This window comes from Lynx rufus, unplaced genomic scaffold, assembly GCF_022079265.1.
Source record: "Lynx rufus isolate CCGP_SWC_20201006 ecotype Redwood Valley unplaced genomic scaffold, mLynRuf1.p SCAF_13, whole genome shotgun sequence".
Lineage (NCBI taxonomy): Eukaryota > Metazoa > Chordata > Mammalia > Carnivora > Felidae > Lynx > Lynx rufus.
This window is the reverse complement of record NW_025814827.1, coordinates 7761051-7832359: the sequence shown is the minus strand read 5'-3', so window position 1 is coordinate 7832359 and position 71309 is coordinate 7761051. Positions and strand designations below refer to the sequence as shown.

The 71309-nt window shown below is 51.1% G+C and overlaps 1 pseudogene; it reads right to left on the bottom strand.

Annotated features, from left to right (window-relative positions):
- Window positions 1-12744: 12744 nt before the first annotated feature.
- LOC124508960 (suppressor of cytokine signaling 5-like) lies at window positions 12745-62709 on the bottom strand (annotated as a pseudogene).
- Between the last annotated feature and the right edge of the window lie 8600 nt (window positions 62710-71309).

Here is a 71309-nt window from a genome sequence, read left to right as displayed (position 1 = left end):
AAGTAAAAAGAAGAACAACTTCATGTAACCCAAAATACCCCGTGTATGCGTGGGGAGCAGGGGATACGTCAGTAGAAATGCGTCAAAAGAGTTAGGAGACACAGCAAACATTCACAGTGGTCAGCTGTAGAGGAGGCGAAGGAGGACTTTTGCCTTTTTCTCTTTCGTATTTCATGTATTATCCGTGTACGTTTTATATTATGGTATATAAATTTTACATCATGCTCTTCAGGAATTGCTTGTGTGGTTGTGCTACTTTTTAAAAAACGTTTTTTCTATGTTTATTTTTGAGAGACAGAGACAGAACGCGAGTGAAGGAGGGGCAGAGAGAGGGGGACATAGGATCTGAAGAGGGCTCTCTGCAGAGAGCCCCATGCAGGGCTTGAACTCACTGTGAGATCATGACCTGAACTGAAGTCGGACACTTAACCAACAGAGCCACCCAAGTGTCCCTAACCGGTTTACTTTTTAATCTATGACCTGAGGTTAAGGCCTATATAATCTTTTTTTTTTTTTTTTTCCAAGTGTAAACAAAATGGAGAGATTGTCTGGAGTATCGTTAAGATCCCAAAGACCATTAGCTCCCGAATGAAAGTGTCTGGGACATGTCTGGGCAGTGGGACTGGCCCCTCCAGTGGGGGGCGCTCCAGGCCTCTTCTGAAAAGTTAGGCTCCCACAATATGCCAACCTGGGCACCCTAGCCAGGCCCCTTCCGGGCCTGGGGCTGGTCCGCAAAGACTGCAGAGGTCTGGGGCACTCAGGAGAAGTTGCCCGCATGGGGCTGGGCCCAGCAATAGCCTAGCCTCTCGGGCCAGATGTCTGGGGTGGGGATGGGGCACACTGTTTCTGCTAAACAAATACTCATAGTAACCAGCCTTCCTGACAGATTGATGCATCTTTTTATGATCTGTCTTTACAATATGACGACTCCCTCCTTTGAAAAATAAGATTAATTCAGACGAGACATTTATTTTATGGGGAAATCCTTCCCAGGGGGAAAAATACTCAAGCTGAATGGCAGAGATGGCTGGAAGGAGACTTGACTCTCAAGGAAACTTCCAGCCTCCCAACCGTAGCCATGCGGCAAATGGCCCCAAACAGGCTCCCTGATCGTGCCCGCGGACATTTGGGGCCATACTCGAACCATCCCAGTTGTGTGCATGCAGCCTGCTGGAGAAAACAAAATAAAGAGAAATAGGCAGTGAGTTTCTGTGTGGCAGAGGAGCAAAGGGCACATTTTTTGGTAAAAGAAAGAAGCTATTTCCTCCCCCCATTGGAGCATCCTCCCCCACCTTTAGACTGAGGCTTCGGAAGAGCTCATCACCCGCCCATCTGTGAAGACTGCCTTGCTGGTCCCTCTTGTCACAGAATAAATAGTCTCCTCCATATGCTTGCACGGGACTTACTTCCACTAGACCATGTACCGCAGGTGTCGTGCTTACCTGTGTACTAGCCCGCGAACCCCTTGGGGGCAGGAATAGAATCGGTTTGTCTGTCTTTCTGGAGCTTGGCACATGGCAGGTGGCCAGTGAAGGTGTTGGTAAGCTGACAGGACCCACTTGAACCCCCATCTCTCCTTCCTACCTTCTTTGCTGCTCCCCTTTGAGGGTGAGAAAACCCTAACATTCCCACAAGCGTGTCAGGAGACCTTGCATGTGAATAGAGCAGGCGGCTGCCTTCAAGGTGGGGCTTCAGCAGTCCAGAAAGGCCCCTCCCTCCCCCACCTCCCTTACCTCCCACACTGGCTTTTCTCCCACGGGCAGAGGTCAGGTGTAATAGAGACATCCTAGCGGGAGAGGTGCCGTTGTCTCAGGTGCAGTCGGTGACAGGAGGCGGGGCTCCTGGCCCCTCGCACCTGTGACTCCTCCTCCTCCTCTTCCTCATTCTTCCTCTGACTCAAAAAAGATGAATGACTTAGAAAGAACAAATGAATCAGAAATAGGGAGAGCAAAAAAAAAGAGAGTAATTTTGCCAAGTTATTATTCAAAAGGAGCTCTCTGGGACCCAGAGCGAGAGCAGCCCCATCAATCACCCCGCAGAGCTGCGTGGGCAGATGGGGGAAGAGGCCGGGCTGTCTGTAGATGGCTCCGCGTGAGTGAGCAGGTGCATGAGTGTGCAGCCAGGCCAGGAGCCTGGAGCCCTCTGCCAGCTATCACAGAGGGAGGGGGGAGGACAGAGGGACACAGAAAGGGGTCAGCTAGCCCCAACGCCTGGGACAAGGTCCACTGACTTGCTTTTCTCGGCAGACCAGAACCCTTTAGGCTGCACTCTAGGCTGGACCAGCTCTGGGGAAATGTCCCCTCAGAGCAGAGAGAAGAGAGATGTGGGGGGCAGGCCTCTGGCCTGGAGCCCGCTCTCCTCAGCTGCTGGCCCCAGGCCTTTGCTACCCTTCACTGCCTCCTCCCACTGGAAGCGGGACCTAAGTCACTCTCATCTCTGCATCCCAGGGCTGAACCCACTGAATGCTCCTTGAGTGAGTGAACGAATGAATGAATGAATGAATGAACGAACGAACGAATGAGAAAATTATTACAGCACATTGTTTGCTTCTCTTTGTGATTTTTGTTATTTTGCCATGGTTTTTCTGCATAGGTTATCCCTGATTTAAATTGTAATTATAATCTACTCGGGAGCCAAACCTAAATCTGATTTCTCTGTGAAAGTGCTGCATATAAGTGGCCTTGAAAAATAAGCGTGGATGAAAAGAGGGCAGGAGGCAGGGGCGGACCTCTTGAATGGCATCAGAGCCTCAGTCCGTTTCCCAGGTCCCACTGAGCCATCATCCGGGAGGTTGTTGGCCCCCCGAGCTCCCCATTAGAGCACATCATAGTGCCGTTAAACAGACGAGTGTGTTGAATTCCTACCATTCTGGGTGCTGGAGTTCAACAGTGGACAGAAGGGTCAAGGTCTCTGCTCTCGGTTTCCTCATCTGTAAAATGGGCACAATCATAATAATGGTACCTATTAGATAGGACAATGGTAAGGATTAAATGAGGTAATGTGTGAGAGCTGCTTAAAACAGTCCTCTGCATGTAGTACATTTCAATAACTGTTGGTTGTTTGAGCTGCTGTAACAAAACAGCACGGACTGGGGGCTTATAAACCACATGATTTATTTCTTGCAGTACTGGAGGCTAGGGGTCCAAGGACAGGGTGCCAGCACTGTTGGGTTCTAGGGAGGACACTCTTCCGGCACTGCTGTCAGGAAGCACCTGTAGTCCTTGTCTTTAGGTCCTTTATGACCGGCCACCTTTGGAGGGCTAATAAACACCCTCCCATCCCAGGGAGGGCCACCAGGCTCCCAGGGGTCAGCAAACGCCACCGCCCCACCCCTCCCGTCCTGGGGGGTGCCCTGGCCAGGCCGTGTGGATGCTGGTGCGGCAGACAGCGCCCCTCCCTGCGTCCCGTCCCACACCCAGCAGTCCTGGGCTGTAGGAGGCAGGACAAGATCAGATCATAGCTCCTCTAGCTCATTAGCGGTTCATTGTGAATTCCAGGAATAATGTATGTTCTTTTCTCCCCTGATTGCTTCTGAAACCTCCTGCCTGTTTATCAAATCTGAGCCACACTTTGCAGCCTCTGCCCTTCGGCTCTGTGCTCCTCTTCTCCAGAAGACGAACACAGCAAAATTCTCCTGGGGGTTTCAATTCAGTGTTGAGGACAAGAAGGCCGGTTTCAAATAGTCTGTCCCCATGTCCCCAGATGAGCAGGGAGATGGGGTGGGCTTTAGGAGGCAAGAGGGCCTCAAAAAGAACCTGGCAAGGGGCGCCTGGGTGCCTCAGTCAGTTAAGTGTCCGACTCTTGATTTCAGCTCAGGCCCTAATTTCACAGTTCGTGAGTTCAAGCCTTGCATTGGGCTCTGTGCTGACAATGCAAAGCCTGCTTGGGATCCTCTCTCCCTCTCTCTGCCCCTCCCTCACTTGTGCTCTCTCTCTCTCTCTCTCCCTCTCAAAAATAAATAAATAAACAAACAAACAAAAAAGAACCTGGCTGTCCACCCAGGCTAGACTGAGGCTAATCTCCCAGGAAGGAAAACCCCCTCCTCGTGCCCTCTTCCCCCAACAAAACCCTATCGAATCATCTGAGGCCTGCTGGCTCACCATTTGAAAATCATTCATTCATTCATTCATTCATTCTAGAAGCATTTGTTGAATGCCTGCCTTGTGCCAGGTGACAAGGACAGCAAGTGTGGTCCCAATACAATGAAGTAGATACCAGGGGAGGTCCTCATAAAGTGCTGTGATGGCCAGAGGAGGGAACCAAGGTCAGGGTGGGGTGAGATGAACCCAGGCCTTGGTCTTGAAGGAGGAGTGGGAAACGGGGGTGGAGGGAAGTGGATATCCATGCATACAGGTCCAAGTACGTGCACAGGCTTCCCCATGGGACTGTGTGTCTCAGGGTGGTGGAGGGCGGCGGGGGGGAGGGGTTGGGGGGGTAGCTGGCAGAGCAGGAGGGCAGCGGTGGAGCTGGGTCCGCAAGGCCGAGCCGTGAGGAGCCACTCAAAGACTTAGAGCAAGGGCATGCCAGGGTCATGTTAGAAAGATCACTGTCCACATGTGGAAATGAAATGGAGGCAGGAGAGCCAATGCAGGGAGACCAGTTGGGGGAAGAGAACCCGGAGCAAGGTGGAGGCGGGGGATAGATTGGGAAGCAGGTAGGAGGTGGGTGAAGGGGTGAGGGGTGAAGGGTAAAGGGTGGAGGCCAAGCCTTCCCACACCAATGGCATTCAAGGTGAGACACAAAACCCACTCAAACCAGCCCTAGTAAAAGGGAAGTTGATGGTCAGGATGGAACCAGAGAGGATGGACCCAAGTCAGGAGTGAGAGGCCTCAGCTCTCTGCTCCCTTCAGGCCCCATCTGGTATCAGGACCTCTTGCACAGGGGCTGTTGTCTCTGTGTCCCTTACTTTAGGGGAGAGAGAGAGAGAGAGAGAGAGAAAGAGAGAGAAAGTATCTGAGTGGCTGGGCTCGCCTCCTTGCCGCCAGCCAGGGGCCTTTGACTTGAGCCTTTGACTCAAGGCCCATGTGTGGTCCCCACAGCCTGGGCAGCAGTGGGAGGGGCCTGTGTGGGATGGGGAGGGGCCTGCGTGGGGTGGGGAGGGGCCTGCTGGGGGTGGGGAGGGGCCTGCGTGTCTCAGGACTCCCCGTTAAGAGCTGTGAGCAGAATGTGTTCTCCAGGAGGGGTGTGGGCAGGGAGGGCCATGAGGGTGCCTCATGCGATGATGGCCTTTACCTGGACCTCTGTTCGATATCTGTGCATTGAGATCCCACCAAAGCCTTTTCATTCTCTCACGGGCGTAGGCTGTTTCAAGTGCCTGTCATCTCCAGCTGGTCTGAACATTCCCTGAGGCTGGAGCCTTTCATCCCCCTTCACACGTCCTGAAGAGTGCTCGCCAAAGAGCTCAGTAAACAGCAGTAAATGAGTAAAGCCTTTTTGCTTCATCTGGGGTTGTATCTAATGCCACTTTTAACTTGTTTCTCTATTTACTTAAGATTTGACCAGAGAGTGTTTACCTTGTCGGTGGCTGCCGACCCCCAAGAGCCACAGGGGGGAACAAGACAGCCTGACCCCGATGTTCTTTCCCCCTTTTCTTTTGCAGACTAAACCCCGACTTTGTTCTGGGCAACCCCAGGTGGTAAATGACAACCAGATTAACTAGTCATGAAAAATCTGAGGTAGCCGCATGCTGCCCCAGGGTCTCCCCAGTGATGATGGTAAGCAAGAATCTGCTGGGGGTTCCGGGAAAGCTTGTGTCCTTTTGGTAGAGGGAACAGGAATGGCTGGTCACCTCTGTCTCCACTGAGATTCCTGGACATCCCAAGCCACCTGTTGACCACGAGGCAGAAGCCAATACAAGGGGGGACTGGAGGAGAAAGGTGCCCGGGGTATTCAAGGCAAAGTCAAGCCCCTGCCCTCACAGGAGCTACCTTCTTGCTCCGGAACAGGAAGTTCGCTTTTCTCTGCTCTCTCCCCAGCTCCTACAACAGTGCCTGGCATGGGGTCACCTCTCAGTAGTTCTTTGTGGATTAGGGGAATGTCTTTATCGCTCAGGGCACAGTTCGTTGGGCGCTGTATTCCTCACAGCTAAGCAGGCTCCTAACCGATTCACTCCATGCCTATAAAAATTAATAACAGTGAATACTGAAATTATCAATGGAGTAAGCTGTGTGGACCCACAAGTTCAGGTGCCACCCTACAATTTGAGAAGACGTGGCGGGGTAAGCCGCCCGGCCCCTGACCCTGTCAGCCTTTCCGTGCCTAGAGCAGGGACCATGTGCCCCTCTCCCTACAACTTGCACTTGGGCCCCTGTTTCCTCAAGGGAAGGGCAGAATCGCTCATTTTCTTAGGAGTTGACGTTTCTTGGGGCTAGCCATCACCTTCTGGCCCTGACTCCCGGAGGAGCCGGGGAGGCAAACATGACCCAGATCTTCCCAGGTAGGAGAGGTCAAAACCCCACCAAACACGGAGGGGAAGGAAGGGATTTTAAAGTCATTTCCTGCCCTGGCTTCAGCCTCACGTTAGCCCTGAAGTGAGCCATTAACTGTTAATTACCTGTTAATTAACCTGTTAATTACCAACCAATTTGCTCTGGTGGCTGCTGCTTCCACAGATTTAAGTCTTCCCTTCCTCTTCAGCCACATGGAGCCCCCTCCCTCAGCTTCACTTCCCGCCCCCACATGCCATCCTGGGAGGAGACCTGTGCACCCCCTGAGCCTCCTGCAGGGGGTGCTGAAGAGTCCCCGAGAGACTGCAGTGGCAAGCGCCAGCATGTGCAATTCTGCAGCGAAGGATGCTGCCATTCACAAGTTATATTTTTACCAAATGGGATGGAGAAAGTAAAGCTCATGAAATAACCAGCTTTTTCTGAGGCTCCCACAGGCCTAGCTTGGCAAGATCCCCTTTCTGCCCCCCTTATTTTTTTTTTTAATTTTTATTTATTTTTGAGAGAGAGAGAGAGAGACAGAGAGACAGAGAGACAGAGCATGAACAGGGGAGGGGTAGAGAGAGAGGGACACACAGAATCTGAAGCCGGCTCCAGGCTCTGAGCTGTCAGCACAGAGCCCAACTCGGGGCTCCAACTCACAGACCGCGAGATCATGACCACAGCCGAAGTGGGACGCTTAACCAACTGAGCCACCCAGGCTCCCCAGCCCCCTTCTTTTTATACCCAGCTAACACCAGACTTTAAGTTTCTTAGCTCCTCCTCCCCAGGGTCCTAATTTCCCCACCATGCTGCTATCAATGCCTTACCATTCATTCTCTGAGACATCTTCTCATGTCATCTGCTCTTTCCTTCACACCCAGCTCAAAACTCCTTTTCTCTAGGAAGTATTCCTGCCTCACCCTCCCAACGCCATCATCAACAGTCCGTGCATCCCGCTTCTAAGCACACTCTTGAGTGTGGATTAATAACAGGCTCAAATCTTCATGCTTGCCCGTGTGCAACCTCCTTGCCCAAACCAAGCTCCCAAGGGCGGTGCCTGTGTACCTCTCATAATGAGCGTCCATGGTTTGTCACATAGTGATAACTCCAAGATCCCGCTAACTGCTTCTTTATCTATTGCTGTATATAATACACAGAATTTAATGGCTTAAGACAACCGTTTTATTGTCTCTCGTGAGACTGTGGGGTGATTGGGATCTGCCCGGCAGTTCCGTTGCACACGATGTCGGCTGGGACCGCAGTCATGTGGGGGCTGGACTGGGCTAGAGTATCTGGGTTGGGTCACTCACATGGCTGGTGCCTCAGAGCCGTGGCTGGAGGGCTGGGCTCCGTGGCACACGGGAGTGGCTGGGCCTTTCTCCCACTGTCCGTCTGTCTCTCCCTCTCTCCATATATTCTTAGGGTTTCTCCTTCTCCACGTGTTCTTTCTATATGGTCTCTCCAGCCCAGAGAGACTAAATGTCTTACATATTGGCTCCAGATCTCCCCAAAGCACAAAATTGGGACCTTCCATGGCTTCTTAAGGCTTAGGCCCAGAACTGCCTCCACGTCACTTCTGCCACATTTTATTGGTTAAAGCAAATCACAGACCAGCCCACATGGGATGTGGAAGGAGGCCACACCGAGCAAGACTTTGGGGAGGATGGTCTTTGATACGCCCCCCCGGCAGCATTTGATAGAGGCTGGGGTCTGGTTTTCTAAAGTGCTGAGATTTCTACGAAGACTCTGGTCTCTCTCCCCCACACTGTTTTCATCAAGAAGCACCCACCCACACCCACACCCACACCCACTCCCCTCCTGGAACACTGCCACCCCAACCTGTAAAAATGACCAAACCTCTAAGACGGTGAAGTATGTCACCTGTGTTATGAAGGAGGAATTACACACCATCCTTTTTTAGCTGCCTATTTATAAGGTGTCTTAAATATATTATCTGGTTCGATCCTGATTTCTGGCCCTATTTTAGAGCTGAAGAAACAGGCTAAGCCACGTGCCCACAGTGGCGAGCTAGGTCTGCCTAACCCCCAGACTCTTCCATCATAGCAGAAGGAATGATTAGAGAAAGATGTAATGTTTCTGGTTTGAAGAAACGAGACCCTGAAAGACCAACATGCCCAGACTCCCACGACCAGAATCCTGATTCCCCCATGGAAGAAGGGAAGAGACGAAAAAGAAAGTACTGGGCCTGGCACATAGGAAGCATCAGTAAATCCGAGCCCCACCCCACCTCCCCAAGCCGTATTTCTTCCACAGCTCACCGTCACGGGCCGCAAGAACACAGCATGCACTCTGAGATGGGCATAGTCGAGGGCACGACGGATTCCCTGTCTGCTCGGGCGGGAGGCTGGTGGGCGAACTAGAAGGGCGCTGTCACTCCACCTCGGCCTTCCCCACTCACGTGACCCACGAGTCATTTGCTTTTTGAGCAACCCGTTCCTGGAAAGCAGAGGAGAGCAACAGATTGATGCATTGACTGTGTGGGGCTAAGTGATTTATTTTTAATGTGACTAAACAAGACACACACCTGCCTGTGGAAACGTAATCACATTGAATCATCAGAGACTCAGATGGCCGTTTAGGCAAGGAAAAGACACAGAGGGAGCTGAAGAGAGAAGAGAGGGAAGAGTGGGGCGCCTGGGTGGCTCAGTCGGTTGAGCGTCCGACTTCGGCTCAGGTCATGATCTCACAGTTCATGGGTTCGAGCCCCGTGTTGGGCTCTGTGCTGCCAGCTCGGAGCCTGGAGCCTGCTTCAGATTCTGTGTCTCCCTCCCTCTCTCTCCGCCCCTCCCCTGCTCGCACTCTGTTTCTGGAAAAATTAATAAACCTTAAAAAAAAAAAAAGTAAAGAGAGGGAAGAAGATATTAAAGAAGAGAGGGGAAAGGAAGTCAGGGCCGGCTCCCTAAAAATTACAATTTCGACAGCATCAGCGAAGCCCCTCCTAGCGGGCCAAGCGCCCCCACCTAGCTTCACTGGTGCCCGAAATTTCATAGTTAGACTTTTCACGTCTGTGGTCTAGTCAAGCACAGTATGTCCCCCACTAGAGTGTACATGTAGCAGGATAAGTGCATTAAACAATACCAGTCATTCTTATCTCGGTGAGAAAGAATTTATGAGATCTTTTACAAAAGCAGGTTCCCCCCCCCCACCCCAGGGAGATGGGTATTAAAGTCTATGTAAGTTACCAGTGAGGGGACAAAACGGCACAGAGAGGAAATGGGGGGGGGTGCTGGAGGCTTTCTTTTATAGCTTTTCTTAATTATTTTTTAAAGTTTGTTTATTTATTTTGAGAGAAAGAAAACACATAAGCGGGGAAGAGGCAGAGAAAAAGAGAGACAGAATCCCAACCAGGCTCTGAGTCATGGCCATCAGCACAACGTGGGGCTTGAACCCCGACGTGGGGCTTGAACTCACGAACTGTGAGATCATGACCTGAGCCAAGATCAAGAGTCGGAGGCTTAACCGACTGAGCCACCCAGGCACCTATATAGCTTTTCTTCATTATAACAGCTGCCTGTACCGAGGCTTTGCTGCCTCCAGGTGCTGTGGTCACAATCCGATGCTCATGTAACTTCATTCGGTCTTTGCAATGGCCCTGGGAGTTGTCCCCACTCTCCAGGTGAGGGGACTGCAGCCCAGCCTGGCTTATTGTCCCTCTTGGCCCTCCACAGGTGAGCTCCGGATACAGCAGTTTCTCGAGGGAAACTGCGCCTGGCGCTTAGCGGGCACTCAGGTACATGTCACCATAGACAAGTGGCAGAGATGGGACATACAGGCGGGCAGTGTAACTCCATTTCTCTCTCATACAAAAGTCTAGGCTGTAGGAAGTCCTGCGAAGAAGGGCGGCTCCATGAGGGGATCCAGGGATGGGTTCTTTCTACGTGTCACCCCACGATCTGCACAGGGAAGGAAGTATGCCAATAGCTTCCTTTAATTTAAGGGCACGACCCGAAGTTTCACACAATACCTCTCAGTGGGCAGGACTTCGTCGCACATCTCCACGCAGCAGCAATGGAGGTTGGGAGGTACATTCTCGAGCTGTGCCAGCTAAAAGTCAGGAGGTCCAGTGCTAAATGGACAAAGAGAGACGATGGCTATTGGAGGACGATGAACGGTTTCTGCCACAAACAGGAATTGTCAAGATTCAAAGTGCATATATCACTTGATCCAGTCGTTGAGTTCTAGAAATCTATTCTAAGGATACCTTCGCATAAGTCCATACAGATCGTGCGTCAGGGCAGAACTGATGGTTTTAAAATATGTTCACAAATCCTTTGCACTGCTTCCTTCAAAAGTGCTGGACTTAGTGACTGGTTTCCGATGAACAGAATGTGGCAGAAGTGACAACATGTGACTCGTTTGTTGTTGTTGTTTTACAAGAACACCAAACATACTTTATTAGCATAAGAACACAGATGGAACAAGGCGCAGCAAGCAGGAACCTAGGTTAGCCATCAAAGGGTTAGGGTTGCATACAAATATAGCTTTTCTTTCCTGTAGCCTTGGCAATAGCCATCAGGATGTAAAAGAACTTTCTGTGGCAGCAGGTAAGGAAACCAAGGCGCACTCACCAGTGGTACAGAGCACGTGAACAAAAAGACACACGAATGGATTCGACTGGTGCGACGTGTCTAGGACAGAACTGTAAATGTAGTTCAATACTAAGAAGCAAACACTGGAACTTGGTATTACTTGCAAGATAGCCCCCTCAAGTAGTATGGCACGCTATTCTAGGTGACAAAAACGTGCTAAATAATTTACAAATATAATGGTTGCACAGTACCTTTAAAAAAATTTTTTTTAATGTTTATTTTTGAGAAAGAGAAAGAGACAGGGCTTGAGCAGGGGAGGGGCAGAGAGAAAGGGAGACACAGAATCTGTAACAGACTCCAGGCACCGAGCTGTCAGCACAGAGCCCAATGTGGGGCTTGAACCCACGAGCTGTGAGATCATGACCTGAACCAAAGTCAGACACTCAACTGACTGAGCCACCCAGGTGCCCCTGTACAGTACCTTTTAAATCTACAATGTAAGTTTCAGATTTTCCATTAGAAGTTAACTGCACTGAAATTCTATAAATTGTACTTAAGCAATTCAGCTATAAGAGTTTACAACAAAGAGATAAATCCAAATTGTTCCTTACACTTTAACAATAATCGCAACATCAGCAACCACTGTAGTTATTGTTGATCTGACCTGGTCGGGCATCTTCTAGTCTCATTTTCTTCATGGTTCACAAACTCATCATGGGCCCAGGAAAAGATGCAACTTTAATCAACGGTTAGACTACATGTATTAACCTAAAAAATCAGGGGCTCCTGGGTGGCTCAGTCCGTTAAGCATCTGACTTCGGCTCAGGTCATGATCTCACTGTTCATGGGTTCGAGCCCCGCATCAGGCTCTGTGCTGACAGCTCGGACCCTGGACCCTGCTTTGGATTCTGTGTCTCCCTGTCTCTCTGCCCCCCTACCCCGAGCTCACTCTCCATCTCTCTCTCTCAAAAATAAAATAAAAATATTAAGAAATTTAAAAAATCACACACAGGACTACATTGCAGCTTTCCCCAGTGTGTTTTAAGTTAAAGCACTCATTTTTTTAAAAAGTTAATACCTAGGGCCTTTAAATAAAATTCTATTGCCAAGTTTAGAAGCCTGAAATTTAGAACAACTACTTAGAAAACCTGGTTTACTTAACAGTACCTTTTGCAGAAGAGACAGGGGACTGACTATAAACTATACCAATACGTAAGTGAAATGCACTATATGCCCTTGTGGCCAGAAAACTGCATTTTTTTTTTCCTCAAAGGAAGGCCGTCTTTATTTTTTGGACTTCCAAAGCTTGATTTATAGTCACTACAAACATCATTACTTTTGGAAGCTCACAGAAAAAGTCTGAAAAAAAAAATAACGATTTTAAACATTAGTCACACTGTTGAAACACTCATCCAATATTAATAATTTGTTCTTTAGTAGTAAATAGAATTCTTCACGGCAAATGCCCCGGAGTTGCCTCACTCAATTACTACAGTTTGCAAAAACCAAACTGTTAGCTCAATGGACAAAATGTGTTTGTAGCCTTCCTGAACACCTGTAGCCCTGTCCTCTGTTGTCTCCATAGGCACCACGTTTATCTAAGTAACAGCAGATTGCCTCTGATGGATACTAAGCCTACATCCTGTACTGAAAAAACCTAACACTGATGCATACAGTACTTGCTATAGGTGTATTGTCTGATGCACATAAAAGCAGATTTAGTTAACGCCCTTTGAGGGCAGGAGAGTTTCCTTTGCCTTCACTGGTTCTCATTCTAACCAGCGAACTCTACCTTTTTGCCTATAACGATACTCTTTCAAAAAAAGTCCTGCAATGCTGATGGTAAAGGGAGCCCATCAATTCCATCATATTAGTGCGTCTGCAGATTACGGCATGGCAGATATACTGCAGGCTAAAAGGGAAAGTCCTGCTTGGTGAGATAGTAAGCGATGGTTCAAAAAAAACCATGCCAGCACTGGGACCTTCATAATGTTCCGAAAGTCCCGTGACAGCGGAGGAGTGAAACACACATGGTCGTGGGCGTCAGAACCAACGTTGTGGTTCCACTGTTCAGTCGGGGCACACAGGGATCTGTTGTAGCGCCGGGAGCTCATAGAGAAGAGGTAGACCTTTTGCTCAGAGTCCCTGAGCGAGAATGTGCCTTCAGGTTTCCCTTCAAGGAGGCTTATGCTTCGTAACGGTCCATCACTCCCCAGCAACAGGGATTCCCTGTAATCTGAAGCAAATCAGGCACGAAGCGGGGGATGTAATCAATCTGTGTATGGACTTTCCAAGCTCCCTGTCTGCTAACCTGTGAGCATAGGCTGTCTCCAGACACCTGCTGTTGCTTCTGCCTACTTGACTTCAGACACAGGGTGGTAGTATCCCCTGCTGAGTCACATCAGCTTATGGAATTGCAGGATTGTCCCCACTTACTTCAGTCATTCCAGGGTAACGTCGGTCCCACTTTAAAACGGATCGACCCGTGTGGTCCGCTTCAAATGTACATATGTGTGCGTTGGGGGGGGGGGGTCAACCCCCTCTTCAATACTTTGCTTCTTTCTTTTTCTATGTTTATTTATTGAGAGAGAGAGACAGAGTGTGAGTGGGGGAGGGAGGGGGGCAGAGAGAGAGGGAGACACAGAATCCGAAGCAGGCTCCAGGCTCTGAGCTGTCAGCACAGAGCCCGACGCGGGGCTGGAACTCATGAACCATGAGATCATGACCTGATCCGAAGTCGGATGCTTAACCGACTGAGCCACCCAGGCGCCCTGCTGCTTTCTTTTTCAAAGCTGATCTCCTCCATCTTTCGTAGAAACCGAGGATCTATCAAATGTATCAAAAAACGTTGAGTGTAGGCTCACAGGGGCTATATGCCGTGTAATTAATAAGTGCCGTTTGCGGGCTAAATCTGAGCTAGCAGGAAAAGGGCATTTCTCAAGCACTAATTCAGAAAGGTGTATTTTTCCTTTATTAGAAGAGGGATTTTGACCGCTTGCTGTAAGTCCTCATGGGAAAACACAGGCCCACAGTTTCCCGCAACCTCTGTGTCAAAGAGCGACTTCTACAGTTCTGTTGGACCCTCTGTCCGTCTTGTGCACAGAGCTTATGCCATACCTCTCTTCTTCGGAGTCCAATTCGAGTTCTCCCAAACCTTTTATCAGTATCCGATGAACTGTGTCTTTGGAGAACAAGAAAGTTTTTTTCTTCCACTCCACGGAACATGCCCAGAGTAGGAATCTCTTGTTGCGAGTCGTGTTTCTCCCGAGGGGCTGCTCTGTTGCTGAGGAGCTGAGTCACCTATCCTGATGTTTCTCTCTTTAGCAGACAAATAACTGTTGGGAGTTCACGTCCACGTGTTCACTGTGGCTTCCTCCGTCATGACCGAAGAGATTCTGGCACCTGCGTTTGAAATTATCCGCCGTCGGCCCCGCTTAAACCGTTGACGATTGAGATCTGTCGGCGGGGGCGGGGCGGCCTCAATCAGGGGCACCTGTGACCCTGGAGGGGTCCAGACGGCGCAGGCGCGGTCGAGAGGTCGCTGAGAGTCCGCCGGCTCCCTGGCTGATGTGGTCCAGTCCCCTCCAATGGAAGGCAGTCTAGCTTCCTCCGGACTGCCCGTCGCCAGCCAGCCCCCCCTCCCCCCTCCCCCAGCCCCCACTGGAATGGAAAAATACCTCCTACTGACCACGTGTGACCTTTGAACTTAGGTTTAACAGGCATTGCTGCGTCTGCTTTGCTCCCTCTTGAATAACTCCTTCTGGGGGAAACCAGCCACCATGTTGTGAGAGTGCCCAGTGGAGAGGCCCACATGGGGAGAAACGAAGGCTCGCCGCCATCAACTGAGACCCACTTGCCAGCCCTGTGAGCGAGGGGACCCTCCAGCCCCCGCCCCCCACAACCCAGTGACTGCAGCCTCGTGAAAAATGCGGAGGCAGACGCCACCTGTCCGCGCGGCTCCCAGATCAATGCCTGGCAAAAACCGTGAGTGATAATAAATACGTATTATGGTTTTAAGCCACCGAGTTTTGGGGTGATGTGCTAGGCAGCGACAGATAACTGATCATAATAGTCGTCACTTCCTTGTTTGTGATACCAAAACAAACCTTTGAAACCCCAGAACTGTCCATAAGGAGAGGTAAAAAAAACCTGCAGAAATCTGCAGATTGGAACGTGCAGCTGTTAGGACGAGACAGGGCTCCGTGTAGACCTGTGTGTTCTGTGATTGACGGTTCCCCCAAACACATCACACGCAAATAGCAAGTTGCAGAACACTTATGGTATGGCCTCGATTACATCAAAGCATCGCAAAAGTTATACGTAGGTACATGTACACGTAGGCATATAGGTAAGAAGGCCGTATTTGTATATACTGGGCAGACGTGTGTATTCACATATGTGTAAATGCAGGAACTTCCCCCAGCTACGGGGATGAGATGTGCATACCAAACTGGCAGTGATTCCACCTGGGAGGAGGAAAGGGGGATTGTGGGGGAGGTGGAGGCACGGCAGGGTGCTGACGCTTTGCTTTGTAATCTCAATCACGTATGGTCTCAACGTCTTACCTGAAAATGCGGTTGTGTATCCTCTGTGTGATAGAACAAGGAAAATCATGAAAAGAGAAAGACGCGGGCAGACAGGACATGGAAGGAAGCGGAGGAGAGGGAGAGGCATTTCACAACTCACTGAGTCTTCACTACAGGCACCTGACCTGAAAACAGGAAGGAAGCCTCTCTGTGGCCTTGCCCTTGCTGGGCGCCATCCCGCAGTGGTGCTCAGGGTGGTCTGTTGAGGAGAAGGAGGATGGTAATTACCTGATTTGATCCCTCCTTGTCCCTGGACCCCGTGCTCCCCTTGTGGGGTTTGAGGTACAGAGGGGGTACAGGGGTGGGGTGGGGTGTCTACACCCAAAGGGCAGGGTGCAGGCCACGCAGAGTGGCTGAGCGACATTAGGGGAGAAGGTGGAAAGGGGTGCGGTGGTGAGCCTGGAGCAGGGTGGGGTGTGGGGCGTTCTCAGTCCCCTGGGCGTGCTGCACTGCTTGCCCTGCGGGGACAGCGGCTGCCCCAGAGTCCCCAGGCTCAGGAAGTCCACGAAGATTCTGCATAAAGGCCTGGGGAAGACTCAGTTGGGCCCTTCCTTGGGCACAAACCAGAGACTGGAGGAGGGGGCACAGAGAGGCTTGAGCCGGTTTGCAACCTACAAGGTGCAAGGGAGGGAGCTGGCCTCCAGTTCTGGGATCTAGCCTCTTGGCCGCCGTGCTTGTCCCCACCCTGCTTAGGCCTCTGCAAGAGAAGGGGACATGGAGGGGTCTCTGGACCTGGCGTCAGACAGGGGACTGCAGACCTGAGGCATCTGCGGATGTCAGACACGCCAAGTACGGGGTTCCTCCTCCGCCTTCCTCCCTGCAGGCTGGGCCCCCATCTCAGCAGCCTTACTGAACCAACTTCCCTGGGCACCTGAGATGAAACGAAGAGAACGCTGGGTTATGGTTTACTACTCCCTCCCCTGCGTAAACCCTTCAAAAGCTCCAGTTAGCCTTAAGGAGCTCACAATCAGAGCTTTCTTCATCACAGGACTTACTGCACTGTAGGGTAATGTTGGGGTCTTCACGTTTGTGTCCCCTCCCCCTGACCCCCCACCAATTCATGTTTTGGAGCCCTAACCATGTGGCTATAATCGGAATTAAGAAGTTAATTAACATTAAGTGAGGCCATAGGGTGGCCTCTGATCCAATAGGACTAGTGTCCTTATAAGAAGAGACACCAGGGGCACCTGGGTGGCTCAGTCAGTTAAGCATCCAACTCTTGATTTCAGCTCAGGTCAGGATCGCATGGTGGTGGGATCGAGCCCCACATCGGGCTCTGTGCTGAGTGTGGAGCCTGCTTGGGATTTTCTCTCTCCCTATCTCTGTCCCTCCCCTGCTCACTCACTCTCTCTCAAAATAAATCTATAAGCAAAACATGAAAAATAAAGAAGAGACACCAGGCGGCTTTTTTCTTTTACGTGTACCAAGGAGAGGCCATATGAGAACACGGCGAGAAGGTGGCCATTTTGTGCTCAAATAAATACATCAATATTTGAAATTAGCCTTTTGTGCATATAGAACAGATAGTACCCAATAAAAATGCAGAGTTCGTTCTGGCCTATGCAATTAATTAATCATTCCTTCACATTATTCAGCTTGTCAACATTTATTGAGCTCCTCCTATGTGCCAGACAGGTAACGCTCAATACAAGTTAGCCTCCTTCATGCTAAAATGAACTTGGTATCCACCTACCTTTGCTGGAACCCTAAAGGAAACCAATTATCCTGCCCTTTCCCCGGGTGTCTGATTGAACTCGGCGCGTCCATCATAGCCATAGAAATATCACTAACAGGCAATGCCAGCAGGATTAGATCTGCAAAGTGTTTAAAGTTTAGCAAGAAAGCTTTCTGCAAATGTCAACACTACTGTTTGTTCCCTGCAAACCAGCATTCTAATCAGCACGGCTGCCGTTTCCAGCTCATTGAGCAATGACATAAAACAGTCCGAACACAATCAGTTCTCTAGAAGAAAAACACTGGAAGGCAGAGGGAGGTAATAACAACCAGAACTGCCTACTATGTGCAAGGTTTGGTACTTGCTGCTTCAGTCCCGGCACTGCTCATTCTGTTGTTTTTTTTTTTTTTTTAACATTTTATTTATTTTTGAGAGAAAGAGAGAGTGAGAGAGGGAGCACAAGCAAAGGAGGTGCAGAGAAAGAGGGGGACAGAGGATCTGAAGCAGACTCCGGGCTGACAGCAGCGAGCCTGATATGGGGCTCAAACTCACGAACCGTAAGATCACGACCCGAGCAGAAGTCAGACGCTCAACCGACTGAGCCACGCAGATGCCCCCGCACCCCTGATTCTCTCAATAATACCGACAGATGGAGTAACTGAGGCTCACAGATGTCACCCACCTCCAGCCAAGGCCAGTTGGGGAGCTTTCCTGCAAGTTCATGTCAGGGTGGGAGTGATTTCAGAGGCGAGTTGTAAGAAAAGAGAATAGCTAGGCTCCTCTCACCTGGATGTCCTGGGACCCCAATCTTTTCCCTCTTCAATCCCCCTCAGAGGCCAGGTGTAGGGATATAATAATTTTGGAAATTTTGATCTGAAAAGGAAAACATTTTGTTTTCTTTCTTTTTTTTTTTTAAGAGGGAGTTGTTAGGGTGTTTATATATTGGGTTCTTGGCATAGAACCTGGTAGACTTGATGGGATTTCAAAATGGAGTCACTAATGGAAATTATACACCGGGGACTTCCCAAAGAAATTGCTAACGGAAAGTGACCTGTGCTCGGGGACTGGACTGTCCTCCAGGCAGTCACAGCTGTGCACAGAAGGCATTAGGGCCTGACTGAAATGTTATGGTAGGGGTCACCTCCCAGACTTGGCTTTGTACAGGAAGCATAGCCAAGGAGGAGCCGAACCAAAAGTATAAAAGCAGATGCAAAGGCACGTACTCCAGCTGGCCATCAGTCTGTCCCTGGGTGTAGATCTGAAGACATTTAGCCTTGGACACAGGCGGGCAGGTGGGTGTAAGAGCCTAATCGTGACTCCTGGGCAGGAGTGGATAGCCTGGGAGGAGGGAGCTCCTAATTCCGATCTCCAAACATCCCTGAGACTGCAACAGCCCTCCATTCTGAACCCCGGCGGTTCACTAGCATTACCTGGTGAGCTTTTAAATAAATACAAAAGCTCAGGGCTCCCCCGGATGGATTAAATCACAATCTTTAGGGGAGGGACCCAGGTGTCATTCACATGAAAGCACTCCATGTGATTCTGTCATGAACTTGCAGCCTAAGTTCAAAACCTCTAATACAGCCCAGGCAGCCAGTGATCACAAGAATCAACTGAAACATTCTTTCAAATAATTTCGCCAAGTCTCTCCCCTGGAGATCTCCAGTCAGTGTATCATCATCATTATAACCACCACTTCTGACATGTCATATTTTTACTTGTGCGTATGTTCCTGTTTCATACCCATCACTAGATTGTAAGCTCTGCAGGGAGGAGACTTGGTCTTATTTTGTTGGGGTGTTTTCAGTATGGAACCAAGGGCAGACAGATCATCATGGGGGCTCCATGGATGCTCCGTGGACATTTCTTGAATGAGGGAACATGTTCTTTTGCATTTTGTCACTTCTACCTTGTGACCCAAGTCAAGGATGAGGTGGAGATGCTGCAATAGAAATATATATATTTTTTTCACCTTTATTTCACTTTCCTTTATAGATCAAAAGTCCTGCTGTTAGAAACATAAAGATGTATTTGATATGGAACTTGATTTCATTCTATAATCAAGTTTGGGTTATTTGGAGACCTGAAAGACCTAGAGAAAACCAGTCATATTCAGGAAAAAAAAAAATACTTTCAGAAGTTTCCAAGAGAAAATCCCCTAACCCCACCCAATTTTTTTTTCCTGAAAATTTCTTCTTCCTTGTGGAATTTATTTACCATGTAACTACTGTTAGCCGTGGGACGAGACAGTTACAGTTCAGAGTGATAACATGTGCCTTCTGTTGTAGGATGTGCCATTCATTTAGGGCCCACCAACAAGCTTGCTTCGGATAAAACTAGGACACGCTGTGGATTGTAAGACCCGTTCTAATTTCAGACGTACAAATGTAGAGAGGGAAACGTGCATTTTAGAATTAGTAAAATACGCGAAGTGGTGAGAGGTACATTCAGATCCAAAGGGCTAGCCCCGTGGAGGGTTCTGGAGTGTGGCTGGGCGCAGAGAGCTGGGGGCTGAGCGGGGAGGCTGGAGAGGGCCGCAAGGGTCAGGTCATGACCACCTGCGTAGGTGGGCGACTTTAGTCTCAGGTTACACATGTAGCACCGACCCCCATCCCACCTCAACACTGCCCTGTTGCGCAATAAATTCTATGGTCGCCCTACGGCTAAGCCATCTGGAGATGGATGTACACTCTTTATCCTAACGGCAAGGAGAGCCATTCGGAGGTTTTCAGGGAGCGGAGTAAATAACACGATCAGATTGGTAAATGTGCATGCGTTATGTGTGCTGGGGGCTTTTGGGATTTGCCAGATGAGAATATTTCTTGAAGAACTACTATGTTCATGCAAGTCAACATTCTTAAAAGGCAGAAAAGTGGAAATTCTCCCTTCCATCCCTGCCCTCTTCCCACCCCCCCACACCCTCCCTAGAGGCAAACCATCCGATCAATTTCTTGTGTGCTCTTTCAGAAGTAGTTCATGCACATACAAACAGCTCTTTTTTTTGTCCTTCATACCTACTGTCTCCCAGCCGATCCATTTCTGTAATTTGTACTCCTCTGGCTATTTTTCACTGAGTTTTTAACAGAATTTATGGTCCCTTTTACTCCTTCAGATTTTAGACTTTATTTTAAGAATGAAGTTTGGATGGCTGTCTTTTTTTCTGAGCACTCCGGCTCGGGATCCATTTCCTCCTACTGTTTCATGACCTCTTCCGGGATCTCTAAGGTCTGTATTTTTCTTCACGGAGGCGATTGCTTCCCTACGTTCTCTTCATTTTGCGGTTAGAGTTTTCATCTGCTCTGTGGCAACATTTTTTGGTGTATCTTCTTTGCCTGCTGTTTGTTTCTCCCCCCACCCCTCCTTTTTTTCTTGTCATTGTTTTGTATAGATTACTTGTCACTGAAGCAGGTGATTTTTTTTTTTCTCCTTTCCCATTGCGCCTCCTCTGTGACAGTGGATAAGGTTGTCTTCCAGGTGGGCTAAATTTTCCTTATGACCCGGGGGCAATATAAGGGCACTTAGCCTTGAATTCTTTTCACCAATGGCGAGGCTCTTCCCAGCGTGCAAAGTCGCTCCTCCCCTGTTGCCACAGAGACAAACCACTTCCTACAAGTATGGTTAGTCCTGGTCCAGCAGAACCCATGTCACCAACACGTGCACCTGCTTCCAGCTGTTCAAACGAGGGCTCTCTGCGTTGCTCGTCCAGGTGCGCCCCTTACCTTCTTTGCAAGCTGGCAGTTTGGGGTGCTCTCTCCGCTTCCTCCTACGAGCGCCTCTGCTGAAGATCCATCGTTTGGGGGTCACTCTTCCACCTGTTTTGTGTCTTAGGTTCTACTTTTACTAAAAACGGAGTTAGTGCTTTGCTTTCAGTTCCTTTTTGGTTTTGGATTATTTCCAGTAACAGAAGGGGGCATTGTTACCTTTACACCATCTTGGAAACAGAAGTCCAACGATCACGTTGGCTGTGGCACGTGGGGAATAGACCCACGGCAGAAAGACTGGAGGTGGGTGGACCAGTGAGGAGATCATCTCGACATTGGGGAGCTGGTGTTGGAGAGGAAGAGAAGTGGATCCAAGACAGACTTTGGAGGCAGTGTGGATGACTTTCACTGGCTGACTGCATGTTTGAGTGGGTGTGGGGGACCATTTCAGGGCTGGCTACCAGAAGCCGCTTGTGATGTAGCAGGGAGCTAGCTTCCTCTTCCGCGGCTTCCCGCCCAGTTCCAGGCCACATCTGGTCAGGCTGGGCCCTCTGGGAAGACCATAGAGGAATCCTAATGGGGCAGTGAGCAGCCCATCACTTCCCTGGAAGGTCCCCTGCAGATATCTGGATGAAACTCGGGACTGCTAGACCCATCTGGGAAGACCTAAGGCAGTCAGAGTTCCTTGTCATACCCCCACATTTCTGTCCTATTAACCAAGTGTCCTGGATGACGAGACTTGAAAATAGGTTTGCAAAATTAAAAAAAAAAAAATGGGCAAAAAATACTCCTGACATCCCAGGATTTGCTGCCAAGTCTTGGTGGGGGTGGATGTGACACATACTGGAGGTCATACAGTCCACTCCCCTGCCTTCAGAAAGGCATTCTAGGGTATCTAAGCCGCACAAACTGAACAGAGAGCTTTGGCTTTCCCTAGGGTTCTGCGGGGGCGGATCTGATTTTTATTTTTAATCAGACTGTGATTAAGTCCTGGGCATTTCCTTTGGGTTTGTGTTTTGTTTTTTTCCTCCCCCCCCCCCCAACCAGTGTTCAGTCAGCGTTGAGAACTGAGGGCTACCTAGTCTCAGAGATGGTCAGAGCTTGAAATTAGGAATCTGCTGCTCCTACACCTGTTCATTCCCATCCAGGAATACAGCTGTCTGCCTGTGTCCAAGATGAAATGTCACTGATTCTACTCCTGGGGGACGGTTGATGGCTGCTGCCACAATCACCCAGGTTGAGTACCTTTTGTGTCTGTTTGGTTTTGTTGTTGTTTTTTTAATGCTTTTACCTTGGCCCCTCCTAGGATATGATTCTTGACCCAGCTCACTCGGGTTACAGCAGGGCTGGCCTCAAGCTGTCTTGCACACAGCTCTGATATCCTGGAACAGCCTTTCCAACTTAACGTAAGCTGTTCCCTATTAGTGATTTCTCTGGAAAGTCTCCAGCAATTCCCAAGCTAGTTATTAGGGCTCTTAAGGATTTACTTTAGCAAGAATGATCCTGGGATGTTGACTTTCTGCCCCTAAAAAGCCCAGGCTCTGTTCTACGATGGAATGTTACACAATGGTTTTAAATGGTGCTTATGTAAGACAGGGTGTTTGGGGAATTTTTTTTTTAAATGGGGGGACAGTGTTTATCACATGGTGAAAAAAAGCAAAATACAAAATTGTGTATTTTCAAGTAGGTTAAAAATGTGTGTGTGATAGACTGAAAGAGCAACTTTTCGCCCCACCCATCCCCCCCACCCCACACCCACCCCAATTTCCTTTCCGAGCAATTAAAGCAATATGCTTTTTTGTCAAGTTAATGAAGGATATCTTGTCATCTAACCTTGACAGAGAGGAGGTAAATGTTCTCTCGAGCTAATAAGGTCAGGCAGTTTGCTCACAGGAAATAGCGTTACGAGTATAGTAATAGGAAGAATATTAATTTCTTATGTGTGTCAAATATTATTTGTATGGTTGTGGGTATTTTTGTTCCTGGAAGAATTAGTCTTGAGCTCGTGAGACATGTTGTATTATAGGTACATTGTTGGGTGAAGCGGCTATGATTTGGAGGAAGGACCCTCCACCCGCCCCCCTCTGTCCTTGCACTTCAGAGAACAGGGCTCCTCCCTCATCCCCTGCACCCCCCTGCAGAGGCCCCCTTGTCTTCCAGACAGGAGCAGCTGTGGCAGCAGTGGAGACGAGCCGTGGTCATTCGGAGCCAGGAGCTGGGAGCGTGGGAGGTACAGGAGTGGATTTAAGAGTCTCTGGTTTGTTTCAGGGAGAGAGGTTGTTCCAGAAGGGGATGAGCTGGATTTCTGAGCAGAGAGAGGTGCGGCGTCAGAGGGGCAACAGGAAAGAGAGGAGAGGAGAAAGACGTCCAAGCAGGAGGGCTCCTGGGCTGGTGGGGGGGGAGGGGAGGCGCGGAATATCATGAGATACCTACACCACCTTCCCACCCCCTCCAAATAGGACTCCCATTCTGTAAGACTTGGAGACGGTCTTCTGCTGTCATCCAGTACGGAACTGAAATGTTCCTTAAGGTCCCAGGACCGCTGCTGAGAAAGGTTGCTCAACCTTCTCCCTGGTGGCATGGGCCAAAGCAACGCGGTGCATGGCCAGCAACCCCTACTGGGGATACCTGGAGGTCCTAAGTGAATCTCCAGACGCCCCCTCCCCAGAAGACCCCAGAAAGAAGCCTCTCACAGGAGTTACAAATATATATGCGTAGAAAGACTAGAAGGACATAGGCTAAAAGGTCAACCGTGGTTCCTCCTGGATACCTGGATTAGGGGTATCATAGTTTCCTGCTTCTTTATGTTTTTCTGAGACTGTCAACTTTTTAATAATAAGAGGCATGTGCTATTTTTATAATCAGGAGGCACAAAAATTCCATGGCCACTTGCCCAGGGAGGTCTCAAATCTGGAGGTTTCAGAGAAAGAGGCAGATTTGCCGGGGTGGGGGTGTGGCAGTTGCGTATACGTGGGACTGGTAGCAACCCCGAGGGGCCATCCAGTCCACCCCCCCCCCGCCTCTGAGACGAAGTACCTGAACAAGACGCAATATCTGAACTCCTTCCCTACGCCAGAAACCACCCCTTGCCCTCCTCACCCTTCCACCCCCAGCAGAACCCCGAAAGACGCTCAGCTTCATACCAAGTGTCCCTGTTGCTCCTGTGGTGGCCCCAGCATTGTGCAGAACAGAAACCAGGGCACCGATAGCTAGATGGAAAATAGGGCAAGATCCTCCTGCAAGGTCTCTGCTCCGAGGTGGCCCTTAGAAAACCCAGGCACCCACGGGGAGAGAGAAGTCAAGCTGAGCCCCAGGTGAGCAGGAGGGAAGAGAGAGGGAGGCCCGCTGGGCTGCAGAGAAGCAACCGGCTCCCTTTCTTCCAGCCCCCTTCCTTTCTTTTCTCTCTGACAGCAGGTGGTACCACAACAGGCATATTGGGTACAAAACAACAAAAGCTGAAACTTCCAGGAGCTTAGAGCCTGGTCAGGGAGTAAGGTCCAGCTGGGAGAGTTAATTTCTTAGCACAAGAGCTTGATTTCCAGTTGTCCCTGTGCCAGTTGGGAGGGGGGTTTGTTGGGGTGAGAAAGAAACAAACACGGTGATGTGCCAGCCCTTGAAGAATAAGGGCACCCCCCCTTTTTTTACACTTATTTATTTATTTTTGAGAGACAGAGACAGAGCACAAGTGGGGGAGGGCAGAGAGAGAGGAGACACAGAATCTGAAGCAGGCTCCAGGCTCTGAGCTGTCAGCACAGAGCCCGATGCGGGGCTCGAACCCACGAACCGTGAGATCATGACCTGAGCCGAAGTCAGACCCTTAACCTACTGAGCCACCCAGGTGCCCGAGGCTTCCCCTTTTAGATGGGGTTGGAAGAAGAGGTCTGGAATGAGGCTTAGGTCACACTGCATGTAGAAAGTTCTAGAGTGCCAGAGATGGAGGAGGGGTGGCTATGCTTTGGAGCAATACTACCAACCCTTCTTCCCACCCCTCCTCCGCCCGCCAAAAGATGTCCATGTCCTTATCCCTGGACACAGTCACAATTTACATGGCAAAGGGGTCTTTGCCAATGTGATTAAAGATTTTGAGATGGGGAGATCATCCTGGATTATCTGGATGGGCCCAGTGTAATCACAGGGATCCTTCTAAGAGGAATCAGGAGGCTCAAATAGAGAGGAAGGATGTAAGGATGGAAACAGCCAGGGAGGAGAGGACTCTATGATGCTGGCTTGGGGGGAGGGGCCAGAAATCAAGGCGGGGGGGCCTAGAAGCTGGAAGAGGCAAAGAGATAGGTTCTCCCCCAGAGCCTCCAGGAGGAACGTAGCCCCGCGACCCACTTCAGACTGCCAACCTCAGACGGTAAATTCGACTGGTTTTAAGCCACCAGATTTGTGGTAATTTCTTACGGCAGCAGTAGAAAACAAATACAGCCCCTTCCTGCCCTCCTCCTGGTCCTTATGAAGCAATCATTTGAGCTACCTCTAGGAACAAGAAATGCGAACATGTGTTTGAGATTATACAGTGAAAAATGAGGACAATGTATTTGTAACTCATAAAGTTGACCGAAAACTGACTTCTGTAAGTTCTAAGAGTTTGATGGGGAAAAAGACCCCAAACCAGGTTTTTCAAACGGGCAAAGAAAATGACCACCATGTGCTCAGGAAAAGGAAGGTGGATGGTCTGGTGCTAAAGTGGGAAGATCCTCTCAGATGTGGTACAGAGTGAAAAAGAACAAGGTAAAGAAAGAACATCTCAGGGGTATCATGTGACCCTACTCCTGTCACAAACAAAATGCAGTCCTACGCGTATGTGTTCCTTTTTGCTGAAGGAATCACAAGAAAATGTTAGCAAAGATTGCCTTTGGAGGGAGAGAGAGAGAAGGTAATAGTACTTAACTTTAAAAATGTTCCTGCTGTTTGAATTTCCTAAATTTATACTTAGGTTTTCCGCCCCCAGTTTTATGGAGATGTAATTGACAGGTAACATTATATAAGTTTTAGGCGCACAACATGACGATCTGATACATGTGTATTTTGTGAAATGATACCACAATAAGTTTAGTGTCCACAAAGTCTAACCTGACCAGGGAGCTTAATGGCTCACTTTGGGTTTTCTTCTTGGAATCTCTCCATATTAAAAAGAAAAAGAGGGGTGCCTGCGTGGCTCAGTTGGTTAAGTATCCAACTCTTGGTTTCAGTTCAGGTTGTGATCTCGTGGTTTGTGGGATCGAGCCCCACGTTGGGCTCTGCTCTGATGGTGTGGAGCCTGCTTGGGATTCTCTGTCTCCCTCTCTCTGACCCTCTCCTGCTGCTCTCTCTTGCTCACTTTCTGTCTCTCAAAATAAATAAATAAATATTTTAAAAAAGCAAAAGAAAAAGTTTTAAGCAGCATAATACAAGGCGAGCCTCATATGGAGAAATCAGGCAGAGACTCTATCATGGTACGCATGTATTATTTTCTTGCAAACGTGAAACCTGGACTGTTCTGTAAAGTTTACTACTCAGGCTTCTCCTCGGGAGCCAGAGCCAAAGGCAGTTTGAACCCCCCACCCCCAACCCGTCCCCTGTGCTTCTGACATGTGTGATGCAGGTTACAGAGACCCTAAAATCTAACCATGGCCGTGTAATCAGCCTGGTGACGAGGTCTATAGGAAAAACAGATTTGCACGCAGGGCGCAGTATTGACACTCGCCAACCCCTCAGCCTCTGACAATCGGGGGCCTTCTCTGGGCCTTTGTCTCTTCCTCTATAAAAAGGAGGAAGGTGAAGATGTTTGTTTTCAAGGTTACCGTGAGGTTTAAATAAGATCATGCTCGGGAGGTGTCCGTGGAAACTGGCCCAGGCAGGAACACGACAAAACAGTCTTCTCCTTCCTTTCCCTTTTGTTCCGAGCCTGCCGAGGGCAGAAGGAGGCCCCTGTTCAGCAGGAGAGAGGTAAGCGCGAGTCTTTGTCTAGAAAAGTACAGAGACCTCATGGAGAAAACCAAAGTCGCGGAGCCACACGTCTGTTTCCACATCCGTGTGTTTGCCACCAGCTTACCGTCTCTGCCAAGTCACAGGAGGTTAATAAAGTTGGTGAGCTTTTTACAGCCCAGCAGGCCCATTTTGCCTTCTCCTCGATACACGTTTTCATGTCACCGCAGGAGCTGAAATCCTAGGTGTCATTAACCCACATGCCCGGCACCCGTGACTGTGACCTGGGCGGGGGAAGAACAAGCACGCTTTGTTCCCAGAGCCCCTGGCCTCGAGAGGCTCGTTTTCTGATGAATTCAAACAAGAAACGGGGCGATTCAGCTTTTAACTGCTCCCATGGTCATCGGGCCTCACCGCACCGAGCCTGAGGGGATCCCAGGATCTGGAGACCCAGAGGACCTTCAGAGTCCTCTGCCCTACTGGCCGCCTCACAGGGCCTCACAGATGCTGACTCTTTTCCCCAGGAGGCAGTCCCTTTTTCTTTTCTCTCTCATCCATTCGTCCGTGTGTTCAATCCACGCAGTTCTGGGGAGATCTTTAAGCACCAGGCACCGTCCCAGGCTCTGCTCAGGCAGCAGTTACGACAATACAGACCCTGCCCTCGTGGCAAGGCCATTCTGGCGGCTGCGGGAGCGCTGAGGTGGTTGTGCAGAATAGGGGGTGTGGCCTTGGCTGAATCAGAAGCCATCGGTCACCCCGTGCTTCCCGAGCACCTAACATGAGCTGGGCAGTGGGGCTGGAAAGAGGTAGATGGATTCCCCAGAGATTTATAGTTGGGGCTTGGTTATATCTGGGGGAGAGAGGGAGGAAGGGTCAAGGCTGACCGGGTTTCAGAGCAGCTTTGGAGCGGGTGGTTTGGGGGGTGGGGGTGAGAATGAGTCAGGTTTTAGGGATGTTGGGTTTCAGGCCCCAGCAGGTCCAGCAGGCAGTTGGACTCACGGTCTCATGGCACAGGGTAAGACCTGGACGGGCGGTGTGGATTCAGGAGCCAACAACTGGGTGGGTAGGGGACGTGGAAGAGGGAGAGAGAAGGCCCAAGACAGCACTGTGAGGACCCTCATACCTCAAGGATGGGAAACGAGAAGGATCCCCAGTTTCTAAGAGGAGTGGTCACAGAAGCTAAGGACATAGGGAGAACCAATGTCATGGTGGCCTGTGTCCATATTCTACTTCTGAGGGCAGTTTCCTTCAGGAAATCACCCTTCCTCTCCTGTCATTCTTTCATGTGTTTTGAGTGAGGAGGGTCCGTCCTTGGGCAATTGTGTCTCCCAGCCCCTACCGCACGGCTCGGTTTAGGGAGGGCCGTATAAGCTCTCAAGGCCAATGGAAAGCAAGGAGACATGGACTGAGTGAGGGGAGGAAAGGGCGGCTGTTCTTAGAGGAATACTTCTCCCAGAAGAGAGACCCCACACACATACAGCACCCATCCGGCCTTGGAAAGAGTAAAGTAAGGATGTGAATCAGGCACCAGTGCAGCCATTCATAATTGTGAGGAGGAAGCCTGGGGTGGCTGGAGATTGTCTAAGGCCTGAGGAGGAAGTCTAAATTGCAGGTAGCAGGACAGAGAGCAGCCAATTCTCCGATGACACTGGTTGAGCCACTAGATCAAGCTTCACCTGAAGCCCTCTACCTCTAGGCTTTTCAGTTATGCAAGTCAGTAACTTCCCTTTACTGTCCAGCCCCATTTGAGCAAAGGTTTTGCTTGCTTTGCTGCTTGCAACCCAGAGTCCTAATTAATGCACAAGCTGAAGGGGAGGTCTCCTCGGGCCAGTGGGTAGAACATACGATGGGAGGAAAAGTGTCAGGATTTCGGAAAGTTTGACACTTCTATGTCCCTGAATCATTGTCACCTGCAGAGCCACACTTGCAATCTCTTTACGGGTTTTTGTTGTTGTTTTTTTTCTCCTGTTGTATCACTTCCCTCATTGTACAGTTAACATTCTAAAGTTGCTTACTCACTTAGAAATGAGATGTTGCTGGAAAATAGGTTAGACTCCCTTTCTCCTTATGTTGCCTGTTCAGATGCCGAAGCGCCGTCCTCATAAACCAGGGTCAGCGGCAGGTAACAACACGCCCTGAGTCGCTCTCCACTCAGATCCATCTTCCACACTGCAGCGGAGTGGGCTCTCTGAAATGCACGTTCCTGCTGATACTTCCCATGGCCTGCAGGGGGAAATCGCAAACCCGCTGGCATGGTGCATGTGATCCCATACGTGCTCTAGATCCTGGGTCACTCTCCTGCATCCGATACCATCCCCTGAGCCCCGTGCTGCACCAGCTGTTGGTGATCCAACTATCTGAGCGTGCCATGCCCCTCCGCGCCTCTGTTCCACTTCCCACTCTGCTTGGAGAGGTAATTAATGACAATAGCTAATGTTTATCGGGCACTTTCGTGCGCCAGGCGCTGTACTAAGCGCTGCACGTGAATTGTCTCATTTAATCCTTACAAATCCCCCATGAATAGTGCCATCCCTCCTCCTCCCCTGGTGTCGCCCCGGTCAGTGCCCCAGCAGGTGGGGGAAGATGCTGGAAAGCAGATATGGATCCCGGCTGGAAGTCAACCACCGTAGTTAGACAAAAATATGATAGTTCAGAGGCCAGGAGTTTGAACATGAATTGGGGACATCTAGGTGAGGAACGGAGGAGGTGGCCACGAGGGTGGGAAACTCCACCTTAGCTGACATTGAGAATCCGCCTCAACTCAAGCAAGGGTCTCCGGGGCCTTACGGAATATGCACTCCAGTCTCCGTTCCGCTGTGGATGCCACAGGTAATAGCTATGCCCAAATTTCCTAGACCCCAAAGACTAGAAGCTCCATGGTGTCCCTGCCAAGCATCTGTGTGTATGAGGGATTGTTTGCATCTTTGACAGTGTTGGAAGCCTGTGTGATGGGGCTGACCACTCCCCTTCTAAGGCCCCCCAGCACACCCTCCCCACCTCCCAAGCCTGACCCTTTTCTGGTTGGGAGACACTCCCAATTCTCTCCTCCAGCTGTTTCCCCCACCCCCACTCCCTCCAAGCCCCGCATCCCTCAGACAATGCAGCATAATTCCCCTGAAAACGTGTTTTCACAAAACAAAAGCCAGGAAGGGGAGGGATGTCTTCGGGGTGCTTGGCAACAGCAGCCTATGGCTGGCTCTCCCTGCAGCACAGAGGCCTCTGGGAACAGAACTCACAGACACTGGGCCCCCTCCCATGCTGGGGGCACATCTGCTGCAGAAGGAGCCAAGGAAGCACACGTGAGCCCCTCCCCTCCCACCTCCGGTTGCGATTGCATAGTCATTTGATGAATGACCGTCTCCAGTGTTCGCCAGTTGACCATAAATAGGCTGCACGAGGGCAAGGTTTTGTGCCTCTTTTCTTCACTTTGGCCCTAGCACAGGCCTAGCACATAGTAGGGCTCAGTTAGTGTTCTGGAAGGGAGAGAGAAAGAGAGGGAAGAGAGAGAGAAAGGAGGGAGGGAGGGAGGGAGGCAGGAGAGCAGGTAACATACAGCCTGAGAGAGAGCCCTTGATTTCCCCTTTATCCCCTCCTCTTTTCCTGGAGCCCCGCCTACCGGCTTCGTATTCCCACACCTGGCAGGGAGAAGCACGCTGCCTGCTGGGAACACCTTGGTGAACTGCTCTCTGCAGTGTGTGGGGTGGGGGCGACTAGATAGGGGGCCCCCTAATCAGAAGCTGTGCAGCTTCGCGGGAAGCACACAGACTTCAGAGTCCGGCAGAGCTGAGGACGAATTACAGCCTTGTGACCATGGGCAAATTATTTATTCTCATCTGCAAACTGGAGGTGCTTCTTTGTAGGACAGGAGCTGCTAGTAAGTAAATGTGCCTGGCGAAGGGCAGGCGCTCAAGAAACGGTGCCATTGTCATTTACGTGCCATTTTGAGCTTCATTCATTCAACCCACACTAATGAGCACCCCCCAGGCCCTCACCTCACTGGGCTTCCTCTCAGAAAGCCCCACAGGCCCCTTACTTTCTGAGAGGGGCCCCTGTTGCTAAGGGGCCAGGGATCTGGGGATGAAGAGGATAGAATCCTGTATATTGGGGGGGGTCACATCTCCCCTCAAGACATTCTGGTCCCCCGGTCTTTCCTTCTCCTTCTCCAATCCCCTTGGGCTCCAGTGTCCCCTGGACTCAGTCACTGTCTCTCTGGAAGAAGCCACTGCGAGGCATCCTGAGCCCGGGTGCTCCTGCTGTCCTTCCCCTGTCCTCTTGACAGTAGATGCTCACCACTAGTGCAGGCCCAGAAGGAGGGGGGGGAGGTCAGACTCTTCCCTCGGCTCCTCTCCCTGACTGTGAAAATTCCAGATCTTTGCTGCTGGCTCTTCTGTGACTCCTCTTTTATATCTCAGCTTCTCCCAGCTGGAAGAAGACCGGTAGGAGGAAGGAAAGTGCAGCCTCACCGAGGACGCCTCCTTTCTAGAAGGGCTTCCCAGGCTCAGAGAGGGAAGAAAGAAGTTTGGTACCATTCAGGTATTGGTGATGCTGGGCCTCATCGCTGCCTCATCCTCCTCCTTCCCACCGCCCCATCCCCCCACCCCTCTCTTGGGGATATTTGAATTTCAAAAAAGGAGCATGGGGATCTGACAGAGGACTTGTATACAGAATATATAAAGAACTGCTACAAATCAATAAGGGAAAAAAAAACAGTGAATATATAAGCAAAAGACTTAGAGCAGCGGCTTCACACAGGAGGGTGTCCAGATAGCCAATACCCATGAAAAGATGCTCGGCTTCGTTGGCCATCACGGAAACTGAAATCAGAATCATACCACCATGGAAATTAAAAAGACAGGTCATGTCAAGTTTTGGTGAGGGTGCGGGGTAACTGGAGCCCTCATGAGCTACAGGTGAAAGAGGAAGGTGGCATAGCCCCTTTGGAAAACAGTTCAGAAATATCACTAAACATGGACATACTCAGACCGACCCCCAAAACCCTGAGCCTGGGTATACACCTAACAGAAACTAGTTTCTAAAACACCAAAAGTCCTGTACAATCGTGTTCGCAGTAGAGCTATTTGTAATAGTCGCAAACTGGAAAGGACCCAAACTACTCTGGGCGGTGAATAAATGAATACAATGTGGTAAATTTAGACACAGGAAATGTGTGCGGCAGTGACAATGAATGAACTTCGGCCACCTGTAACACTATGAATCGCACAAACGTAACACTGAGTAAAAGAAGACACATTCTTCTAAAGGTGAAGGGCCAAAGTTTAAGGGCCAAAGACCAGCAAACCTTAAATCTACCGATGGTGTTAGAAGTCAGGACGGTGGTTACCTTCAGGACGGAGACAGGCACGAAGAGATTCGGGCGAGGGTGCTAAAATTCTGCTTCCTGATCTGGGCAACGGTGACGGGCCGGGTTCACTTTGCAAGGATTTGAGTTGTCCATAATTCAAAGAGCTTTGCACCTTTCTGTATGCATGTGGCACTTCAACAAAAAGGAAGGTTACTAGACAAAGAGGCGGGGTGGGAAAGAAAGTTGCAAGGGCACCGTTGAGGCTGAAGGCTCAGCCGCAGACTCAGATGGACGCGAGTGCTGATAACAGCGGACCACTGGCTAGGGAGCCCCTGGGATCCGCAGCGGTGGGAGGGAGGGAAGGCAGGGGAGGCAGAGGCAGAGGCAGAGGTCACAGTGCAGTACGGGCCCACTGACAGCCTCAGCTGACCTCTCAGGGAAGTCCTGGGGCTAGATCAGCCCCTCAGAGTTGTCTTGACTTGGGCCACAACGGCCAGATGCTTACCTTCTGGCACCGGTCGCTCTCTGATTGTGGGCTGCGGCGGGGGGAAGCGGGGGGAGCTGGCATACAGCCCCCTCTGCAGCTGGGGCCATCCTGCAGGAGCTGACCGCTGAAGGCCACCTGCCACAGCCCTTCCAGCAAGCCCCCCCGAAGAGGCATGTGGGTGGTCACCAAAGGCAGCCTGCCACCTGAGTGGAAAAGATCTTTCGGCCTGGAAAGGTTTTTCTGAGACCCCTCAGCCCAGCACTGGTCATCTGGTTAAACTCTCCCCGGAGCACGCCTCACTCACAGACCTGCCTCGCATCGCAGCCCGCGGCCATCTCCCCACACGGAACCAGAGGCCCGGATGCACCATGGTGCTTTTGTAGTTTCCTTCCCACACCTCCGCAAAATCCTCCCCTCACCTGGATGCCCTCACCTCGGACTCACTCGGTGAAATCCGGCCGGCCTTTAAGACTCAGGAGGCACCTCTTCCAGGAAGCTCTCCCTGATCCTATACCTTTCCTAGGAAGGGTGGCCCTCCCTCTTCCGAGCCTCCTCCGAGCACCCTAGCCCCCCACCTTTTGTAAAACTCTCATAGGGGCGCCTGGGTGGCTCAGTCAGTTAAGCATCCGACTTCAGCTCAGGTCACAGCCTCACGGTCCGTGAGTTCGAGCCCCGCGTCGGGCTCTGGGCTGATGGCTCGGAGCCTGGAGCCTGCTTCCGATTCTGTGTCTCCTTCTCTCTCTGCCCCTCCCCCATTCATGCTCTGTCTCTCTCTGTCTCAAAAAAAATAAAAATGTTAAAAAAAAATTTTTTTTTAAATAAAAAAACCTCTCATTGCACTATTTGTTTATCTGACCATGTCTCTGACTGGTAAAGCCAATTTGATGGGGAGATGCCTTATTGATCCACTGCACAAATGGATGGCTGCCATTTGAGTTCCTCCGGGGAGCCTGGCACTGTGCTGTGCACTGGAGCCTGAATTCACATAATTCTAACGACCCTGCGAGGTGAGAGGGGAGCACCTGCCCACCGTCATACCATCACACCATCACTAAGCATCAGAGTTAATTACACACATGGGAGTCGGTGCAAAGCCTCCAAGTCCTCCGGAAGTGGTGGATAGGGAAGGAGGGCAGGGAAGGGAGGGAGGGAAAGGAAGAGGAGGGCAGGGAGAAGGAAAGAGAGAAGAGAGGAAGGGAGCGAGCTAAAGAGGAGGACAGGAAGGAAGGAAGGAAGGAAGGAAGGAAGGAAGGAAGGAAGGAGGGAGGGAGGGAGGGAGGGAGGGAGGGAGGGCTCCTCTGTTCAGCCCCTATGGGCAGCCCATTCCACCTGCCGGCTCGCTGCTGGCGGCTGGAGAAGGGACTTGCTGGGTTGGGGGGGGGGCAGCTCTCTCCCCTCCCCAAGCCCTGCCCATCACTCCTTCCCAGAAGCCCCTCATCCTGGCCTGGGGGAAATGCAGTTGCAAATCACTGCCTGTCTGTGGAGGAAGGTCCCTGGGCCAGGGCTGAGCAGGGACACGGTCAGTTCGCAGTTTTAATCCTGACGTGTGCCTCCTTTCTTTCCACCCCCCAGTGCTCCCTTTGAAGAACTGCCTCGGGGTTCACGTTGCAGCATCAAACAGGGACAGAAGGTGCATCTCGCCTTAGCAGTGGGAGCGTCTACAGCTTCAGCCGCTGGAGGTGCGTGGCACACGGAGTGCTCCACTGAGTGCTCCACTGAGCCCAGAGCGTGAGGGGCGGGGGCTTCGCCCTTGGACTGGGAGCAGCAGGTGGACACACAGACCATGAGACAGACACACAGATACGGTCGTGCGTGCAGATGTGCCTGAGAGCATCCGGAAGCTCACGGACACAGGTGCGTGCGAGCCCCAGCGTGCGTCCAGAGAGCAGCGTCACGTGCACGTACGCACATGCCCCATACACGTGACACGCACGTAAACAGACGTGCACCGTCACATGCAGACGCACAGACACACACCCAGAGGTTCCTGGCAAAGAACGTAATCTTGTCCTCAGCGTCTTGCCCCCGAGGGTCTACTGATTCCCTCCCCGAATGTCTCACCTAACCGTCCCTCTTCCCCACCTCCCACGGCCCTGGCTCCCTTTACCCCCCACTTGGACCCCTGGACGACAGCCACAGGGTCCCCACCTCTCTTCTGGCCCTAGACACAAGAGCAGGGGCTGTGTGGGTATCGGGCAGATCTGATCCCGTCACTCCGCTGCTTAAAACCCGTCTGCCGCCTCCCCATTCCCCCCAGATGCAGTTCAAATCCTCTGGCCTCCCAGAAAAGGCCCTTTGCGATCTGGCTTCAGCTCGTGGCATGAGCTGGCACGGAGCCCCACGCACCTGGCACTCCAGCCGAGGGACTCCTGCAGGAAGCCGCCCTGCACCACACTTGCGCTCATACCGCGCGCGCCGCGGGAAGCTCCCTCCTCCCGGCTTCCGTCATGGTTGCTTTGCTAAGCTACCACTCGGCCATCCCTCGAGGCCCAGTTCAGCCGCATCTCTCCACTTCGCCCCGATATTCAAGGCACGGCGGCCGTCCTGCCCCACCATTTTCACAGGCGTTTGGTTGGCCCTCACCGGTGTCGCTGTCACTGGTGTGCACACCAGCCTCTCCCGCGGAGCTCCCAGCATGGCTGATACGAAGCCCAAAACGTACTGTGGGTGCGGGCCAGGGAATGAATTGGCCTGTATGATGCTCACCTCACACGAGGTGATCTCGCCCGGCTAGGTGATCCTCGGGCACGCACGTGACTTCTCTGAGCTCTGCCTCCGCGCGGGTGAAGGGGCATCTTGCTGCAGTTACTGGTGGGGGCTGTCACCGGGATGCATGTAAAGAGCTGGGCTGAGTGGCTAACGCATGGTGGGAACTCCATCAATAATAGCCAAGCTTGCTGTTGCCAGCGTCTATTTTTATTTCCACTGAGGTCTTCCCACCACTGTTTTCTGATTCTCGTCCCCCTCACTGCCTACTCAGTTTAGTGCCGTGCTTCCAGGACTGACTCACTGATGGTTCACTGTGGGATTGATCGACTACACGGCTCTCTGAAGGCTTGTTTGCCGTCCGAGGATTCTGAGCTGAGCACCGCGCCTTCTCCCTCCCAGCCTCCCCGGAGACTGGAAGGCGAGAGCCACGGAGAGTCCGGTCCCCCTCCCTTCTCCCCAAGCTCAACAGCTGCTCTGTTCCGAGTCCCGTGAACCGAGCCAAGTTGGGACCTGGGGGGACGGGAACAGCTGGGCCTTTTTGCCCCAAAGCGCAGAGTCATTGCCGCCAGCCCCCCAGCAGCTGCGCCCCCCCCCCCGCCCCACTCCAGGATGCTGCACATGTGGCTGGGGTTCCCATAGCAACCTCTGTGGGGACCTGCTGCCTCCACCACTTCACTCCTCCTCCTCCTGGACTTGTGTGAGAGGTCGGGGCGAAGACGAGGGGAGAGGGCCATCGGGCACTTTCACAGGCAAACACCTCCAGTCCGGCGAGGAACGCGCTGTTACTATCATTTTACTGGCAAGGAAACCGAGGCCCAAAGGCATCGGCTTCTAGCCCCAGTTCGCCCACCAGCCAACAAGAGCACTGATCTGCAGCCACATCCGTTTGCACTGATGCGGCCAGCGGCGGTCAACACCGGTCAGGGGCTCTGGCCGTGAGCAACTGAAACTGACCAGCCCCCACTACGGTGAACAAGGAAGCGTGGATGGAAGGACGGTGGTGCAGCTCCAGAAAGAAACAAGTGAGACACATGACTGATAAGGACAGGAACAGGGCGGCTTTGAGGACCCGGGGTGGGGCAGGAATGAATGGACAGTCATTTCGTCGGAATGAATAAACTGTTTTGAAATCTTCCTGTCTCTCCGCGTAGGACTCAGGTTCAGGCCTGGGGCCAGTGCCACCTGTTGGCCCGGAGAGGGCAGACGCTGTGATCGACAGTCCTACCAAGCCCGTATCTCATGGGGTCGGGAGTGGTCTCCAAATTAAACTCGGGATGCGGCTTCCAGAAGAAAGGGGAACGAATGCCAGGCAGGCCAAAGCCCAAGTTCCCCTGACCATCCCGTGGTGATGGGCACACAGGGTGGGAGACTTCCTACGGGGAATGAAGAAGGGGATAGAAGATGCATAGAGGGGGCGCTTCTGAGAAAAGCTAGGGCCAGCAGCAGTGAGGAGACGGGCACCCAGAAGAAAGAAGGTGTAAGCTGACCTGTCTGCTTTCATGGGAACAAAGTGCACCTATGTCCACCCTGTTAACTGATCATCCTTCAGCACCCCAACACACACACATTCCTTTTCTCGTTAGCTTCTTACCCAGTATTTAATTCCCAGGATCGTGGACAACTGTCTAGCATCAGCCTTGGTTGACAGAGAAAGTCCGGTCACCTTCTAATATTCTATATAATTTACTTATTATAGTCATTGTTTATGGCCTGCCTCTCCTGTCCTTTCTAGAATATAAGCTCCAGGAGGGCAGGGATTCTCTCCTGTTTGTTCACTGCTGTATCCCTCATGCCTGAGGGAGTGCCTGGCACATAGTAGGTGCTCAATAAATGTTTGTTCAATGAGTGAGGAAGTACCAAGCACTCCGATAGGCGTGTGGGATACAACAGTGAATTAAAGGAAGGTCCTGACCTCATGGAGCTATAGCCTAGTGAGACCCAAACCACAGCAAAAATAGCAAAAGAACAGAATGAAAATACTGAAAATTGTAATATACGCTTTGAAGGAAACAAGTATTTTTTAAAAGAGGAATAAGGAAGCGGGAAATCAAGATATGGCAGTCATAGGACAGAAGTCCTCTCTTCAGCAACATCTATTTAAAGGGAGAGCTAAAGGATAGGAAGGGGCTGACCACGAGAGGTGTGAAGGCAATTCTTCCCAGAAGTGTAAAGAGCATGTGCAAAGGCCCTGAGGCTGGGAAAGAACTCAGTGTGTTTGGGAAATGGAATGACGAGACCAGTGTGGCTAGAGTTTAGTAGCCAAGGGCCAGAGGATACAGGTTGAGAACGGAGAGCGTGCCAGGCGCCAGGCCCCCGGGGGCCTCGTCAGCCATGGTGCTTGGATTGCATTGCGGGAAAGGTGGGAAGCTGTTAAGGCATTTTTCGCATGAGTGCTTGACCCTGTTTATGATGCAAGCTGATCACTCTGTTCTGGCTGCCAGGTGGAGAATACACTAAATCAGGGCACGGTGGACCGGTCACTAGGCACTTGTGGCAGTCCAGATTGAGCACAGGTGGTCCAAGGCAGGGGACAGTGGGCCACTCTCAGGTCACCTCTCAGTTAAATCAGCTTGGATGATATCACCCTCTGGGGGCCGTAAAGGTACCCCCCAGCCCCAGTCTGCTACTCCTAGTCCATGGGTGATGGATGGACCCACTGATGATCTGGCTGGGCCCTGTGCCTAAGTGACGGGTGACAGATGGGGTTGGAACAGAATGCTCTGAGCCATGTGGCCGATGCACTGCTCTGAGGAGGACTTGGGAGCCAGGAGTTAATTTAAAGAAAGGAGTGGGGGAGCTCAAGATCGCTTCCTCCACTGCTCAATTAGCGGAGAGGGCTGTAGGGAGCTGGAGTTTTAAAGATCCCCTTAATCATCTTCTGTCTGCCTGGCAGTGTGCAGGAGTGTGGCAGGGATAATTGCACCTACCCATTAACAAATGCAATTAAGGCTCTGGGGCCTCCAGCACCCCCTTCTCCAATTAAACAGCAGATGAGGGGCCCATGGGGGTGGCCTTTGAGATGAATCACTTGAAGCTGAAAACTTGGAGGCTGGAAGTCTGGACAGAGAGGCGATTACAGTCGATAAAATCGTGATGGGAAAGGAGAGACTCTTATCTACTCCCAGCCTGCTCCAGCTTGAGGCCCTCCGGGCAGCTGGATGGCCATTCTTTAGGGCAAATTAGAATTTCTGCTTTACACAGAGGACAGCCAATATTTGGAACCCACCAACCAGCGCCTCAAGCCAGCCGCTTCCTCTCTGCCAAGCACATACTCACAGAGTGTCTAGATGCAAGAGAATTCCTAGGTAATTCTAGATGCAAGAGAATTCCTAGGTAATTCATGCTGTGAGAAACTAGGCTGTCTAGTGTATGGGGAGGGAGGGCATGGGGGGTGGGGGATGGGGCATGCTCCTAGCCTGTGAAGGGGGGGGGTGGAGGGAAGAGAACTTCCTTGGGCAGCTCCAGTAGGCCAAGCTGTGCTCCCTCCTTCCCTATGGGCCATGTTCTTTCTTTCTTTTTCTTTTTTAAAATATTTATTTAATTATTTTGAGAGCGGGGGAGGGGCAGCGAGAAAGGGAGAGAGAGAGAGAATCCCAAGCAGGCCCCAGACTCGGGGATCGATCTCACGAACGGCGCGATCATGACCTGAGCCAAAATCAAGAGTTGGATGCTTAACCCACTGGGCCACCCAGGTGGCCCAGGCCATCTCCTTTCTTTGTTTTTAAATTATTTTTAACTTTTTTTTCAAACATTTATTCATTTTTGAGAGACATAGAGCGTGTGGGGGGGGGGGGCGGGGAGGGGCAGAGAGAGAGGGAGACACAGGATCTGAAGCAGTCTCCAGGCTCCGAACTGTCAGCACAGAGCCTGCCGCGGGGCTCAAACGCATGAACCATGAGATCGTGACCTGAGCCGAAGTCGCAGGCTTAACCGACTGAGCCACCCAGGCGCTCCTCCTTTCTTTTAATCTAAATCCCAACAGCTTCAGAGGAGGGACGTGAGCTCTGTTACAGATGATGGAACAGAAGCTTGGGGAATTCAAATGCTTTGTCTAAGATCACAGACCTAGCTGGGGTAGAGCCGGGATTTGAACCCTGGCCTGTCTGACATCCAGCTCTTCCCTCGCCTCTTTGAGATCACGGCTGCCAAGATCTTGCCCCTGTGCGCCATGGGGATGGGCTCCGGCAGACATTTCAAATGCTATTCCCAACTCTCTCCCACCTCCTCCCTGCCCCTGGCTGGATCCCAAAACTTCTGAAAGGAGCCTCTGTGGTTCCTGACACGGCCTGAGGTAGGACTTGACAGGCTGCTGAGTACTGAGGTGCCGACCACCACGCTCATCTCCAGCTGAGAACAGAAATCCCTCCTGCCTTCCCTGCCTCTCCCTAGTCTCTTGATGTGTCTCACCCATTACAAATGCTGTGAATCATTATGCGTGTGCTGATTGTCACTTTCACTTAGCGTCCCTACCAAAGGCTCAAAGGCTCGGGTGCTGAAGTGCATAATTGGAGAGATGCACCATTTGTTTGCAAAGAGGAGACCGGCTCCACCTAAACATCACAGAGCGCAGGTCCCCCTGCAGAGGCCCTGACAGGGGCCCGGAGACACGGCCACATACTGCACCTGCCCAGGGACGCGGCCACCCCAGGCGAGTATTGAATGTAACTCTGCTTCCCCCCGAGGGAGCCCAAGGGGTGAGTAATGTTTCCTAGCCCCCACGTCCCCCCATCTTATTGCCCTGAGAATCTTGCTTTAGGTTTATGGTTTGGTTCTGTTTGTCTCTGGGGCTTTGCTGAGGAGTTGGCTCTGGAGAGCCAAGTTGTGGATTAAAATTGTATTAACAGGGGAGCCACCTGCCAGTCACCCCTTCCTTTGAGGCTCTCCTGAACTAACAGCAGAACACCTGCTGCTTCCTGTGGCCTAGATTCTTCCTGAGTTTGGAACTCTCCCACGTCTGCCTTATCTACTCTCGACTCCGTAAAAGCCCCAGTGAGATGGGAAGAGAAGGGAGCAGGGATGACCGGCTGTGGCTTGGCCCAGATGGGAAGCCCGCTGCCTGCCTTCAACAGCAACCAGGGCTGACTTCTATAGTTCCCTCACCGCCCCCCGCCCCCAGGACTCTGCTGGCAGTTGAGAATGGCGGTCGAGTTCTCTCTCCTCGCCTCCCCCAAACAGTTACCAAATGTCCGCTGTGAGTCTGGCCAAGTTCCAGGGGCTGGGGACCAAGTGATAAATAAGCCCGTTCCCTGTAGGTAGGAGAGACACTCAAGTGAGGAACACATAACAACAAACACAACGCAAGGAGTTTCTCCGTAGAAGCAGGGGCAATGGCCTCCCTCTGGGAGCACGGAGGAGGGGATAATTGACTCTGTAGGAGGAAGCAGGAATTTACACTCAGTCCTAAGGGTAGCTGGGGCCCGGTTGGCACCAGCTTTCCAGGAAAAGGGAATGCCTGAGCCAAGGCACAAAAGACATAACAGACGTGGCAGGTTTGGGGCCACCTGGACCCTGTGGCCTCCACAGCCCTTGAATCATCAGAGTTCCCCAGAGCCAGCCCCAAAGTGGAGGAATGACACAGGCCTCCCAGATGGCAGCCCCTGAGCCAGTAGGAGCATCAGAGGGCTCCGGTGCCTTCTCCTCCCGCTCTAGGTACATTGGAGTAGGGACAGGGAGGCTGCAGACACCTGCTCAGGGGGCCGGACTCCAGATTCGGGGAGAGCCCTCAGCCCACACACCTTGTGCGTCAACGGGCCTAGTCTGGCCAAGACTTCCCTAAGCCGGAGTGAACACACGCATGCGCACACGCCCCTCTCCCCGCCCCCTCCCGCACAGGGCTGCGGGCCTGGCTCCCTGGATCCTCTCGGAGCCGCCTGCTCGCCTCCCCTTCTGTGAGCAGGTCCCCCTTCACACCAAGCTGAGCATCACCAGCCGCTCGATGCCAAACAGATGGCGGGAAAGAGTGCTTGCTTTGCGGGGCGGGGGGGGGGGGGGGGGGGCGGGTGCTGGTGGGCTGCAAGGTCACCGCTGACACGCGAGGGCTGGGCTGCAGGGCAGTGAAACATTAATGAATGGCTTCGCCTCGTGCTGATGCTCAGTCGGGGCCCTTTCCGGCCCAGCCACCCGTGCTCAGCTGAGGTGCGGTTCGGTTTGGAGCTGGGCAGCGGAACTCGTTCATCGGGTTACTGTCCCCGCACCCACCAGCACCGTTTCCTTCTCTGCCTCTTCTTTTCACTTCCTGAGCCGCACACCTTCCTCACTCTTAACTTCCCCTCTACTTTCCTTTGCCGCTGGCTGGGAAGGAGGATGGATGGGAGGGTTTGGTCCGGGGAGAGAAAACAGTGGCAACCTGACATCGGGAAGCCGGCCTGACACGCGGAGCCAAGCCGGGCTAAGCTCCTATTAGATCAACACGGTTTCACAGAACGCCAACCTCGGACAAGTTTGCACTGAGACCAAGATGAAATGAGACGAAGCAAGGCCACGCCATCATTTTGTTTAAGCACAGACAAAACGAGATCACTCTGCCACCCAGCAGTCAGTCACCCTCTTGGCCATGATGAGTGACTACCTCTTGACGATTTCAACTTTGTCTTCATTCCAGTCTCCCCTCCCCCTAGAGGAGCTCTATTGAGATATTCATAGCATTGCCCCACTTGCTGTCATTGCCCCCCCATCCAATCTAGAGCAACCCCCACTTCCTGAGATCCACCCCTCCCCCCGGCCCCGTCCAAGTCACCCATCAAAGCCAAGTGCATTCACTTGCTTAACTACGGATGTGCTCCTGGTGCTCTTTGGCTGAAGAACATGGACAGAATTGGAGGTTTCACTGAGACTCAGCTGATGCTCTCACCACCTTGGCCCAGGACCCTCCCTCAACTCAGTGACTGTGCATACATCTTTTAGGGCGTGGGCACTGGGTCCTGGTATTTTTGTTAAAGCTCCCTAGGTGATTAGAATATACATCCTGGGTTCTGAGGGACTTTGGGAGGCTGTGGAGGGGCCAGTAGGGCAATGCCTGTAAAGCACTGAGCTCGGGCCACGTGGTGCTCAGTTACTGTGAACTGGTTCGCTTCTACGCCTCGTTCACTTTGCTGTCCCTCCCAGTAAACATCCGTTGGATGAGCATTGATGTCACGGATGGGAGGTTGCGAATCACATCCGCTGTAATACATCTCGGATCACAACGCCGTTTTTCTCCCCAAATCATCTTTCCCTCTGACTCGGCGCTCTCCCAGTCACCAGGGGTGGAGTCTGGAGTCAGAGGCTCTGACTCGTCCCAGTGCCCTGTCCCCCCACTCCACGTAGGATCTCTTGGCACCCCTTCTTTTCCTATCTCACTGACACCCCCAGTTCAGACCCCAAAGACCCCACGGTGGCTCGTGCTCTCAGTCTGCCCTCTGGTCTTCTTCTCTATGCCGTTTATAACATCCAGGAGAGCTCTTTCCGGGGCTTGGCCTGACCGTGACACCCGCCCCCCCCCCCCAGCTCAGACACCATCCATGGATCCTCATCACCTCCTAATGGAGTTATCTTGACATTCAAGGCCTACCATAAGCCCGCCCTACCTCACACCTGGATCACACTCAAGCGTTCTGCTCATTAGCCCCACGGACACTCTCCATGCCTTCTAGTCACTGTGCTTTGCTTATGCTGACCCTGCTGCTTGCAACACCCTGCCCACCCTTGTGTCTGTGTCATTCCCACATATCATTCAAATCCCAGCTCACAGGCTACTTCCTCCATCCTTGCTCACCCCAACCAAAAGGGACTACTACCCCCTTTATGATCTCGTAAAACCATCTTCCCTTTTGGACTCACTCGTGACCCTCTGTCAAACCCAGATCTGAATTGTGATTGTTTTTATTCACCCTGCGTCCATCCGTCCATCCGTGATAGGAGGCACTTCAGACCAGAGGGTGAGGCCCCGGGCTTTGCCATCAGGAAACCCTGGAATTACAATGTGACTATCTCCGGCTGCTAGTTCGGTGACCTTGGGCAAGTTTCTTAACTTCCCCGAGCCTCAGCTTCTTCACACACATAATGGGGGGAAGCTCGTAGGGTTATGGCAAAGATTAAATGAGATAGCCATACATGTCGAATGCCTCACACAGAACCTGGCAGAAACCATGCTTATAATAACAACTCTTCTAATTACTAGGACGGATTCTAGAGCAGAGTGTCTCCTCTCTGGTGTGCACCCAGGTCACCCGGGGATCTTGCTAAAATCCAACTGTGATTCAGGAGGTCTGGGTGAGACCCGAGATGCTGCATTTCCAATAAGCCCCCGGGGGTGCCCATGCTGCTGGTCCAAGGGGCACACTTGGAGTAGCAAAGTCCTAGAAGGCCGGGCCCGTGTGTTGCGTAGCAATATCTCTTCCACGGAACCTAGCATGGTTTCCTGCACAGAGTAGGGGCATCATCATGTTTTAAAATGAATGCATCCTCATGGTGGTGTAGGAATGATATTGCACTCTCAGTGCCTTCCTTACTCAGAATATTACACACACACCCACCCCACACCAGCTAATCTAACCTTGCGTAGGACTGAGATTTCCCAGGGGCCCCACTGCTGTGTTTCAGAAATCAGTGCTCCCGAGATGGAACCGGCTGTGCTCTAACCTTATAGCCCTGATTAATTCCCTCCCTTTGTTTGCCTCATTATCGTGATTAGGTTCTGCCCGTAGCATAGCAACGGCTAATTGTAGGCTGGTTGCAGAGTGCATAATTCCCGCTATTAAAATTTTATCGAGGCTTAATTGTGCTTCTTTTTGCAGCAGCAAAGCTTCAAAGTTTCAGAAAAGAGGGGATGTGGTTAGTGGGAGTCGATGATTTTTTAATCTCAGCAAGCTCTGTAAAGCCCTGCTCTGCAATAGCATTGACCTTGAGACGGTTTCCCGTGGCCAGAAAGAAGCCCATCATTTATTTATTAACCCTCCAGAAGGTCTGCAAACAATCCCCTGTGGCCAGGCAGAAAGCATATTATGGGTCAAATGCCATTACAAAAAACCCCAAAGGGCAGGCCTACCGAACACTTTGGCAGCGAGGGCATTTGGGCCGGAGAGCTGCAGTTTGCCCGCAGAAGTGGTTCGGTGTATGACTCGCAGAAGCCCCACAGCACTCAGTACCCCTCCAAAAGCAGTGGGCTTCGAAAGTGGTTTTCTAAGAACTGGAGTGCCAGATTGCCCTCCCAACCCCATGCTTAGTGGTGGGTAGAAAGAGATGAGCCCATTAGCAGGTACTTTCTACAAGTGATCACGTCAGCGATCACTAGCATCCCCTGGGGAGCTTGTTAGAGGTGAACACTTCCAGGCTCCAGCCCAGACCTGCTGATTCACGTGGGGACGGGGGCGAGCTGGGAACCAGTCCTCAGGTGGTACCGATGCTGAGCCACTTTGGGACTCACTAACCTGCTGCCACGAGGGACTCTGGAAAATATAAAAAAGGCAGCAGAGGGGCACCTGGGTGGCTCAGTTAAGCAAGCAACTTCTGGAGGGTTTTGTAATCAGGCTTTGACCGGAGACATCACGAAGGCGTTGGATCCTGGGTCCTGAATGCAAACGTGGTTGAATCCAGATGAATCCACTACCATTATTAAGTCAAGCAAGGGCTTTTAAGAGGAGGTGGGATTTTTGGCACTGCTTAAACAAAAAGGCAAGGCATTGTTTTTGTTGAGCTGTCCTCAAGCGGGGCAAGACGTCGGGCCCAGCACAATAACGGAATTACGGTGAGTGAGTGGAAAATAACAATGAGCACATTTTACAGAGAGGAGATAAATTGTGGGGGCGGGGGGAGGAGGTATGGTGAAAGAGAGAAAATTCAGAATTAGTTTCAAGCAGGGGTTGCAACTCAAAAACTTTCAGAGGCCTGCCCCATAAAAGGAAGGAGTGAGGCAGGTAAGTCGAATTGGAGTCCGTTGTGGGGAGCCTGGTGAGCTGGGGAGCCGTGGCCCTCCTGAAAAGGGAAGCCCCAACAGCCTGTTGTTGCCATGGAGGAAGGGGAGGCCAGAAATTCCTTGCTCTTTCCCATTTCCAAGGGAAGCTGCGAATCTGAATTCTCACGCGAAAGTTCCCAGTTTTTTAAGAAATCGAAGTAGAGTTGACAAACAATAGTATATTAGTTTCAAGTTTATGACCTAGCGATTCAACACTTAGACACATTACAGAAGGCTCACCACGGTAAGTGTACTTGCCATCTGTCACCATATGATGTTATCACATTATTGTCTGTGTTCCCTATGCTGTCCTTTTCGTCCCCGGGACAAGTTTCTTTTCTAACTGGAAGGCTGTACATCTTAATCCCCCTCACCTGTGTTGCCCCCCACCCGCCAACCACTGGTGTGTTCACAGTATTTGAGTCTGTTTGTGTTTGTTTGTTTGAAATTTCCCTTCTTTAAAAGAAATGAGCTCCAATCAAAACGTGTCTGTAGGTGGGGCACCTGGGTGGCTCAGCCGGTTAGGTTTCTGACTTTGGCTCAGGTCACGATCTCATGGTTCGTGAGTTTGAGCCTTGCGTCGGGCTCTATGCTGACAGCTCAGAACCCGGAGCCTGCTTCGGATTCTGTGTCTCCTTCTCTCTGTCTCTGCCCACCCCCCTTGTGCGCGCGCGCGCGCGCTCTCTCTCTCTCTCTCTCTCTCTCAGGAATGAATAAACATTTAAAAATACTTAATAAAAAAAACTCAGTTAAACAATTAAAAAAAAAAAAACATGTCTGTATCCTATCAGTTTATAACCCTAACGAGTTCAGGTCCTAATCCCTAGATTCTAAGTCACTGAGCTGCTTTTGTGGAAACGTGGCACATTTTTTGGCTTTTTGGGGGGTGAGGGTTAGTTGTAAGAAGAGGAAGAAAGAAAAGAGGAAGAAAGGAAAGAAGGATGGAATCGTGGAAGACACTGTGAAAAGGAATCTACTATCTAGAAGGGACCCGGGGGTTAATGTAGTCCTATCCTCTATGTAAAGAATATATTCTTTCCACAACGTTCCTGGTGTGGTAGACTATTAACCTGGTCGCACAGCGACTCTGGGTTCGGCTAGTAGGTCATTAACAAGCATAATGCAAGCAAAGGCTTGACAAGTCCTTGTAGATGGGAATGTTATCCTTGGGATCCAGCTGCCTTGTAAAAAGACATGTGGAAAGACCACAGAGAAAGGAGCCCCCGGTTTTCACCTGTGACTGCCAAGATGCCAGCCAAGCACAACTACATGAGACCCCAAGAGAAACCAGCAGATCCAGTGGAGCCTCATTATTTCACAAGAAAAAATAAAATGGTGGTTGTTAGGGAACGCCTGGGTGGCCCAGTCGGTTAAGCGTCTGACTTCAGCTCAGGCCATGATCTCACAGTTCGTGGGTTCAAGCCCCGCGTCAGGCTCTGTGCTGACAGTTCAGAGCCTGGAGCCTGCTTTGGATTCTGTGTCTCCCTCTGTTTCTCTCTCAGAAATAAACATTTTTAAAAAATGGTGGTTGTTTTAAGCCACTAAGTTTTAGAGTACTGTGTTAGTGAAGGGAAACACCTAGTAAGTAGCTGGCCTATGAATTCGATACAATTCACTGGGTCTTTGTCTCTGGTTCCTAGCCCAGGAGCTCCTAAAACCCTTGGAATCTCTTGAATGATACCGTCTTTTATTTGCTAATGCAGTGACCGGTGACTGCTCCCCACCCCAGCTAGCTTCCGGCTGGAACCAGGAAGACCAAGGCTTGATTAGAGGAGTGGAACTTTGAGCCCCATCTCACCTCCAGGTAGGGGAGAGGGGCTGGAGATTGAGTTCCATCATGAATGGCCTGTGATTTCGATCAAAAAGCCCCTGAACCGTTTCAGGTGCTTCCGGGTTGGTAAACTCCTGGAAATGCTGAAAGAGAGGGTTTGGTAGCTCCATAGGCACCCCCCAGACCTTGCCCTGGGCACCTCTTCCATTCGGCTGTTCCTGAGTTCTAGAGCTTTTATAATAAACCAGTAAACACAAGTAAAATTCTGTGAGCGGTTCTAGCAAATTAGCAAAACTGACGAGGGGACAGTGCCGCCCCCAATTTATATAGCTGGTTGATTAGCAGTATGGATGGCCCAGGACTCATGACTCGCATCGGAAGTGGGGGGCAGGTTTGTGAGGCTGAGTCTTTAACCCGTGGGGTCTGATGCTAACTCTGGGTAGACCGTGTCAGAACTGAATTGTTGGACACCCAGATGAGGATCTGAGTGTTGCAGAGACCCCGATTGGCTGGAGGTAACAGAACATCTGATAAACAGTGACTCGAGTAGGAGGTTTATCAACTCCTGTAACAAAAGTCAACCTTTGTGTCACCGATAAGGACAATCTGCCCCGGGGAGTAGGGAAGTGTGACTCACTGGGCACATTCACATCCTGACCCAAACTGGGGTTTTAACTAGTAAGGAGGAAGGAGGAATGGGTATATATTTTGCCGTGTCTGCCACAGCCAGCTTCTGCTAGGAAAAGAAACTTGTGTTTCTTCTCACAATTTTTTCCTTCCCTGCCAAATTTAGCCATAAAACCGCAGGCCCGGCACTGCCTACAGCCAGCACATACTTACCCCGCGCTCAGAGGAAGAAGTCTCGTCTCAGTTGAAAGGCTCGACATTTCATGTTCGTCTGTCTGCTGCTTCCATATTCATTTCGTAAGAAGCCGATTGATCTTGAACTTGATTCAACCCATTGGTATCATCACTACTGATAAAAGGTCTCCGGGCAACCAACTTGAAATCTGAAGCAAAAGAGATGAGCAAACATTTTCAAATGAGCGTACCTTCTGCAAACCTTCGCTGACTTCCAGGGTATTTGGCACAAAGGAAGAGGCCATAGAAGGAACTAAAGATAAAGCCTGTAGTTCACAGAGTTAGCCTGTGGCCGTTTCAGAAGTTAGAAGTGTCTTGATGGGAGGTGGGAGAGGAGCGATAAAAGAAAATGAGATTGAAATTAACTCATTTTCTTTCTTTTTAGCAACTTCTTGGAGGGAGGAAATGGAGATGAATGAGACATAAAATCACAGAGCTAGGATTTGGCCACGCTCGTAGAAATAAATTATCCAACCTTTCACCCAGTTGCAAATAATAATAGCTAACATTTATTGAGTGTTTGCTACATGCCTAATGTTCTAGAAAATCGTTTATTCTCTTTAATTTTACTTTTGCCGTATCTCTAAAAGTCAGCATGATTTGATTTTATTTTTTTAATATTTATTTATTCTGAGAGAGAGAGAAAGAGAGCACAAGTGGTGGAGGGGCAGAGGGAGAGAGAGAATCCCAAGCAAGCTCCACACTGTCAGTACAGAGCCCAAGGCAGGGCTCGATCTCACGACGGTGAGGTTATGACCTGAGCCAAAATCAAGACTCAGACGCTTAACCGACTGAGCCATCCAGGTGCCCCAAGGAAACGTGGTTTTAACGTCTGTATCATCTGGTCTGCCCACCAAAGCAGCACACAGGCCAATCCCTCTGCCTCTGACTGTCCTTCCAATATCCGCTCTCCACAATTGTGCGTTCTCTGAGCCTTACTCTTCGCCAGGCTGATTATCTACAGCGTGACCCTTCCAAGATGCTGTGCCTCCTCCTCTGTGTGGACTGTTGTCAGACTGTGACTTCAGGCTTCTGCAGACGCCGGGCTAGTCACGGATGCAAAAAGAGCAGGCCATCCCCAGTAAAATCTCGCGTTCGCCTCACTCCGCCATTGACCCGCTTTTCATAGAGACAGGGATACAAAGAAGTTTTTCTCTGCAAATTCAGTGATAAAAGGCAACCATCCCTCAGGCTCACCGTCAGAGACGACCGTGAGTGGCGGGCACTGTGCAAACGGGCAAGCAAATGCTTGGTCTGAAGGAAGCCGTTGCTGTTCGGATCCAGCCTGGAGTCGTCTCTGAGCGAGGCTGCCAGATCTCCGAAGCTTTCCAACGCTGCTGGAAATCTGGGTTTCTATTTGCAATTTTTTGATTTTTATCAGATCCCTTTTTGTGGGTTTCGTTTTTTTACAGCATTGTGTAAGCCAAACAAAATGTGCCTACGGGCTGGATCCAGCCCCTGGGCTGCGGGTTTACAACTGCTGCCGTCGTCGTTCACCCGCCGGACCCCAAACCCCAGTGAGGTCTGGCCAGTCCTGAGGAACTGGGGCGGGGGGGACTTCCCCTCCCCTCCCCTCCCCTCCCTTCCCCTCCACACTACACTTCTAGGAATGCCGGCTACGTTTGCAATAGCTTTCCTCGCAGCTGTGTCCTTTTCTGCTTTAAGTTCCTATGGAATTTGTGGCCAAGTAACTTCAAGCCTTCAAGTAAAGTGTTGTCCAGCCCGGCCTCTCCAGCCATCTTGTGCCATGATATTTTGAACCTCTCTGCGTGCCTTTGCACCCATCCCTGTTGGTCCCCATGCTGTCTTGGAGAGTTTTGTCTGTTTCTTCCTAACCCACTTTTGTGCACAGCTTTGAATAATGCCGCTTCCGTGAAATCACCCGTTGGGCCCGATACCCCGATGAACTCTGACCAGTTCAGAGGGCTTTAACGTTGGCTGGAAATATGGAATTCTAAGGCACCCCCAAATCTCACCAGTGCGCTAACAACACTCCTTGGCTTCAGGATGGAAGGCGACTAGCCTGCGTTGGGCACGTACTGTGAGCTCAAGCCTGTTAACTCGCTCATCCCCAAGTCCCACCCACTGCAGAGACCCCTCCTGCAGCTCTGCGCAGTGACAGAGGAGACACCCCAGGCTTCACCCCCATCACTACATCTGAATTCTCAGCTCTGGATTGGAATTCCTAAATCGATTCCAGATCGGACAGTGCATTTGGCTCTAGATCCCTGGTTCACCTCCGGATGTATGCCTACATCCTGCAACTCAAGGATCAGTGTGGTCCCCGCCTACTGCCCATCCTAGGCACCTGGCCCCTTGCTTGTGGTCTGAGACTGAACAATTGCTTGTCCAGGAGGACACACACTGTGCCAGGCACTCTCCTTGGCACCACAGCACCCACTATCTCGCTTAATGGTGGCGAATCTACTTACTTCCACTGCCATCTGGCCCACGTTTTCCAATCGATCCTGTTTGATCACCAAGGAATTTGTATCGTGTTGTTCCTGCTGCGTTGGGAGTAATTGCGAGCAAGGCGCTGAGCTGCCCAGCAGCTTGTACAAAGCCAGCAGTGAGCGGCTTATCAGATTCTCTCTCTTTGGGGGAGCTTTTTTGTGCCTCGCTGTTCTCCTCTACAAAATGGGGTTGTCGGGACGGATCTGCTAACAGATGTTAAGCGTTCACGGCAGAGCTAGGCAGGCAGTGGGCACTCATGTGACGTTAGCTGGAAAGAGTAACAATTGGAGAACTCATTGTGGGCACCTCCCTGGCTGGTTCCCAGTAGCCAAAGAGGGGACGCTCCTTCTCCAAGGAAGTGCCACTACTCCCCTACCATCAATGAGCTCGGCAGCAGGGGCTCCGTCATTTTTCCAGTAAAGGGGAAGATTTGGCCTCTGGAAGACCCAGGCCTGACTCCAGCCTCTGCCCATTGCTGGTTGGGTAACTTTGGGCCCAACCATCCGCCCTCTCGGAGCGCAAGTTCCCCATCTGTAAAATGAGGGTGCTGATACGGAGCTTATGGCACGATGGTGGGGGATCAGGTGAGACTTAGAGTGAAACACTTGGCACACGGAAGGCCCTGGATATGGCGACATTGATGAAGACACTGAAGGTCATCGGATCTTCCCAGGGGCAAGAGCAGCCTCTTGCCAGATTTGCAAATCTTTATCCTGCCAAATTTGCAAAAATTAAATTACAGGGGCGCCTGGGTGGCGCAGTCGGTTAAGCATCCGACTTCAGCCAGGTCACGATCTCGTGATCTCGCGGTCCGGGAGTTCGAGCCCCGCGTCAGGCTCTGGGCTGATGGCTCAGAGCCTGGAGCCTGTTTCCGATTCTGTGTCTCCTTCTCTCTGCCCCTCCCCCGTTCATGCTCTGTCTCTCTCTGTCCCAAAAATAAATAAACGTTGAAAAAAAAAAATAATAAATAAATAAATAAAAGTTACTTCATAAAAAAAAAATTAAATTACAAATGTATTGCTTGGTTGTAAAAAAAAAATCAAACAAACAATATAGGGATTTATAAAATAGAAAGTTGGAGTTCTCTGCGCTCCTAGCCTACTCTCCAGAGAGAGCCACTGCTGACTGGTTTGTGTCCTTGCTGATGTTTTCCTACATTACCCCTCCCCCGCACATTATTTTTATATATTTTTTTTAAGTTTATTTGTTTATTTTGAGAGGGGGAGGGGGTGAGAGACAGGGCGAGAGAGAATCCCAAGCAGGCTCCGTGCTGTCAGCACAGAGCCCAATGTGGGGTTCTAACTCAAGAACCCTGAGATCGTGACCCGAGCGGAAATCAAGAGTTGGAGGCTAGGGGCGCCTGGGTGGCTCAGTCGGTTAAGCGTCCGACTTCAGCGTAGGTCACGATCTCATGGTCCGTGAGTTTGAGCCCCGCGTCGGGCCCTGTGCTGACAGCTCGGAGCCTGGAGCCTGCTTCCTATTCTGTGTCTCCCTCTCTCTTTGCCCCTCACCCACTTGTGCTGTCTCTCACTGTCTATCAAAAATAAATAAAATGTAAAAAAAAAAAAAAAAAAGATGACCCTCTTGACCTCAGTTTTGTTCACACCAATCACCCCTGTCTATTCCAAAACCTTGGTATCATCAACCACCTGCAGAAACACTCAAGGTTGGTAAGCAGAGAAAGCTCTCAGCCGACTGTGTAGTCCCTTCATGGTGAAGGTAAACTTGATTAGAACAAACAGCCATGCTACAAACAGAAGCATTGATTTTAATCTTTTAAGAGCATAAACAGATTTGAATCACATACAGTATACTGGACTTCGGGAGGAAATATTTCATGACAACCTGCCAATATCTTTGTTTTCTCATCTTTCAGCAAATGGCAATGGCGGTTGAAAGCTGCAGAAATGGACAGAGGTTGGCAGCGTTGTTTTGATCTCAGCCGGTGTGCCTGGCTGGCCTTTTATGTGGAAAGGAAAAGATCAGAAATGGGAACTGTCTTCTGTGGTGGAGATGAATTTGGGGGCGCCGTGGCCCAGGTCCTTCCCGGTGAGTGCAAGGGGGTTTCCCCAAACCGCCAGGGGCTTTTTCTTCCTTCTTCTAGCTCTTACACTTTTATACGTATAGGTGTGTCCAGAAGAGCTGACCGTTAAAAGAAGTCTATGGAAACAGAAGCCATGACCTGTCAGCCACTTGGAGGATATATGCAGGAGGCGTGCTCATGCCCCATGGTGGTTGGGAAGGAAGGCTGGCTGGCAGTTGTGAGCGGTGATCTGTGAATCTGTCCGTCTCCCACCCGGGCCCGTGGGTGTCTGGGGAGCGGGAACATCACATTCTTCTCTGGCCGCAGCCAAGCACAGGTCCTGGGCACAGATCCCTCTACTCTGCTTGTGCTGTCTCGCTGCTGAGACCATCTCATCCAGCGTCATGATTTTAAATGCCATCTGGATGTTGACAATTCCCACGTTTATATCCTGAGCCTGGAACTCTCTCCTTTACCCTGGCATTTATATCCATCTGCCTACCTGAATCTCCATCCGGGTGCCAAATTCTCATCTCCAGCTTAGAACGTTCAAGACTGAACTTCAGATCAGGGCGCCTGGGTGGCTCAGACAGTTAAGCGCCCAACTCAGCTCAGGTCACGATCTCACGGTTCGTGAGTTCGAGCCCCTCGTCGGGCTGTGTGCCAACAGTGTGGAGCCTGCTTGAGATTCTCCCTTTGTCTCTGCCCCTCCCCTGCTTGTACTCTCTCTTTATCTCTCAAAAATAAATAAACTTAAAAAAAAAAAAAAAAAAGACCTAACTTTGGATTGAACCCTCCCCCTAGTCTGAGCCACCTGCCACATCTCTAATCTCATTGGTGGCAACTCTGACCTTCCAGGAGCTCACCCAACACCTGTGCAGTCACTCTTGATACCTCAAGTCCTCTGGGCTCTCTCTTCCAAATATATTAAGAATCTTCTAAGACTTTCACTGCTACCATCCCGGCCCTAGCGCACTGTAGCGGGTTGAATTATCCACCAAAGATACGTGGAAGCTGTGACTGTGGCCTCATTTGGAAAAGGGGTCTTTGTAGATGTAATTAGGAATCTTCAGTTGAGGGGCACCTGGGTGGCTCAGTCGGTTGAGCCTCTGACTCTTGATTTCGGCTCAGGTCATGATCTCACAGTTGTGAGATGAAGCCCCACGCTGGGCTTCATGCCGGGTGTGGAGCTCCCTTAAGATTCTCTCCCTCTCTCTCTGCCCTTCCCCAACTCACACACTCTCTGTCTCTCAAAAAAAAAAAAAAAAAAAAAAAAAAAAAAAAAAAAATCTTGCGTTGAGATCGTCCTGCATTCAGGGTGGGCCCTAGATCTGTTGACAGGTGTCCTTGTAAGAGAGAGGCAGAGAGAGGTCAGAGACACAGGGACAGCAGGAGAAGGCCACGAGAAGACGAAGGTGGAGGTCGGAGTTTTGCAGTCCCGTGCCAGGAAATGCCTGGGGCCACCAGAAGCTGGCAAAAGCAAGGAGGAATTCTCTTCTGGAGCCTTCAGAGGGAGCACCGCCCTGCTGACCCCTTAGCTTTGGGACTCCTGGACTCCAGAAGTGTTGGAGCATTAGTTTTCGTCTGTCTCAAGCCACCTAGCGAGTGTTAGTTTGTTAAGGCAGGCCCTAGGAAGCGAGTACATCACTATCGTCTCGCACTTGGATTGTTGTAAGAGCCTCTGGTCTCCTGTTTCCATCCTTCCCTCCTATAGTCCTTCCTCAACACACCAGGGCAATCCTGTTAAATCATAAGCCAGATCTCTCCAATCTACTCAAAACTTCCAGTGATTCCAATTTCACTCAAAATAGAAGCTAAATTCTTTACAGTGGCCCCAAAGGCCCTATCTGTTCTGGCCCCTCCCCGCCCACCCCCTGCTGGACCCCCTCGCCTTCTCCTCTCTGTCTTGCCCACCCCAGTCCAGCCACCACCTCCTCTCTATTCCAAGCTATGCATTTGCCCCCTTCGAGCCCTGTCTGACCATTCCCTCCCGCTGGAAGTCTGTCCCCCCCGCCCTCCGCCCATATCCTCTGCTCTCTCCTTGGCCTCCTTCTAGTCTATTCCGAACTCACCATCTCAGACCCCGCCCTGACCACCTTGTTAAATGTGGACGCCCAGCATTCCTCACTCTGCTTACCCTGCTTTCTTGCCCCCATAGCCTCTATCATCTCTAGTGTGCTAGATTCTTCGTTTATCATGTTTTTTATCACTTATTATGGTTTCTCTCCCACTGGAATGGAAGCCAAAGGGCAGGGATTCTTGCCTGTTTTGTTCACTGTTGAGAGCTCAGCACCTTGAAGACGGCCTGGCATGTAGCAGGGGTCCCACCAACACTCGTTTTGTGAAGGAATAAATAAATAGCTGTTAGTACACTTTTTCCGATTCTAATTATCATTTATTTTCCGAATATGTCATACGTTCACCTCTTTCAAAATTCAAAAGGCACAAGAAGATTAACAGCAAAAAGCCTTCCTCCAGCCCATGTCCGTCCAGCCCCTCTTTACTTCCTTACCCCAGTACAATGATATTTCTTTTCTATCCTACTAGACTTTATACCTCTTTCTCTGTCTTTTTATCTCTATCGACCTATCACCTATCTCTGGTTTGTTTGTTTGTTTGTTTGTTTGTTTGTTTTTTAGAGAGAAAGAATTTTAAGTAGGCTCCACATTCAACACGGAGCCCAGTGCGAGGTCTCGATCCCATGACCCTGGGATCATGACCTGAGCCGAAATCAAGAGTTCTGTGCTTAACCAACTGAGTCATCCAGGCATCCCATCTATTTCTAATTTTTAACTCACTCAAAGGTATTTGAAACTCAAAGGTATTCCACGCCAGCGCATAAGAACTTTTGCCTTTTTATAGTGGCATAGCATTTAATGGTATGTAGAAAACTTTAAAAGGTTTAACCAGCCCTCAGTTAGTAGACATTTAGTTTGCCATTTCTTGATATTCCAGACAATGCCAGAATGTTGTATATAGATGATTTCCACGCTTGTGAATATATCGCTGCAGCATAGTACATTTTGGAAATAAGTGAACTTTGATCGTGACATTTTTAATACAGGAATGCTGGGCCCAATCCTATGTTTATAAGGTTGGAGTCCTCCCCATGCCCCAGCTGGGCTTGCCATGCCCTCGTGTGCTGTGCTTCTCTGGTCTCATTCTGGGTGGGGCTGGTCTTCAGAGCCAGCTAAGAGTCATTTGGCATGAGCAAAGTACTTAATCCCACTCAGTGCTCTGTCAGGGAGGGATTAGAATCCCTATTTACGGTTGAAAACACTGAGGCTCAGAGTGGCTGGGTAATTCAGTCACCCAGGTTTACACAGTGAGAACCAAAAGCAAGATTCTTTTCTAGAGGGTTTCTGGAGGGAGGTGGGGCGGGGGAGGGGATGGGTTAAATGAGTGATGGGCATTAAGGAGGGTACTTGTTGGGATGAGCACTGGGTGTGATATGTAAGTGATGAATCACTAAATTCTACTCCTGAAACCAATCCTACACTATATGTTAACTAACTTGAATTTAAGATCTTAAAAAAAAAAAAAAAGATTTTTTTCTAAAAGTTGGACTTGTAATCAGTACAAGTACTTAACCTCTCTGGGCCTCCCATTCCTCAGTTATAACACGGAGATTACAATAGCGGCTATTTCATAAAGTCGTTTGGAGGGTGGGAGAGGGTGTTTTGCGGGTGTTTTTTTAAAGCAATAATTTTCAGTTTACTAGATAAGACAGATTTGCAACATAGGCTGCATGAATCCAAAATGAGCGAGCTACAGCAAATGATAAGGAAACAAGGCAGAAAAGAAAAAAAGCATACATCGTGGGTGTGGGGGGAGATTCAAATTAAAAAAAAAAAACATTATTATAAAAGACTTTATTATAAAAAAGGCAGCAAGGACTAGAGTGGATCAGAAACCATTGGGCAAAGAGTGGGAGGCAGGTCCCCGGGAATATTTAGGGATGAACAGTGTTTTTTAAATTGTCATCAACGGCTACCCACATTAGCATAACTTTGGGTGCTTATTTTCAGTGTGCGGATTCCAAGTCCTCTTCGTAGATTTCCCCAGGAGTGGAGATTGCATGTAACTCTATCCAGATAGCACTACCCTGACTCCATCACAAACCTCTCTTCACCTTTCCTCCTCAAGCCCCACACACAAGTCATGCTTTCTTCATCACCAGCATAGGTAGTGATCTATCCAAAAGAGATTCTTGGATTCCAAACCCAGATATCTGTCTGTGGCTCTGATTTGTTTTTGCTGGGGGAAAAAAAAAAATAGTGACAGACGACCCATGAATACGTCAAGGTGTAGCCTGGTGTCTTACAGGTACAGGGATCCATCCAGTCTCGACTGTGAAGGTCACCCCCAATGCCCATGTACCCCACCCCCCATAGTCGCTCTAATCTCTGATCCCCTGAATCTCAGGGCTAGTTCCTTTAACCCAGTACCTTTTACAATCTAAGTAGGTGGTGAAAATTTAAGTAAACGGTATTCATTGATGTTACGATCGTGGGTGGCATTTCCTATCACTAAATGATCCTGGTACACAGATATTATTCACTTAAATAATCAATCACTGTCAACAAATTACAGGATGCAGAGAATGAAATTAACAAAGTGAACTATGGATATAAAATTCATTTGAAATTCAATTTAGTGACAACATTAGCTTTCAATTAGTCTGCCCAACTGTTTGAACATCTTCCTTTTGCACAGATTTTAAAAAAACAAATGTAATTAACCTTTTTACTGTTCACTTGCTGTTGGGTGCAATAACATCATTATTACATGGCCCCTATTATTGGAGCGTGAAATAATTAAATGATGACTTGGGATGAGGGCATCAGGGCAGTGCTGGGGCTGTTTTCTGGAGCCTCTACTCATGACCGAGGGGTCGGGGAGAAGAGGGGTCCAGGAGGTAAAGATGGGAGTGCATCTGCTCTGAGGCTTCCCCAGTGAGCATCTGATATTGTTGGCACTGTCTCTGGATTCTCGGAGACACCTTCTCAGGACCCGTCTCACACTCCAGATTCCTTATTCCCTGTTCCACATCCGAGTTTCCTGCCAGATTCCCCTGAACACTTGGCTCCTTCTCCCACACCTCATTTCCTTCCGTGGTTCTAGGACACCTTTTATCTAGTCTCTCCAGCTGGAGAGCTGGAGTCTCATCAGACTCCTACCTCCCCTCAACTACACGGGCAGGGAGTCGCCTCACCCCGTCCGGTCTTTTCCCAATGGCACCTGCCACTCTCTCTTGCTGTCTGTGCCCGTGGCTGCCACGAGCAGTCTGGGCCCTCGTCTCCATTCACTTCTTGTGCCCCTGCATTGCTACATCCTCTCCTCGACCCCACAATCCGCCTTGTACACTTCTGCCAAGCTGTAACGGGCCACTCCCAGGCTCAAGACCCTGCCACGGCTCCCCTCCGCCCGTACAGTCAAGTCCAAGCCTCCCGGACACCTGTCCTGGCCGTCTTTCACCGCCTGCCCTGGCCTGGTAGGCATAACATCACCCACTTCCCCTGCCTCTTCTCCTGCCCGGACCCAGGCTGCCCTTTAAAAATTGGCCACCTGCTTGCCTCCGAACATGCCCTGCAGTTTCCCGCCCTCACACCTTTGCTCATGCCAGCCGCCCCATCTGGGGAAAGAACACAAACAAATGAAAAATCCTTTCCATTTGTCTCCTAGTAAAATCCTTCTTCCCGAGGCCAGCCCAAACCCCCCACTTGCTGTTCAGCCTTCCCTGCTGCACCCCAGACTCCAGAGATCTGTCTCTGTCAAACGGTTCACACGCCAATTGTCTGGAACATTCCTTCTGATCCTTAATAACATGCTTTGTGATTTTCCTCTGTGCTCTTGGCTGCACAGTACATTCTTTGAAAGCAGGGACATGCCTTGTGGTCTCCACATCTTGCAGACTGTCTTGTCTAAGGGGTGAAGCTGTTTCTAAGCCTCTCGTCCTCTCTTCACAAGGAACCGCAGGGAAAAGAGCCGCATCCAGACATCCTCTCCTTTTTTAGCAGCTCAGGATCAGAATTCTCCAGGAATCTGTGGAGAAGTTCCATGAACTCCTGGGATTCTTCTCCAAGAATCCTGAAGGGCTGGCAAGGGGCTGCCCTTGTCCCTTCTCGGGTCCGAGGGTACAAAGAAACAGCTTCCCTCCTCTCTAAGCTATAGCTCCCCTCCCTTCACTTCTGAAAGCCAAGCCATTTCTCTGTCAGCGGGCGACCATTCACTGAGCTGCCATTTTTGTGCCAAGGGCCCTACATGCTGGGTCTCCTTTAACTCCCACAGCAGCCCTATGAAGAAAGGTTGTTCCCATTCTACAGATGGGAAGTCTGAGGCTGGGAGAAGTTAGTAATCACAGCTGGTGGTAAGCAGAGCCAGGTGAGAAAGCACGCTGAGTCCCACACCCCCTTCCAGCCACCACCCCGACCCAGCAGTTCTGAAACCCGGTCTCCTCCGAGAAGCTTCCCCGGCAAGCGGGGCGGATCAAGAGGCTGCCCCGGTTAGTCCCTCGCTTGTTTCTTGACATCCTGTTTAAATTTTTTTTTTTTCAACGTTTTATTTATTTTTGGGACAGAGAGAGACAGAGCATGAACGGGGGAGGGGCAGAGAGAGAGGGAGACACAGAATCCGAAACAGGCTCCAGGCTCTGAGCCATCAGCCCAGAGCCCGACGCGGGGCTCGAACTCACGGACCGCGAGATCGTGACCTGGCTGAAGTCGGATGCTTAACCGACTGCGCCACCCAGGCGCCCCTCTTGACATCCTGTTTAAAACGACGGCATCAGGTGCTCGTTCTGACGTGTGGGGTTACGCAACGCGTGGGTCTGGTGATCACCGTGCCACGTTCCCCGTGAGCGGACCCAGTATCGGGGCTGGAGTCAGGTTGTCCGCCTCCAAGGGCATGAAGCACGAAATGACAGCGTGGGTGGGTTTTCCGTGGCCACCGAAGCTACCATTTCCTCCCACCCACATACTCTTCGGAATACTCTTCGAGAGAAAGCCAGCAAGGCAGGTTCTCCCCCACCCCCTCTTCCCCCAGCCCCCACAAGCTGTTTCTTGGACTGAAGTTTTTGGCTCGACATGTGCTGGTCTTTGCCTTCCTGTGCCTGTGTCCTCCTCCAGAAAACGAAGGCAACATTCCCTACTTCACTGCTTGGGCCGTGAATGAAATAAAAGTATGTTAAACATCCTGACACCGCATCTCACGTACTGTGGGTTTCCTACAAATTAGGACTTCCTTCAGACTCCAATTACGTAACCCGGGGCCTAACCGTTCGAGGGAGAATAAAGTCTGGATAATGACCACATCTCAGGTCGTGCTGGCCGGATCTCCCGTGAGCAGGACCCAGGCACCTATCTCAGCTCGTGGCCCGGATTCCCTATGCCCTCACCCTTGTCTGGCCATCCACAGCTCTTCGTCTGCCCCAGCCTCTACAGAGTCCTTCCTGGGGAGGCAGAGAGAGAAACGGGGGAAGGAAGACAAGAATGGGCCCGCCCCCAACAGCCCCAAGGACACAGAGTCCTCCCAATCCAGGGGATACCCCTGCCTCTCCCTCCAGCTCATCTCTCATACATACCTTCTCGTGCAAACACAGATAACTTGGCACTTTGCAAGATTGGAGCAGTAACCAGAGGGCTGGTGGGGTCAAGGGAGGGCCTTTTAAAAGATGGAGGTTTTACAGATGGAAATGATCGAATAGAAGGATTGGTGGGAGAAGGAGCCTTCCGTGGAGTCAGTTTTATCTGGACTCCTTCATCCCCCTTAAATTTTGGGTCAAGGCTCCCCTTCTCACGTCGGTGACTCCTTTATACTCCATAGAGGGCGTGGTCTAGTGGGAAGAGCTTTGGAACTTGGACTCAAACCCTGCTTCTTCCCCTGAGGGGCCGGGCGACCTCCCTAGGACTCCATTTCCTCGTTCCTAAAATGGGAATAATCCTAATACTTCCTTGCTGAATTTGGTGTGAGGGTTAAAGGAACAGTGTTTGGCCTGGAGCCGCCTTTAGTGAGAGCTCAGAAATGGCCATTGCTGTTGCTCACGTTCTTTTTACCAAAAAGTTTCTTCCAAGTCTTGCTGAGATGCACTGAATCCCTCTGCTAGGAGGCAACCGTTTCTTCAGCATCAGCCGAGGTCTGGAATCCCGGATCCAGAGATTCGACTCTGTGATTGTGTATGCACGGAGAGAGAGGGAAAGATAAATACAGATCTGGAGTTCCAATCTCGCTTTACACGTCTATCCAGCCGACCCCTCCTCACAAACACCGTTTGTTCTCAAGTTTGAAACTTCAGCCGGAAGCAGTCAGAAAAGCAGAAAAGCATAGCTGGTGCCCCCAGGCCCTTCTTTGCAGTGCCTCTGCTGGAAACTCCAGGATCACCAGGGATCCACTCTAGCTCTCCTCGAACCCTGGCTCATTCGCTGCAAAACAGGAGCAAGAAGCCTGTAAGAACTTGCTAAGCTCTCTACTGGAGTGCACGGGAACTGTCTAGAACAGGGATGCCAAACTCTGTTACACTTGGAATCATCTGGGAAGTCCCCGCCCTGAATTCTGATTGACGGGCATGAGGCAGGGCGTAGGGATTTCTGGAAGGTCTCCAGATGATTCCCAAGTGAAAACCACCAGAAAAGGAGGTTCTCAAGCTTCCCAAATGGGACTATCTGCCTAACCTATGTCACATCCAGACCAAGTGAGCCCCTAACGGGTCAGAAGACTGGTTGATTCATTTACTTATTCAAGTGTTACAACTTCTAATGGTGTCTCCAGGGCGCCTTCCCTGCCCTTAAGGGTGAGGGTCCTTCATATCACAACCCCAGTCCTTGTACTTAACCCTTCAGGGCCTTTGTCATGCTATGAATCTCTTGTTTTTCTTCTCCACATCCTGTGAACTTGCCTTCCTTTCTTACTACCCAGTGCCTAATATGTTTTGTTTGGTTGGTTTTTCAATGTTTATTTATGAGAGAGAGAGCATGAGCAGGGGAGGGGCAGAGAGAGAGGAAGATGTAGAATCTGAAGCAGGCTCCAGGCTCCGAGCTGTCAGCACAGAGCCCGACGCGGGGCTCAAACTCACAACCCATGAGATCATGACCTGAGCTAGAGTCGGACGCTTAACCAACGGAGCCCCCCAGGGGCCCCTAGGGCCTAATATGTTTAAGCGAGGGAATCCACGAATGCATGTATGACTGAAAGCGGCAGTGACCGCTGGGAATCCACGAAAGCAATGTATGAACGAGCAGTGACCGGTGGGAATCCAGGCTCACGCGGGATGCAGTGTAACAGAGAGCACGGGATCTGGAGAGGGAAGGTTTCTGCTCGGATCCCAGCTCTGCTGCTTACTAGCTGTGCTGCTTCAGGCCAGTTACTCAATCTCCCTGCACCCCACTTTCCCTACATGCAAAATGAGGACTGTAAAGTCCTAATAGTGTTATTGCAGGGAGTAAATGATAGGATCCATTTAATGTGCTTTGCCCAGTGCCTGGAACTAGTAAATGCCCAATAAATGTTAGGCTCTTATTAGAATGGCCGGGGGAGGGGCGCCTGGGTGGCGCAGTCGGTTAAGCGTCCGACTTCAGCCAGGTCACGATCTCGCGGTCCGTGAGTTCGAGCCCCGCGTCGGGCTCTGGGCTGATGGCTCAGAGCCTGGAGCCTGTTTCGGATTCTGTGTCTCCCTCTCTCTCTGCCCCTCCCCCGTTCATGCTCTGTCTCTCTCTGTCCCAAAAATAAATAAACGTTGAAAAAAAAAAATTAAAAAAAAAAAAAAAAAAAAAAAAAAAAGAATGGCCGGGGGCCGGTATTGGAGCCTGTATGGTCATTCAGACTCCGTCCTCATTACCTACCTCCTCTTGAACCTGGGTTTCCCCCCCTCTTAAGGAGGGGACAGCTGGGTGACCAGGAAGCCCTTCCCTGTGCCCTCCACGTGTCAGGCAGTGGGGCAGCTACCCCGACCCCCGGTGGAGTCCTCCGAGGGGAGCAGTTGCTCTGCCTTCTAAGCCCCTGACTCACCACCCCCCACCCCCCACCCCCACCCCGCCCCCGCGACGCTTTGTGTTAATTGCTGGCCAGGTGGGGGCAGCTGCTGTGACTGGGCCACAGCTGCTGTGGCCTGTCAACCGCCTGTCAGATTCACCCTGAGGACAAATAGGGCTCCTGCTAAGGAAAAGCTCACTGCAGCCTCTGGAGTGGCCCCACACCTGCTGTCCCGGTTTTTCCTCTTGTTTTCTTGTTGCGCTTGGGCACGGCCAGGGCCAGGGCCAGGGCCGGCTGAGGTTCCTTCCCCAAAGATCCAGTTACACCGCACATTCTCTGGCTCCACCTTGAAGAACATCAAAGACTTGCGCAAAAGCAGCCCGCCTGGGGGCGAGGAGGCAGCTGCCTGCTTGGTGTGATTCCAGGGTCGCTGGAAAAATCCCTCAAGCCTCAACTAGTTTTCTGTTATGAGCCTGAACTCCACCATTAGACAGCCAAGCTTATGATTTGGGAGGTCTTAAAAGTGGGGTCCCCCCGCAGCAGCACCTGGGAGCTCATTCGAAACGCAAGTTCAAAGGCCCCTCCCCAGACCTCCTGCATTAGGACCTGGGGGGAAAGGGTATCTGTGTTTCACCCGCCCTGTTGGTGATTCCGAGGCACTGGTGACCCCACGGAAGGGATGATGGTACCCAGAAGGATGAAACCCATCTGTATGATAGTTCTGATGTACTGCTCAGCTTGATGGGCGGGGAGGAGGTTGGGACGGGGACAGGAGGCAGGGAGGGAAGGTCCTACAGCCAAACAAACATGGGACAGACTCCCAGCTCTGCCTTCCAGCAGCGTGACCCTGGGCAAATTACCTAATGTCTTCAATTTTGTATTGTAAAATTCAGATTGTGCAACCAATTCAAAGGGCTATCCCAAAGGCCTGGACCAGGAAAGGAAGTCAGTGGAAGCGGATAGGAGGCCAAGAGAGAAGAGAGGAGCAGACAAGAGAATCAGGAGAAACCCTCAAACTCCAGCCTCGACACCGTCCTTCCCTGATGCAGGCATGCGGGGTGGGGCCGATTCTATGCTTCCTTCCCCCTGCTTTATTCTAATCTCTTTTGGGCGCATGACTTACAGGCCTCAAGGGTTCCTCCGGGGAGATGACTGGTGAAAATAGAGAAGCGGTGAGCTTTCCTGTAACTCTGGGTCCCTAGAGTTACGAGGAGAGCCAACCGTTGTTGCGGAGGCCGCCGCGGAGATCTGCCTCTTGCCCAGACACTGCCAGGGTCTCCCAAGGAGGTTGAGAGCCTCCCAAGAGAGGCAAGTGAGCCCTGGAGAAGCAGATCGATGGCCCCACAGCAGCCCGCTTACCCTTCCCTTTAAAGCCTTTGAGGGGAGAGCACATGAAGATCTCAGTCTCACGAGGCAGGCTCACATGATGTGATTCTGGGGTAATGACACCCCGATCTTCCTACCTCCCCACCGCCAGGAATCCCAGAGTCAACATGTCATCATCAGTGTAAGGGTTTATCCTACTAGAATTCACATCTCCATTGAGCTATGTTCTGGGCTTGGGCTACTCCGTCTGCCTGCATACCCCGGCTCTCCCATTTGTTAGTTGTTATGTTCTGGGTTCAATATTCCACCTCTTCAAGCCTCACTTTCAGCCTTTGTGAAACAGGGACCGTGGTTATTTATGTGTACAGTGATAATATATTTTTTATAATATATATACACACATACTTATGGTTTCAAGGGTTCGAAATAGGCAGTGCTGTTTGGATTCCTAATGAACACATTTCTTCAAGGTTACAAAAAGAATGGAGGACAGGGACTGACGTGGAGGGCTGAGATCAGGGATTAGCTAACAGGTCTCCAGCAGGACGCTCGCTTGGGTGTGGTCTGGCAGGTGCCAGCGGGACGCCACCCTGCCGGGGCTGTGAAGGATTCCAAGGGCAACCGCAGCCTCGACGGAGTGCGTGACGGGGTGGAAATGTCTGCTCCGCCCTGGGCAGGGGGCCTCGTAGCATCTCCAAACCACAGGTGCCGTCTGTGGTCAAAGACAAGCTGTGACCCTTGTCATTACCTGAAGGAGAATTATAGAAGCCATTGCCTGAGAACTTCAAAGGCTCACATGGAAGGAGCGACTTGGCCTCCTAATTGAACGCTCTCCGGACATCACTTTGGACCATCGGTGATGTCCCCAGTCACCACGCATTTCCCGTTGATCTTCGTGATAAGCGTCCTTGATGTGGACTCGCGGGGAGAGAGAGCGAAGAATCTGTCTCTGTAGTGGCCCTAGTGACAGGTGTTTGGTGCACAGATCCGGAAGCTAGTTTCGGTGTGATGGAGTAGGAAGGATGGAGTGAGTACTAAGAGGTTAAGGAGGACCCAGTGGAACCCAAGCACCGGAGGGGAAGCTGAACTCCAGCCTCCTGGCTGCTTGGGGGATCAATTCTGGCTGTTGTGTGTTTCCCAGCTGGAGGCCTGTGAGGCACATGGGTATTTACATTATTAATCAGCTAGATCTTTCTTCTTCCTAATAATCTCCTCTCTCTCCACGTCATGGAAACACTTCGGAAAGCGGGCAGAGCGTTTAATGCCGGGCTGCAGGGCTGGCCCACTGGTCCCTGAGGACAGCAGGCGCCGTGTCTGGGGCCCACGGGACTCTCGGGGGCCATGAAAAGGTTTTCAGCTTGTTGTAAAATCCAAAGGAAAAAAACGCGTATCATACTAATGAACACAGAATAACGAATCCAGCTGGGATTTTGTCTGTCTTCATACCAACACAATCATAAAATATACTTTTTATGGTGGAAGGGGTCCATGAAGGCAAAAGTGCCTAGGGCTCAGGGAACCCGTATCGCAGTCCTGAGCAGGGGGTACGGAAGAGACTTGAACGGGGACTGGAGAGGCAAAGCCGTGGTCCTTCCTCAGACCTTTTAACCCTGTGACCTTGAGCAAATGATCCATTTTGTGGTTCAGAGTCCTGCAAGTACAGGGGACAACCCAGGCTTCTCTTCCTCCCTGCCTCTCAGCCCATCTCTAAGGAGCTGTGAGCTGTGTAGAAACGTGGAAACAGGCACCAGCTAGTACGAGGTCAGAATGCCCATTACACGGACTGAAGGTGGAGACGCGCATGCTCCAAGAACGGACGGATCCAGAGGACCGGTGAATTTTTTCTGGACGCCCTCACATCCACCAGGCAGCCGCTATCTGTCCCGTTCTTGGGCAAAAATAAGTTAGGGAGAAGCTGGATGAGTTACCTGGGCCTTTGATGGGTTGCGGGGGCTCCAGGGAGACAGAAGCCTTCGGAGAACCACACAACTCTGGCCAGAGGGCTGATCTGGCTTCTAGAATAACCCAGGGGAGCTGGGAGATGGAGAGAGGAGAGGGAGGGCCTCCGGGGGCCAGAGGCGTGGCCAGCCTGCAGACCAGGGAGCGGTCCTGCTCCGTGGGGTTCTGAAGCCCCCACAAATTGAAGAGACCTTTCAAATCTAGGCTTCGGGAGAGTTAGGGGAGAGGAAAAAGGGGAGCATTTGATGAGGGTCTGCTATGCTGGGGTGTGATGTGACCTGCTCCTTCCCTGCAAGGGAAGCCCATAAAATCAGCATTCCTCACCCCCGCTCTGGAGTTGAGTTGTATGCTTTGGTGATACCACTAAGTGCCAAACAAATCCGGTGTGTGTGTGTGTGTGTGTGTGTGTGTGTGTGAGTGAGGCACCCATCTGCCTCGCTGCCTTCTTGTTCTTTACTCTGTTCTCCTTCCCTCCTTGGTCCCCTCTATTTCCCTTTTCCTTTCTTCTCTCTTCCCCACTTCCCCTTTCTCCCCTCCCTCTCTCCCTCCCTCCCTGCTGGCCCCTGCTCCTCCCCCTCTCCCTCCCTCCCCGAGGTCCCCATCCCCCTCCCCCAGAAAGAGGGAAGCAAGCCCAGCAGAGGTCTGTGGGCACCCCAAGCAGATCAGGAGGCCTCCCAGAGAGCAGGGAACCCCCCTTCTTTCTGATGAGTGGAGCTCTAAATGGCTCAGTCTGACTAGGAAGCTAACCCAGGTTTGGTCAGTGCCATTACTAATTTAAATGCCATTTCTTTTTTTTTTTTTTTAAATTTTTTTTTTCAACGTTTATTTATTTTTGGGACAGAGAGAGACACAGCATGAACGGGGGAGGGGCAGAGAGAGAGGGAGACACAGAATCGGAAACAGGCTCCAAGCTCCGAGCCATCAGCCCAGAGCCTGACGCGGGGCTCGAACTCACGGACCGCGAGATCGTGACCTGGCTGAAGTCGGACGCTTAACCGACTGCGCCACCCAGGCGCCCCTTAAATGCCATTTCTTAAGCACCTTGGACAAATGGACTGGGCGTGGGGAAACGGAGGCTGGGCTTTCTCCTCAGGATGGGGAACAGGCGGCTCAGTGGGGAGGTCCCACCGCTGGACCTCACCCTGCCAGCAGGTCAGGTCTGCAGCCTGCGGGGGCTCAGCAAAGGCAGCGCCTTCACCTGCAGGGACAAACTGAGACCCCAGCCTGGCCTCCAGAAGGAAAGCCCTTATTCCTTTCTCTCCCTGGGGAGAGGAAAAGAGGGGGGAGCTTAGAGACCCAGGAAGTGCAGGCTCTTGCAAGGGCTGTTGGGGGGTGGGGTGGGGAGAAGTGCCATCTGGGCCTTCACCTGTGCATCCTACCCACCCAGGGCTGCTCTCGGGCAGTTTCAAAGCTGCTGTAATTAAGGATCAAAGGAATGTACCTTCCCATAATCAAAGGCTATTTTAAAAACTTATCAGATGGGCAAATGGCAAAAGTTTTTGCAGGCTTTGCCTACTGAACAGGTGTTCTCAGATCCTACTGGAAAGAATCGCATAAGCTTTCTGGAAGCACAATTTGAAAACATGGAGCCCAAAATACATTCTTTAACCCAGAGATGCCACTTCTAAGAATTTATCCTAGGAAAATCATGAGACACCATTTAAACGAAAGAGTTGCTTTCTGAACAGTGCGTATCTTATGATGCCACCTTTTAACGAAGGAATATATTTGGGGGGCCTGGGGGGCTCAGCGTCAGACTCCTGACTTCATGTCAGGTCACGCTTTCACGGGCGGTTTGAGAATTCGAGCCTCACTTTGGGCTCTGCACTGACCGCACAGAGCCTGCTTGGGTTTCTCCCTCTCTCCCTCTCTCTCTCTGCTCTCCCCATGCTCGCGCACTCTCTCTCTCAAAATAAATACGCTTAATAAAATAAAAAATACATTTATAAGTGTGTTAGTTATCTATTGGTGTGCAACAAATGACTCCCCAAAACTTTGTGCCTTAAAACAGCGAATGTTTATTACCTCATGGTTTCTGCGCGCTGGGAATTCAGAAGTGGCTTCTGGCTCATGGCCGCTCGTGAGGTTATGGTCAAAAGGCCAGGCGCAGCCGTGTCACCTGTAGTCTTGACAGGGCTAGAGGCTTGCTTCCGAGAGGACTCATTCATGTGGCTGTGAGGAGGCCTCCGTAGGACAGCTTGAGTGCCCTCACAACATGGCGGCTGGCTCACTGGAGGAAGTGATCCCGGAGAAGAGGACAAAGATCGCAGGGTCTGTCAGGACCTGCCTCAGAAGGCACACCTTGGCACCTCTGCTACATTCCTTTGATTGTGCAAATCCGCCCTCTTCGGTGTGGGACTGCAGGAGGCGGCAGGAATCCTAGGAGGCAGGGGTCATTGGGGATCATCCTGGAGGCTGTCACCCCCAATGTACACACATAAAAAGACAAGGTGTCTGCTTTCCGGGGGCTCACCTTCTAGGGGAGGGGGAGGGGAGAGACCCTAAACCGCGGTCAGCGCGTGAAGGGACACATGAGGGAGTTGGTGTGAGAGAAGCAGGCAGGGCAGAGGTCGAAGGCCCTCACAGGCCACGTGAAGGACTTAGATGTTATTCCAAGTGTGATACAAAGCTACTGGAGGGTTTTAAGCAGAGCTGGTTTTTATTTCTACGAGAGCACTCTGTTCAGTGAACGAATGAATCCAGGGGCGAGAGTGGGAGAGCAGAGAGGCCAGGTACGAGTTTGGAAGGGCAGTGTAGCAATGGCTTGGATGATGGCACAAGTACCCCCGTGGTGCCCAGGGACGAGGGGATTAAGGACAAGGACGCCTGGGGGGAGGGGGGAGGATTGGGAGGGGTGGGGGTGGGGTGATGGAACCAGCTTCCAGATGTGTCGGGGGAGGGAACCAGAGACAGAGCAGGTGCAGGAGGGAAGCGGCAGTGGTTGGGGGTTGAACTGCGTCCCCCTCCCACCCTCCCCAGAGTCCTGTTGAGTCCTAACCCCTGGTACCTGTGACTGTGACCTTATTTGGAAATAGGGTCTTTGCCGATGTCATGAAGATATAAATTAAGATGAAGTCCTACTGGAGTCCGGTGGGATTTTAATCCCAAAGGACAACGGGGCAGTCTTTGTGAGAGAGGAGGAGAGACTCAGACGAAAGGAGAGAGGACCGAGGCCACGTGAGGACAGCGGTAGGAATTGAAGAGATGTGGCTGCAAACCGAGGAACATGAAAGATTGCCAGCCACCCCCAGAAACTGGGGGGAGGCAAGGAAGGATTCTCACCTGCAGGCTTCAGAGGGAACACAGCCAACACCTTGATCTGGGCTTTCTAGGCTCCAGACCTGTGAGACAATATACTTCTGATGTTTTAAGCCACTTGGTGTGTGGTACTTTGTCACAAGAGCCCTAGGAAAGTAATAACAGTGGCCAAGGAGGGATTTTTATTTTAAAAATTTTTTAAAGGGATTTTTATTTTAAAATTTTTAAAAAGATTTTATGGTTAAGAAATCTCTACACCGAACACGGGGCTCGAACCTACAGCCCCGAGATCAGGAGTTGCTCACTCTACTGACTGAGCCAGTCAGATGCCCCAAGGAGGGGATTTTTTTTTAAATTTTTTTTAATGTTTATTTATTTTTCAGACAGAGAGAGACAGAGCATGAGCGGGGGAGGGGCAGAGAGAGAGAGTGAGACACGGAATTCGAAGCAGGCTCCAGGCTCCGAGCTGTCAGCACAGAGCCCGACGTGGGGCTCGAACTCGTCAACCACGAGATCATGACCTGAGCCGAAGTCGGCCGCTTAACCGACTGAGCCACCCAGGCGCCCCCCAAGGAGGGGATTTTTAAACAGAGGAGATATTAGAGCAGGTTTGTATGCTACTGGGGATGATCCGGGGCATGAGACCCTGAGGATGTAAGACAGCTGGGGCAATGACAAGTGGGGTCACTGGGAGGAGAGAGAGGCCGGCATCCAGTGCCCCGGTGGGAAGGGGGGATTGGTTTTTGACATGCACAAACCCACTTCTGTCACAATAGGTGGAACGACCAGGACATGTAAAGACGGAGGGGCATTCAAAGCCTGGTGATGAGAAGCTATGAGGGCTTCTGTTCTTTCAAAGAAACGCAAGACGAGAAGTGTCGGGGGAAGTGAATTTACCAAAGAAATTGAGCAGGATTTCATTTGGATAGAAACAAGTTTAGAAGAACATATCTCAGAAACTCAATACCAGGTATGATTAAAATGACATTTGGGGTGATTTTCCTTCTTTCTTTTTTTAAACAGTTTTTTAATGTTTATTTATTTTTGAGAGAGAGAGAGAGAGACAGAGCGTGAGCGGGCGAGGGGCAGAGACAGAGAAGGAGACCCAGGATCGGAAGCAGGCTCCAGGCTCTGAACTGTCAGCACAGAGCCCGACATGGGGCTCGAAGCCACGAGCCACGTGATCATGACCTGAGCCGAAGTCATAAACCCAATTCCCTCCTTGAGAGACGCATCTCTTCTTGTTCCTGGAGGCTCTGGACAGGTGCACATGTCAAGGACTCCTCTTTGGTGGAGAAAAGGATGCTGTTTGAGTTCTATGGGGAGAGATCCAAATGCCCGTGGAAGCATCGTAAAAGTCAGAGAATTTCAGAGCCGGAAGGGGAACTCAGGGGGTCTTGAGATTCTCACAGTGCACTAGTTGAACGACCTCCCTCAGAAGGGCCAGGACCCAGGACCCTGTGTTATGGAAAAGCCCCCAGGTCGTTCTGTGGGCCAGTGGAGTTTGGGAAACACTGCTCTGATCTGTTACACGGTTGGACACCAGTTGTGGTCTGAGACACTGGCTGCTTGGCGGAGGGGCACGGCCAACGTCCCAGGCCTCCTCGGGATCTTTCCACCACCGGCTGCCACCGCTTTCCTCACGCCCTTCCTCCCCAGCGTCCCCCTTGCTCCTTTCTGCCCCTTCCTGTCCGGCTCATCCTGTGGGGCCTGACTGATCACCCCCTCGTCACCAACATTCCAGAACAACTGACCTCCCCATCCCTGCCAGACATAATCCACCCGGGGATGAGAGCTTTGGGGATTTCAGTCTTTTTCTCCATAACAAAATTCGCCCATAAGGACAAGCATTATTTTACTTTCCTTCCCCCAACCCTGTGCCTAGCAGAGATAAGGAGGAGGGGGCGGGGGGCAAGTGAACAGAATACTGGACTAGCCGTCAGGAGACCACACCCACTGGGTGACAGCCGCTCACTCCAACTCTGTGCCTCAGTTTCCTCATCAGTACAATGGGCCCAGTGAATGAGGTCGGTGGTTTGCCAACCCAGGGAAATGGCTTTGAGCCGCGGAACCCTTTCGTGCAATTGGAATCGGCACCCTAATGCATAAACCAAGTGAAAGAGAAGCGCCGTGGCTGAAGCAGGGGTGCGGCACACAGCCTCCCCCTGCTTGCCGGTTGCGTGATTTGAAACCCTGGCAGAGGACTCCTGGCTGACCTCTTACACGGCTTATGCTCCACACGCCAAGTGTTTCCTAAATACCCCTGATCGGCCAGTGTCTTTGATTTCTGCCAGCCCTTTCCTGCCGCCACGTTGAAATGTTCTGTTCCATGGCCCTCTGCCCGGCAGTGTCTGGACATTCCATTCCATTCTGTGTCTTGCACACCGGACTGCCCAGCTGGGCAGCTGGAGCGCC